The 60,948-nt window shown below is 42.4% G+C and overlaps 4 protein-coding genes across 8 annotated transcripts in view; 2 read left to right on the plus strand and 2 right to left on the minus strand.

Moving 5' to 3' along the window:
• Positions 1 to 28,836, plus strand: part of mdn1 (midasin AAA ATPase 1) — a 47,307-nt gene extending 18,471 nt beyond the window's left edge. Inside the window, exons 41-100 of one of the 2 annotated variants that reach the window (XM_083534923.1) lie at positions 1 to 255; positions 915 to 1,074; positions 1,304 to 1,420; positions 1,510 to 1,718; positions 1,829 to 1,977; positions 2,155 to 2,354; positions 2,444 to 2,670; positions 2,845 to 2,958; positions 3,042 to 3,171; positions 3,248 to 3,354; positions 4,050 to 4,183; positions 4,269 to 4,429; positions 4,546 to 4,666; positions 4,750 to 4,966; positions 5,523 to 5,766; positions 5,851 to 5,980; positions 6,060 to 6,230; positions 6,335 to 6,546; positions 6,625 to 7,012; positions 7,101 to 7,213; positions 7,296 to 7,959; positions 8,057 to 8,218; positions 8,377 to 8,662; positions 9,222 to 9,460; positions 9,545 to 9,640; positions 9,761 to 9,855; positions 10,120 to 10,244; positions 10,353 to 10,499; positions 11,922 to 12,031; positions 12,129 to 12,202; positions 13,094 to 13,277; positions 13,376 to 13,526; positions 13,609 to 13,755; positions 13,874 to 14,000; positions 14,862 to 14,967; positions 15,146 to 15,261; positions 15,343 to 15,753; positions 15,913 to 16,136; positions 16,237 to 16,374; positions 16,449 to 16,627; positions 17,201 to 17,362; positions 17,507 to 17,644; positions 17,726 to 17,864; positions 17,965 to 18,140; positions 18,262 to 18,396; positions 20,939 to 21,086; positions 21,176 to 21,477; positions 21,557 to 21,709; positions 21,776 to 21,877; positions 22,496 to 22,694; positions 22,800 to 22,967; positions 23,044 to 23,195; positions 23,272 to 23,361; positions 23,913 to 24,028; positions 24,132 to 24,306; positions 25,295 to 25,368; positions 25,700 to 25,814; positions 26,697 to 26,763; positions 27,443 to 27,585; positions 27,862 to 28,836. The exon at positions 1 to 255 is cut by the window's left edge and continues 10 nt beyond it. In XM_083534923.1, coding sequence (XP_083391049.1) covers positions 1 to 255; positions 915 to 1,074; positions 1,304 to 1,420; positions 1,510 to 1,718; positions 1,829 to 1,977; positions 2,155 to 2,354; positions 2,444 to 2,670; positions 2,845 to 2,958; positions 3,042 to 3,171; positions 3,248 to 3,354; positions 4,050 to 4,183; positions 4,269 to 4,429; positions 4,546 to 4,666; positions 4,750 to 4,966; positions 5,523 to 5,766; positions 5,851 to 5,980; positions 6,060 to 6,230; positions 6,335 to 6,546; positions 6,625 to 7,012; positions 7,101 to 7,213; positions 7,296 to 7,959; positions 8,057 to 8,218; positions 8,377 to 8,662; positions 9,222 to 9,460; positions 9,545 to 9,640; positions 9,761 to 9,855; positions 10,120 to 10,244; positions 10,353 to 10,499; positions 11,922 to 12,031; positions 12,129 to 12,202; positions 13,094 to 13,277; positions 13,376 to 13,526; positions 13,609 to 13,755; positions 13,874 to 14,000; positions 14,862 to 14,967; positions 15,146 to 15,261; positions 15,343 to 15,753; positions 15,913 to 16,136; positions 16,237 to 16,374; positions 16,449 to 16,627; positions 17,201 to 17,362; positions 17,507 to 17,644; positions 17,726 to 17,864; positions 17,965 to 18,140; positions 18,262 to 18,396; positions 20,939 to 21,086; positions 21,176 to 21,477; positions 21,557 to 21,709; positions 21,776 to 21,877; positions 22,496 to 22,694; positions 22,800 to 22,967; positions 23,044 to 23,195; positions 23,272 to 23,361; positions 23,913 to 24,028; positions 24,132 to 24,306; positions 25,295 to 25,368; positions 25,700 to 25,814; positions 26,697 to 26,763; positions 27,443 to 27,585; positions 27,862 to 28,047 — 10,280 coding nt within the window. In that variant the 3' untranslated portion in view covers positions 28,048 to 28,836. Of the gene's footprint in view, positions 256 to 914; positions 1,075 to 1,303; positions 1,421 to 1,509; positions 1,719 to 1,828; positions 1,978 to 2,154; positions 2,355 to 2,443; positions 2,671 to 2,844; positions 2,959 to 3,041; positions 3,172 to 3,247; positions 3,355 to 4,049; positions 4,184 to 4,268; positions 4,430 to 4,545; positions 4,667 to 4,749; positions 4,967 to 5,522; positions 5,767 to 5,850; positions 5,981 to 6,059; positions 6,231 to 6,334; positions 6,547 to 6,624; positions 7,013 to 7,100; positions 7,214 to 7,295; positions 7,960 to 8,056; positions 8,219 to 8,376; positions 8,663 to 9,221; positions 9,461 to 9,544; positions 9,641 to 9,760; positions 9,856 to 10,119; positions 10,245 to 10,352; positions 10,500 to 11,921; positions 12,032 to 12,128; positions 12,203 to 13,093; positions 13,278 to 13,375; positions 13,527 to 13,608; positions 13,756 to 13,873; positions 14,001 to 14,861; positions 14,968 to 15,145; positions 15,262 to 15,342; positions 15,754 to 15,912; positions 16,137 to 16,236; positions 16,375 to 16,448; positions 16,628 to 17,200; positions 17,363 to 17,506; positions 17,645 to 17,725; positions 17,865 to 17,964; positions 18,141 to 18,261; positions 18,397 to 20,938; positions 21,087 to 21,174; positions 21,478 to 21,556; positions 21,710 to 21,775; positions 21,878 to 22,495; positions 22,695 to 22,799; positions 22,968 to 23,043; positions 23,196 to 23,271; positions 23,362 to 23,912; positions 24,029 to 24,131; positions 24,307 to 25,294; positions 25,369 to 25,699; positions 25,815 to 26,696; positions 26,764 to 27,442; positions 27,586 to 27,861 lie in introns of both variants that reach the window. The other variant, XM_083534924.1, reaches the window with a different exon arrangement.
• A 1,277-nt stretch (positions 28,837 to 30,113) lies between these two features.
• On the plus strand, positions 30,114 to 38,265 carry katna1 (katanin p60 (ATPase containing) subunit A 1). The gene is made up of 11 exons (XM_083535114.1): positions 30,114 to 30,298; positions 31,790 to 31,953; positions 32,221 to 32,363; positions 33,623 to 33,809; positions 34,803 to 34,927; positions 35,582 to 35,687; positions 36,032 to 36,190; positions 36,262 to 36,388; positions 36,662 to 36,793; positions 36,879 to 37,005; positions 37,224 to 38,265. Exons 2-11 carry the CDS (start codon positions 31,792 to 31,794, stop codon positions 37,420 to 37,422), a joined length of 1,467 nt encoding a protein of 488 aa, XP_083391240.1. The 5' UTR covers positions 30,114 to 30,298; positions 31,790 to 31,791; the 3' UTR covers positions 37,423 to 38,265.
• On the minus strand, positions 37,640 to 42,596 carry ginm1 (glycoprotein integral membrane 1). Of its 2 annotated transcripts, XR_014532400.1 has the most exons (9): positions 42,446 to 42,596; positions 41,081 to 41,140; positions 40,901 to 41,000; positions 40,350 to 40,507; positions 39,648 to 39,807; positions 39,349 to 39,557; positions 38,923 to 39,086; positions 38,094 to 38,608; positions 37,640 to 38,049 (listed from the first exon to the last, which is right to left on the minus strand). XR_014532400.1 is itself a non-coding variant. In XM_083535157.1 (8 exons), exons 1-8 carry the CDS (start codon positions 42,527 to 42,529, stop codon positions 38,488 to 38,490), a joined length of 1,056 nt encoding a protein of 351 aa, XP_083391283.1. In that variant the 5' UTR covers positions 42,530 to 42,596; the 3' UTR covers positions 37,640 to 38,487. The 2 variants fall into 2 exon arrangements, 1 of the variants encoding a protein (XP_083391283.1); XM_083535157.1 differs by having other exon boundaries at positions 37,640 to 38,608.
• A 308-nt stretch (positions 42,597 to 42,904) lies between these two features.
• gabrr1 (gamma-aminobutyric acid type A receptor subunit rho1) lies at positions 42,905 to 55,914 on the minus strand. Of its 3 annotated transcripts, none has more exons than XM_083535107.1 (11): positions 55,780 to 55,914; positions 54,691 to 54,838; positions 51,714 to 51,774; positions 51,483 to 51,589; positions 50,461 to 50,528; positions 50,110 to 50,333; positions 47,800 to 47,882; positions 47,006 to 47,146; positions 46,735 to 46,887; positions 46,457 to 46,653; positions 42,905 to 44,116 (listed from the first exon to the last, which is right to left on the minus strand). In XM_083535107.1, the coding sequence occupies exons 1-11, from the start codon at positions 55,807 to 55,809 to the stop codon at positions 43,817 to 43,819; spliced, it is 1,512 nt and encodes a 503-aa protein (XP_083391233.1). In that variant the 5' UTR covers positions 55,810 to 55,914; the 3' UTR covers positions 42,905 to 43,816. The 3 variants fall into 3 exon arrangements, with proteins under 3 accessions (XP_083391233.1, XP_083391234.1, XP_083391232.1); XM_083535108.1 differs by having other exon boundaries at positions 51,714 to 51,764; positions 55,780 to 55,909; XM_083535106.1 differs by lacking the exon at positions 55,780 to 55,914 and having other exon boundaries at positions 54,691 to 55,065.
• Positions 55,915 to 60,948: the final 5,034 nt, after the last annotated feature.

Below are 60,948 nucleotides of genomic sequence, written 5' to 3' on the forward strand. Positions count from 1 at the left end.
TCAGGCCCTGGCAGCAGGTCTTGGAGAGTATGGACTACGTGGTGGCTATGGTCACACGACGTGGGTTGATGTCTCTAGACGGGGCGGTTCAGGACACCGAGTTCCTACTGAGCACCTGGAGCACGTTCCGTCGCTGGCTGAGGGACGAGGGGCTTGACACGGCCGATGGCACTTTGACGTTCGAGGCCTTGAACAAGCTTGAGGTCATCATTGTGCTGCTCCACAAGCTCAACACCAAGCTGAAGGTCTTCACAGGTACAGCAGGAAATGTTTGTTTACGGTGCTACTGTAAACGAGGCTTAGTACGAAGCTTAGCAAACTTCACTTCATACAACCCCAATTCCAAAAAAGTTAAAATGCTGTGTAAAATTATTTATAAAAAAAATAAAACACATTAGTAGTTTAAACTGAGGAAATGTATTATTTGGGGTCTGGTGTACCAGTTGGGGCAGGGCCATGTTTACCCCTGTGTAGCATCACATCTTCTGAACAGTTGGGTACTGTATCCCATATGTGTCTGATACAGGATTCTAGCTGTTCAACAGTTCTGGGTGTTCTTTGTTGTGTTTTTTTTTTTCCTGATGCGACAAACGTTTTCAAACGGTTGAAGGTCAAGACTGCAGACAGATTTTATTGTGAATACATGATATGGGTTTATAAGATTTGGAAATCGTTTTATTTTTTGTACTTACTTATATTTAACATTTTTCCCATCATTTTTGTAATTGGGGTTGAACTTCTCAGTGCTACATCTTCTTGATATTTATCCTTTAACATTTGGTTTGTTTGTCAAATGGATACAAAAGTAAAAAAAAATAAAAAATACATCTAACAGGGTAGAAATGTCTTGTTTTTTTTTTTAGGCTGCTGACTAATTTAGAATCTGTTTAATCCTGCCTTTCACGTGCTTGCAGACATGTCGAAGCTTCAGATGGACTTCACCCTGCTGAAGGAACGTTTGGCGCAAATGGAGGACGGCTGGAGTCGCGGCGGGTTCGAGTGGCTGGATGGCACGTTGGTCCAAGCTCTGCAGGCCGGGGACTGGCTTCTCATGGACAACGTCAACTTCTGCAGGTTGGTATATTATTTTATATGTATATATGGAGTAAAAATGGAATTGGATTTGCAGCTCTAAGAAAATAACCAGTAACCGGGTGTCGTTGTGCTCCAATATTTTTTTTATTTTACAATTCCAAAAAAGTTGAAAGAAAACTACCTCTTACAATTAAATAAGTTAATTCTAAGTGCTTCTTTCCTCCTATACTACAGCAATTTGAAATTTTCTGTGTTTGTATGTTTGAAGCGCGTCTGTCCTGGACCGGCTGAATGCTCTCCTGGAACCGGGCGGGTCTCTAACTATTAATGAGCGTGGGGTCATAGACGGCACGACGCCAAGCATCACTCCACACCCTAACTTCAGGTATATCCGTCAACACTCCTCCTCCACCAAGCGAAAATTTGATATAACGCTAAAAAACCTGATGCACCATGTCCTCTCATCATCTCCAGGCTGTTTCTCACCATGGACCCTGCGCACGGAGAGATCTCCCGTGCTATGAGGAACCGCGGCGTCGAGATCTACATCCCGGGAGAGAACGAAGGTGCTTGTTGGGACTCGCTGGACCTGAAGACCATCTTACACACTCTGGGAGTGACGGGAGATTGCGTGTGCGACCTGCTGATGGCCGTTCATTCCGAGATCAAGTCGGCCATCTGGGGTGAGTGCTTTCGGATAAGCACTTTTGAAATAGTACACGGAAATCCAAAAATTGCTGCAAGCTTCAGTCACCTTTCAATTGAGTTATGGATTTATTTTTTTTGGTCCCAGATTCGCCAGCATCCTCGATGTCATCTCTACTGCATGCGGCCGCTTTGCTGTCTGGTCAGCTGCAGAGAGGTGTGGATCTGCCCAGCGCCTTACTGCAGGCATGCGGTGAAGCGTATGCCCTCTGTCAACGCACCACTGCCAACCAAAAGGTTTGGGTCTCCTAGTTCACTGAAAGAGAAAATTTAACGGTACCGCAATCAAAAAAGACCTCTAACTTTGTGGGAACCATAAAGTTGCTGGGAAAGTCAGTTTCAGCAATAACTATTATATCCAATCACGTTTTTAAAAGATGTTGCATTCTCATACACCTTCTCCTCTTTCCACAGCTGGCTCAGGAGCTGATCGAAAGGCAGCTTGCCGTGTTGGATTCCGAAGAATGGGGCAGTGGACTGTTGTGCGCAGGCGTGTGGCCGGATCGAGTACCCTCTGCTCTGCAGTCCACGGAGGACTCGTGCTTTTCCACTGTCCAGAGGGACGGCCAGGTTCTCCTCTACTGTTTGAACACGCTCAGCCTACACGGCAAGAGGTCTGAGCCACATACACTCAGCTTACACCACCGAACAACTTGTTAGAAAGGCTCTATTAACATCTGTATCCTTGAACTGGTGAATCCAGGAGTCGGCCGCTGATTCTGACCGACCTGCAGAGGGCAATGCAGAGCGGCGCAGCCCTGGAAACGCTGCAGTTCTCTCCAGAAAGCGGGGCAAGTGACCGGATAAGGGTCGCTCAGCAGCTCCTTCCCACGGCAGTGCGGATCCTGACCGAGAGGGCCTCCCACAGTGACTGGGTCCTGCGTAGCAGCTGGCTCTCGCACCTTGCCAAAAGCTACAAACATGTACCAGGTGCGTCATCATGGCCAGACGGCTGATTTTTTTTTTTTTTCCCCTCACAGTTCTGACTTTATTTCTCCCAATTCCGACGTTTATTTGGAAATTTAGGAAAGTTCGTAATTGCGAAAAAAGAAATTTTCATTCACAACTAGAAGAGTGTTTTAGGATGCGGTTTGTGGTTTGCAGATGCGGCGCTGATGCAGCTTGAGGCGGGAAATCAGGCTCTCAAAGCAGCCTTTAACAGCAAGCTCGTGGGCAAGGGCAAGTACCTGACCGAACAACTTCAACCCCACAGCACAGGTACGCACACAGCACATGCATCGCCTCGGAACTATGGCGTGAACGATGCAAAGTAACCGAACGCTCCTCCTTCCCGTCTTCAGATGACTACAGGATCCTGGTCGACATGCGCTGGAACAAACAGTACCTGGACATTTTGGCCAACACGTGTAACTTTGAGGATGAGGAGCGCTGTATGGAGTTCATGGAGGCGCTCTATGCTGTCGCAAACAGGTCCGAGTCGAGTTCTCCTGATCGACATATCAAGAACAAGCGTTGAATATTTCTAACATTCCATGTCGTTTTTCAGGATCATTATTCTCTTGGACCGGGAGGAGAGAGCAGCTTTATGCAGCAGCACTGGAAATGCGTCACCCAATCACAGTGCACTAAGACTGGCCACCGCCTTTTCCAAAGGTTTTTACTGGTTCCTTGACTCCCTCTGTTCGCCTTTAAAACGAAAGCCACGAATTAATTAGCATCAGACTGCATTAATTTAGTCATGATTAAAGTCGGACACTGATGTAGGTAAGGAACCTTGGGGTGATGTTTCATCTCATAGTAAATAGTCAAGTCAAGAAGATAATATGGGTAGTGGAATGCATTGAGATGAGTAATAGGGTGTTTAGTAGGTTTTGGGCAGGAGATCTTCCAGCTTATCCATAGAGCAGGCTTTGTCCACATTGACATTGTCATGCTGGAACAGGTTTTCTGAGCTGTTGTTCTCCTGCATCTGAAAACATCTTGTGTGCCTCCAAATTTGTGGTAACAATTTGCTGAAAAAGTTTGCTGAGGAAGCCTAGGGTAAGGTTTTAATTAATTCTTAAAAGGGTGTCCAATAGGGTGTGGTCTCTGTAGCAGGCCACTCAAGATCTTCCACCATATCCAATCCATGTAAAGCATATCTTCTTGGAGCTTCTTGTAGAAAGTTTCATGCTAGACGTCCTATACAATTGTGTCTCTCTGACTTCAGGGTCACAGTTTGAAGTAGCATATGGCTGGAAAAGTCAGGTGTCTCAATACTTTTGCCCATATGGTGTATTATATTATGTATTTGAATCATTTTTTTCCCCCTATTACCCAATAAGTCGCCTCGTTTCTTTTTTCTGAAGGAACAGTAGACATTGCGCAGCTGCCGCATCCGGTCCTTGTGCATCTGCGCTCTTTCTTTGACCTTTGGGACTCGTTCGTGCTGCAGGCCGTGCAGACGGATCAGCCGAACATTTCGGACCACCTCATGTTCGAGGTGAGCGGCTGTTTTGTGTCATTTTAATAGGGTTACACAGAATGCGTCTTCTAAATCACGTGCTTCTGCATGTGGTTTCATGTAGATCTTGCAGCTTCTCCAATGGAGAGACCGTTTCTGGAATGTGTGTAACTCCTTGTCAGCGGACGCCCGCGGAGTCTGTGTCCTCTCCCTGCACTGGCAGTGGGTCCACAAACACCTGGTACTTCGTCTGCCCCAGCTCCTGATGGGCGACGGAGACTACGAGTGAGCAGCATTTGTTAATGGCGTTCCTTAATTTGCTTCATATCTGCAAATCCGTTTAATAAAATAACCTTGTGTGTGTGTGTGTGTGTGTGTGTGTGTGTGTGTGTGTATGGCAGAGGGCAGCAAGAGCTGCAGACGATCTCCTCAGCGATCCAGAACACACTTTCCAGTTCAGTGTCTGTAGCCCTGGCACTAAAGAGCATTCAGAAGACCCTGGGAAAGCCCCTTCCTTTTAAGGTACATCAGGTTGCAAAGGTTGGGCGAATAAACCAAATGGTAGGAAATATGAAGGTGACCTTCGTCTTGTCTTTTATATGCAGTTGGAGGGCGTGGCCGAATGCTCCTCCCGTCTCTGCTCGTTCAGCAAAGTGTTTGACGTTAAGGATTTGCGCCTGAATGACGGAAAGCACTCGCTGTGGAAACGGGAAGTGGCCCGTCTGCGGGGGGTCGCCATGAGAACAGACTGCAAGGAAGCCTTGCTGGAAGGCTGGGGTCTGGTCCTTCAGGCTAACCTCCTAATTGATGCACAGAATACAGGTAAATTATGGGGCTAAACGCCATTGCTGTGGTTGCCTCATTTGCAGAGGTGGTAAAAGTACACACATCCTTCATTCAAGTAAAAGTACAGATACTCATGTTTTAAAAGATTCAGGTAAAAGATTAAGTATTAACTACATTTTTTCACTAAAGTAATGAGGTTTGGGCTGTGACATGTACTTAAGTAAAAAGTAGCCATTACTCCTACCTGTTTTAGTGTCATGCCGGTAACTGGGCCTCACATCATATTAATATATTAATACAAAAGAATTTCAAATTACCTAATGAATGTATCCAGACTAAACATCCACCATATAGAAAACAAGCAGAGCAAAGATAATGGAGATCAGGAATGTCTGTTATTTCTATACTTCTTGTTGCCTTCTGTCTTGCTTGTTGTTAGCTTTGTAGGCTAGCCTACGTCTGTGGTGCATGATAGCCAGGAAATGATACGCCAGTGGTAGGTTGCATAAGCCGCGCAATGACAAGAAATAGGTTGATGGGATGAAAACGGCGCGCAATGAGAAGGAAAAAATAACGTTTCTGAATGCTTCAGGAGTCCTGGAGAGGTTACATACCTGTGTGGATCAGCAGCAGGGACACTTGGCTGCCTGTGGCCTCCTGGATTCCCTGTCCGAAGCCGAAAACGAGGAAGAGATGGAAGACGGTGCGGGTCCGGACCGCGAGCTGTTGCTGCGGCTGGCTCGCCGGGCTCAGCTCTGGCCCGTCCTGGAGGAACTCGCCATCCTCAACCAGATGAAAGTGACCACCGATCTGCTGCACCAGTCGATCAAACACAGGTACACTCGGGATTGATCTTGATACCGTTATGGTCACTAAGCTTGCCTCATGATTTAGTTCCTGACCAGTTCTTCCTTTCAAAGAGGCACCAAAGATCATGAAGATGAAGATCTCCGACGATCCCTGTCCAACCACTTGCGCTTCTGCTTGCAGTCCACGCCCATGAACGTCCGTCTGCTTCAGCCACTCTGGTTCCTCCTCAGCACGAAGCAGGTGCGCGCAAATAATTTGTTTAATTCTCTACAATTTTCGTCACAAATACATTTCTCAACGTCTGCATGGTTTCCTCCAGCCTGTAGAAGAACTGTCGTTAGTTTGGTCTGAGCTGCTTTCGGAGACGCTGGCAGCGCTCTGGTGTGGCAGTGTGACCTTAGATCCTGATCGCTGGCTGAAATGGAGTCCACTGAGTCCAGAAGAGGAGTCCAAGAAGAGCGTTCGATCACTGCTGGGGCCCTCTGATACGGTACATGTGTTGGGGTACTTTTGGGGGCGCTATGAAACAATTATTACCACAACGAATTGATTGAGTCGCTAATATAGAAGCGATGCATTATGAAACTTGTGCAGGGTCCAGGCATGCTGAGCCGAGCTGTGTGGTCCCGGTGCGTGCTGGGAGTTTTAAGCAGCAGTGAAGCAGTGAAGTGGGACCCGTCAGGCTCCTCCTTCCTGACCTCATCACGGGTGACGCTGGGCGAGTGGCGAGAGAGGATTGGGCAACTCCAAGACCTCAGTGCTGTGCTGTGGGACAACCTGGCCATGTCCGAACTGGCTGATTTTAGGTAGGGACATGGACATTAAGGTGATTTGCATAAATATAATTAAAAAATCTATGAGAAAATTCTATTCTTTCCCTGCAGATTGACAGACCGCAAGTTGCAGGGCCTGGTGTTATGCCGGCAGCTGCACGCTCTTTCGGACCTTCTGTCTCCAGGGTTACAGGAGAGCTACGCGGAATCCTGTGATGCTCTCGTCGAAGGCGAGGACCCAGTCGGGGCAGCGCAAGAAATTCAGACTGCCTTGCGAGAAGGCCTCCCCGAAAACTTGCTCCCAGAAGGCTTCCTGGAAACCCTGGTGACTTGCTTGACCCAGTTCTCCCATAACCGGGCTTGCGACACGGTCCAGCTGGCCCGCTCCGGGGTGTTCTGGGTGAACATGGGTCTGCTGCAGATCCAAGTCTGGGTCCCCCAGACAATATTCGACCCGGCGGTCAAGAGGGCTTACAAACTCAAATACGCACAAGACGAGGTGCTTCTTTTCTTGATCTTTTGAAATCTACACCTAGAAATATGTTGTGTGTTCCTTTTGATTAATTGCAAGTCGCCTGTGTTCTCAGCTTGTCTTACTTCAGGATGAATGGAATGGGCGGAGTCTATCATCGCAGCTGCTCACAGGGGTGCCGCTTGAAGAAAACAGCACCACCGACGTCTTTCAACATCCCAGAATCAGGTCCATTTCCATGTTTTAGCTACGTTATAAAAAGGAAGAATAAAATTCTGTATGTAACAAGTGTTGGTGTGTGGCATTGTAGGTACCTGTGGATCCGAATGCAACAGGTTAAAGAACAGATCTGCGAGCTGGGGAGAAAACAGGCATGTCGGCCCGAGGAACCCCAGTATGGACGCCTGTACCAGGAGCTCCAGCACTACCTGTGCAGCATTGGCCAGCCGGCAGCCGTAGGCGACCTCCTGTCGCACCTCCTCAAGGCCCTGCAGGGCTCCGGGCCCAAATCTCGGCCAGGAATCCAGGGCTTGTTAAAGGAGGAGGCTGTGTGGCAGGCGTCGCAGCAGCGTTTTGCGCAGCGCCTGGTCGACGAGTACCCGCTGTACCCGGATGTCGTGGTCCCCCTACGCTCAGCTATCCTGCAGCTGCAGCACGGCATGCGTCTGCTTGCTTCCCAAGTGGCGTCTACTCTCACTGTGCTTCCGGGTCTCACTGACCTGGTCTCCACGCTTCTGGCTTTTCCTGCACCACCACTGACCTCCGACCTCGAGCGTGCACAATACCTGTGCTCTCGGACGTGCATGGATACCCTCCGTGGACTGCAGAAGGTCCTTCCTGACTCCGAAGTGACCCACGTGGTCCCAGAGCCTGTCGTGTTACTGCTCAGCGCTCTGTTGTGTCTGCAGAGCCACACACTAAGTGCAGGAGAGCTTGGCACGGAAGCACAAAATCTGCTCAGACACGTTTCTCAGGTGAGGGTTGGAACTCGAATAGGTATTATCTAATGGAGGAAAATTGTTTTGTACAGAGTATATTTTTTCCTCTTTAAAAATCTTGGTGTGCATTCAGGCATTGGTGAACGAGTGGGATGAGCAAGAGAGGAGAGCAAGAGAGAAAGAGCAGAAGGAGGCCAGTTTGTATCGCAGCCGCTCTACACTACACGGAGGAGGACTCAGCGAGGAGCAGCAGGAGGAGCGCGATTTCAGACGCTCCTTCCCGACATACCACAAAGTGAGCACAGCTCCTTACATCCTTTTCCAACAGCCTCAGGATGTCATTGTCAATACAAGAGGCATTTTAGTGGTCTTTGAGTAGCATCAATGCTACATTGTGCATAGGTCCCAGCCTTTATATGAACTCATAAGGTGACCCTTTGACTATCCTTTCAGGATTTTGCAGACATCGCCGCCGAACCCAGTCTGGAGCAGCCAATCATTGTCGAGGATGACGATGATGACGAACGCGACGGAGAAACTTCCGAAAACAGCATCTTCCGAGTCTCTAGCTGCCAGAACTCTGTCGTGCAGGTGCACCAGAAACTGTGCCTGGCCTTTGCACGATCACTGTGGTACCAGTCAAATCCACCGAGCGACCGGAGCAAGGAACACCTCAGCACTTTGGTCTCGTCTTTTCAGATCACCGCACCATTAATAACTCGATTTTATCATCTTATGGGTAAGGGATTAGCGTAAATCCAAGATTTAGTGTCCATCAGGCATAAAATAACATGATGATCTCTTTATCATGGTACCTGTTAGTGGGTGGGTAAATTTATTAGGCACCAAGTGAACATTTCGTCCTCAAAGTTGACGTGTTCAAAGCAGGAAAAATGGGTGAGCGTAAGGATTTGAGAGTTTGACAAATTGTGATTGCTTGATGACTGGGTTAGAGCATCTCCAAAATGTGTGGGCTGTTCCTGGTCTGTGGTGGTCAGTGTCCATCAAAACTAGTCCAACGAAGGAACAGTGGTGAACCAGTGACAGGGTCATAGGCAGCCATAACTCGTTGATGCAGGTGGAGGATGAAGGCTGACTTATGTGGTCCGATCAAACAGACGAGCTCCTGTAGCTCAAATTGTTGAAGTTAGTTCAGTTAATGCTCGACGGGTCAGAACTGTATTGGCAGCAAAAGGGGGACCAACAGAATATTAAGCAGGTGCTCATAATGTTATGCCTGATCGGTGTGTGTAAATATAAAAAACGCTTATTATTCCTATATGCCTGTCTCCGAGCAGACTGTGAAATGGATCCTCAGCTGACAGGCTCCCAGCTGCTACTCAGCTCCGTACTGCAGAACACCGTCCGGGGTTCTGGAGGTCCGGCTGGCCTCGTTCTCCAGAGCGAAGGACCTTATGACTTCTATCGGGAGCCGAACATGTGTGAAGCCCGCCTGTGCCTTCCCGTCATCGAGCAGTTAGCCCGTGCAGTCCGTCGCCGCCTAGAAGACTGGCCTGATCACCCGGCGCTCCTGCAGGTAAGAAAAGGAAATACGTTCATCGATCTGTTTTCTAAGTACGTTTATTTGTATTATAGGATTTTTTACATTTTTTATTTTCAGATCACTGTGGTGATCGAGAGGATCCTGGCATTCAGTCTGTCCAGCCCACTAGCCAAGTTCCTGAATGGGTTGGAGATCTTGCTCAGCAAATCCCAGGTGAGGACACAAAATGCAGTGAAATAATAATGCATACATTTATGTGGTGATACGTTTTATTCATTTATTTATTTTTATTTGTTATATATATATATATCTTCTTTTCTTCGTCTCTTTCAGGACTGGGAGAATAACGCCAGTCGATCCGTGTCTCTGAGGAGTGAGTTGGAGCCCGTTACACAGCTCATCATCCAGTGGAGGAAACTGGAGCTCAAGTATGTAGTCCATCTCGAGTAAATAGTAATGTACAGAGGTTCTTAAGATCTAGAGTCTGCACATATACACTATATAGACAAAGTTTGTGGACACCTGACTGCTTTGTTTTGAACATCCCATTCCACACCGAGTCTCCATTTGCTCTTATAATAAGCTCCACTCTTCTCAGAAGATGTTCCTTTTTCCATATAATGTTCTCAGTAGACCGCTCAGATTATTCACGTTATATAATAGAGCTGATTTCAGATGATTTGCTCTTGCAGCTGTTGGTCTAGCAGTCTGGATAACGCTCTGAGGCGGCACTCAGAGAACTCCAACAAGCACTGGTTCTCCATCTACCAGCTGATCGAGAGATACCTTCAGGAGAAAAGGACCAACAACAAACCCGGTACAACCTTCCGTCTCCCTGCTTTATATTTTTGGATTTAAATATAGTTAGAATTATTTAGATGATTGGATTTACTGTTAAACCAGATTTTTTTTTTTTCTGTTTTAGACGTGAAAGAGTCTCCCCTGGTTCCGGTTTCATCCACGCTGCAGGGATTCCTGGAGGGATCCACGCTGGGCGAATTTCACACACGCTTGGCCATGCTGCTCGCCTTCCACTGCCATGTGTTGTTGGCGCCAAAACAAGAAGGACACGGTGAGTTTGCCGTTCATCGCGTTGTGTATTGAGATGAAGATCAAGGGGCTCCTGGTTCCACAACTTCCACGAAAGCATATATATATATTTTTTTAAAATTACCATCTCATTGATCTTTGGATTATTATATCAAAGCATATTGTGTCATCACATGGGATTTGCTGAGAAAGATCTCTAGCTTATTCAGAAAATGAGCTGACTGAACGCCAAGATCCTCTCGATCACCATAAGTGTTCACAGCCGTTGCCATGACACTCAAAATTGAATTGTGCATCCTGTTTCCACTGATCATCCTTAAGATGTGTCTGCAACTTGATTGAAGTCCACCTGTGGAAAAGGTTCAGTTGATTTGGACATGGTTTGATAAGACACACACCTGTCTACAGAAGGTCCCACAGTAACACTGCATGTCAGCACAAACCATGAAGTTCAAGGAATTGCCTGTAGACCTCCGAGACAGGACTGTATCGAGGCACAGATCTGTGGAAGTGGACAGAAAAATCTCTGCAGCATTGAAGGTCCCAATGAGCACAGTGGCCTCCATTATCTAAATAGGAGAAGTTTGAATCCACCAGTACTCTTCCCAGAGCGGAGCCACCTGGCCAAACAGCAATCGAGGGAGACGGGCCTTAGTCAGAGAGGTGACCAAGAACACAATGGTCACGCCAGCATTTCTCTGTGGAGAGAGGAGAACCTTCCAGAAGAACAACCATCTTTATAGCACTTCACCAATCAAGCGTGTATGGTAGAGTGACCAGACGGAGTTTACCAAAAGGCACCTGAAGGACTCTCAGACCATAAGGAACAAAGATTTAGCTTTTTGGCTTGAATCAAAGCGTAATGTCTGGAGGAATCCAGGCACCGCTCATCTTCCTTGGCCGATACCATCCCTACAGTGAAGCATGGTGGGGGCAGCATCAAGCTGTGGGCATGTTTTTTAGCAGCAGCAACTGGGAGAATAATCAGGATCCGGGGAAATATGAATGCAGCAATGTACAGAGACGTCTTTGATGAAAACCTGTTCCAGAGCATATAAAGACCCTAAACACACAGCCAAGACAACGACGAAGTGGCTACGGGACGATTATGTTAACGTCTTTCAGTGGCCCAGCCAGAGCCCAGACTTGAACCTGATTGAACATTTTTGGAGAGATCTGAAAAAGGCTCTGCACCGACGCTCCCCATCCAACCTGATGAAGCTTGAGAGGTTCTGCAAAGTAGAATGGGAGAAACTGGCAGAAAATAGCATTGTAGCTTGAAGCCTTAAAGTCAAAGACTTGAGACTGTAATTGGTGCCAAAGGAGCTTCAACAAAGTGTTGAGCAAAAGCTGTGAACACAAAACGTGGAAAAAGTGAAGCTATCGTATCTATCATATACGTGTTCATCTGACTGAAAATAATAGGAGGTGCATGTTCTTTCAGCCTCGCTGTGTAGTTTGCTGTGGAACCTGCACAAGTACTACACACAGTTCTCGGAGTGCATCCAGGGCAGGATCACGCAGCTCAGAGCGCCCATCGAAAAAGAACTCAAGGTGAGGGTTTTGCAGTTGCCCAGTCGTTTGCCCCCTCCCCCTGTTTTTTAATAGAGGATTTATTTATTTATTTATTTATTTATTTTTAATATTGTAGGACTTTGTAAAGATCTCCAAGTGGAATGACGTCAGTTTTTGGGCTATTAAGCAGTCGGTGGAGAAAACACACAGGTGAGGAGGAGCGCCATGCATGGTGGATTAATGCAATTGCAATTTTGTTATTGATGTGAATTATTATTATTATTATTATTATTATTTATTTATTTATTTTTTTATTTTTTTTTTTTCCTTTCGTTAACAAGTAACTGTAAGCAACCCGACTTTTCCTGCCATTTTTTTCTTCCTGCCCAAACTGTTACCACCACGTTTAAGGCATAAACATGATTTTTCTCAAATAAAATCTCGCAAATCTCCACAGTATCTAGTGGAACATTGTCCCAGAAGAGTGGGTTCTTATTATAAAAAAGTGGGGACTCACTGTGGAATGTGGGCATGTGCACCTGAATATCGGAGTTCGATTCGATTCACCTCTCGGCGCATAGCCTACGTTATGTTAAACGATACATATGAAGTAGCTTCCCCCCGCCCCCCCCCCCCCCCCCCCCAAGGAAGCGATTTTACTCAGAAACATGTTTACGTAAAGCTGAAATTTCTTATATTCAGTAGTCATTTAAAAGTAATGGATTTGATGATGACTCACGTCTGTCATGTTTTATAGCCCTGATGCTAACATGACGTCCATACAGACAGTAAATCAATTTACCCTTTGACAAACACGCCTTTGTTGCGAAAAAAAAAAAAGATTTAAAAATAAAACCAGACATTCTTTTCCTGTCCTGTGTGCAGGAAGTTACAGCTCTACCTCTGCTATGTTAATCTGTATTATATGACTCTCAGGACACGCCTTCGTAGCATCAGCGATGCCGAGAAACGGTTTAGCGAAGAGAAATCGATCCACATGCTGACATTCTAAATGCTAAAAGTAAAGTCTAATGTATATTCTGTGGTAAATGTTGTTCATTCGTTAAAAACTCGCCTCTGCCTCATGACGCTGCTCTTTAGGACTCTGTTCAAGTTCGTGAGAAAGTTTGAGGCCGCCTTGGCCGGGCCGTGCGCCCCCTGGCTGCTGGAGAAGACCACCAGCGCTAGCGCGAACGGCATGGACGTCCATCAAGAGGACGCGCCGCTGCACCAGCTTCACCGCGCGCTCCAGAGCGCCCTTCCTGGACGGAGCCGAAACCTACAGGTGTGACCTTGCATGACTTTTTTTTTTTTTTTTTTTTCTTTGTTAAAGATTTTCAGACGTCTGCATTTACTCACAAAGTATGTTTTTCCCCTTTTGAGAACGACGGTCCAGAGGAGTTGAGGTCTGATGAGCCGTCGTCCCTGCAAGCTCGCCTACCTACGCTCACGAGGAAGATGAGGAAGATGTGCGTGCGGCTGGTAAAGTCGTCACCTCTGCCCGAGCTTTCCGAGGACCTCGACCAGTTCACAGGTAACGCTGTCATTGATGTAACCCAGTGCCGATTTATAGCGTGCGGTCATTATTTACAAACGTTCCGTGTTTTGGCGTCTAGGAGAGATCGTTAGCAACGTTCAGGCGCTGCAGAGTTTAACGGTGAACCGCACACTGGAGCAGGAGAGGCAGAAATCCGAAGCGAAGCACATCCTGCTGCAGAAACAGCGCGCTTTGGCCGACCTCTTTAAGATGCTGGCGCAGATCGGTCAGTGACTCAGTAGTTTATTAGACTCAAACAAGGAATGGATTTTTGATTTTTTTTTTGTAACGTATTATTATTATTTTTTTTTTGTAATGTCCTTTTTACTATATTTTTTTTATAGGTCTGTCGTATCGTAAAGGCCTGACGTGGGCTCGGACCTCCGACCAGGAGGAGCCGCTCTTTTTGCAGCCTGTAGAGATGAGAACAACTTTGGCCACACTGGGAGCACAGGAACCAACAGAAACCATGTACATTCCTCCACTTATATCCTTCGTGTACCTGTTTGTTCGCGCATTGTTTGGTCAAAAGTCTGTGGACGCCTCAAATCATTAATTCCTTTAGCACTTTTAATATTAGACATTGACTTAAAGCAGTTTTACACAATGTAAGAACACAGAAATTCTCTTAGACGGTATGAGGAAGAAACCTAGAGAGGAACTCGTCCTCATTTAGGTGGCACCCAAGAGTGTAATTATAAATCATAAAAACCACAATGCAAACACCAGAGTGAGAAATATCATGAGCACCAGAGAGTGAGATTTAAGGAGTTAGTCAGTTGGAGCACATGAACCAGGGGCTCCTGAGGAGAACAACTCCAGAAATAGTTCAACATCTGATATTATGATGAAGAAACAGCAAAACATTGCTCTTTTTTTATATTCCACATTTTGTCACCATTTCCTGTTTTAATCCCCTCCAATCTTCTGGGAAGTTGTTCCTCTAGATCTTGTGGGATTTGGGCTCATTCACAGACAAGGTACTGATGTAGGTGAGGAAGTGAGGAGGTCTGGGGTGTGTTCTAATTCATCCCAAAGGTGTTCAATAGGGTTGGAGCTCTATAGCAGGTCACTTAAGATCTTCCACACACATCCAACTCATGGAGAGCAGATGGAAAGGTGCTTGTGCAGAGGAGGATTGTGATGTTGGGACAGGTTTGGGTCTGCGAATTAAAGTGAAGGGGAAAATTTCATGTTAGCTCATCCAAAGACGTCTGGTGTCCCAATACTTTTGTCTGACGATGGTAGAAGTTCTTTAAAAAAAAAAAAAAAAAAAAGCTCATAGTGAAATATACATGCTTTGTCCTCTTTTTTTTTTCCTCCATTTTTTAGACTGTTTGCTGAGATGAACAGCACATGGGATGGATGTCAGAAATATTTCTATCTCTCCTGGGCCAGACGTAACGCCATGCAAGCCGCCATGCAGGCAGCCGTAAAGGTTTGTACGATTTCTTTGACTGTCTGAACAGGGTATCCACAGGTTTACTTCTTTATAGGGTGCCAATACTTTTCCCCTGAATTAAACATGATCTAAGTGTGTGTGGGTGTGTGTGTGGGTGTGTGTGTGGGTGTGTGTGTGGGTGGGTGTGTGTGTGGGTGTGTGTGTGTGTGTGTAGGAACTTGGGTTGGGAAACATAGAGCGATGCCGGGGCTTCTCCTCTCACCTGTTCAAGCTGCTGCTCAAGCAAAGGCGCAGACTCGCCAAAATAACGACACACTTCGTGGACCTCAGGTACGGTCTGGAACGTTGATTGGTCGATTGATCAATCGATTGATTTGACTAGTCACTCAATTCGCGCTTTAAACCTTGCAGAAGGTTGATCGACACCATCCAGGACGTCCAGTCTCAGGAAGACACAGAGGAGGCCGTTCTTCCGCCTCAGGATTCTCTCAGCAGCTGGGTAGCGAAGGCCCGAGCGCTGGCGCAGCGGTGCTCCGTGGCCCTGCAGCAGGTCTCATGGGTGCTCCAGTGCTGCCCCGAGGGGTCCAACGGAACAGCGTGCCAGTCTAGAGAGGGCGATGGGAGCCAGGGAGAGGCCACACTGAGCCACCCGACGCCTCTGTCGCCCCACCTTCAGCCTCAGGTGTGTCTAATGAGGCGAGGCGAGGCGAGTTGGACCGAGGCGGAGAAGATCATCGCAGCTTTGCAGACTGAAAGCACGGAGCTGAAGGACAGGCTCAACGCGCTGGGACGTGAATCTACACAAAGAGCGATCCAAACCAGGTTAGACTTCTACAGACTTTTTATTAGCGTCCATGCTGCCACCTTTTTCACTAATCAGTAACGGTACACAAAATCCACGGTACTTCCGTTTTTATGTCATGGTGCGGTACGGTACGAATGCGTGTGCCGTTACTAATAAGTGCTTTTTTCTCTCTCCAGGAGGCACTTGAAGGAGTGCTGCTCATGCGTTCAGGGTTTGGGGGCACTCGCAGGACGGATGGCGGCCCTGGAGGGCCTCTTTGAGCTCGACGGCAGCGACGCTCCTCGTTCGCAGCCGTGTCTTACCCGAGGTCTGCACGGCGTCAGGGCGGAGGTGGACACCTGCGTCTTGGAGTTTACTGCCTGGAATTCGCAACTGCCGCCAATCAGGACTTCATCCAAACGTGAGGAGATGCCTCAGAGAACTTTACCTTCAAGTCTTGGGTTCATTTGATCAGAACAGGGCTCTCAAATGTCGATACGTTTGCTCTGGTTTCTTCTCAGGTTCTGCCGCGTCGTTCCGTGCCGAGTTCTCAGAGGAACTGGAGAGAACCATAAATGCGGTTCTGTGTGGAGTACAAGGGCTGGTGAAGAGAAGAGAACAGGAAAAGCAGGAAGGCCAGCCAGAAGATAGCAAGAAAGGTGTGATGTGGGATCCGTAATGAAGTTTTTGAATTTGGTGTGAACTATTTCTCAATACATCTTTTCCGTTCCAGAGAGCGACTCTGAAGCAGCCGAGGAGCTTCTGAAACCCGGGCACCTAAGCCGTCTTATGGAGGAGGACCTGAGTGGAGACGTGACGTGTCTCGCCTTGGCTGAGGTCATAGGGCTCTTGGAGAGGTTGCTGGAGAAGCTGCGGTCCTTCAGAGACACGTGTAAGGCACGTCATTTAGGGGTGAGCCTTTCCTGTCCAGGAACTTTCTTTTTTATTATTTCTCGACAGATGTTCCAGATGTCTGTTTTTTTTTTTTTTTTTTTTCTGTACATTTTATTGTGACAATGAAAAGGAGTTAGTAGGACACCAAAGTTTGTGGACACCCCACAGCATCAGTTTGCTTGTTTTTGAACTTCCCAGTCCACATTTAGTCCCTATTTGCTCCTATAATTAGGTCCAATCTTCTGGGAAGATGTTCCTTTAGATTGTCTTGAGATTCTTTTGTGTTTCATTCAGCTGTTAGTAAAATCAGGTACTGATGTAGGTAAGGAGTTCCAATTCATCCCTAATATGATGTTCTGCAGTGTTGAGGTCCGAGATTTATAGGAGGCCACTCAAGATCTTCCTAACACTTCCAACCCATGTAAAGTGTATGGTGATGGAGCTGGAACAGGTGTGGGTCTCCTAGATCAAGTGAAGGAACAATTTCATGCTTTTACAGGCAGGCAGGCAGACAGACAAAAACAGCACAGCAACTTGGTAACCGTTTGTGATCATGTCGTGTTTGTGTGTGTGTGTATCTGTGATGAGCAGGAGCTGATCGAGGCCTGCAGGGGTCTGGTTCGTCTGGAGCCCATGCTGTGTGTGTACAGTGAGCTGGTGCGCTGGTACGTGGCGGTGTGTTTGGGCGCTCACCGCAGCACAGCCAAACTGCTGTCTGTCCTCGCCAGCATCTTCACCGACCTCGCTCAGAAGGTAGTGTCAGAGAAACTACACACAGCCTTCCAGTTCTAAATGATGATCAGATTTTATCTTAATCGACGTCTCTCTCTCTCTCTCTCTCTCTCTCTCTCTCTCTCTCTCTCTCTCTCTCTCTCTCTCTCTCTCTCCGTCTCTCAGGGCTTTTGTTTGCCCCAGGAGCTCACAGGCGGGGGCGATGGCGAGGGCGCCACCGAGTTCCACGACTACGAGGGCGGAGGGATCGGAGAAGGAGAGGGCGTCAAGGACGTGAGCGACAAGATCGAAAATGAGGATCAGGTAAAGAAAAGAAAAGAAAAGAAAGAATTAGGGGGTAAATAAAAAGAAAGGGTTTGAGTAAAGAGCTGGGATTTGTCGCAGGTCGAAGACACGCTTCGCGAAGGACAGGAAAAGAGCGAAGAGGAGCCGGACAAGCGCGATATCGGAGAGGAGGACGACGCCATCGAGATGTCCGAGGACTTCGACGGGAAAATGCACGACGGCGAGACGCGAGACTCCGGTAACCGAATCGCCATTTGTTTTTTTGTATCGGGAAAATATTCGGTGTCCGGGTCACATGATTCTAACGGCTTTTGCCAACGTTCCGGTTTCACGTCTAGATGAAGAACAGAATTCCGATAAAGATGAGGATGAAGAGCTGGATAAGAAGATGGGAGACCTGGGAGACGGAGCGACTGACACACTTGATGAGCGCATGTGGGGTGATGATGGAGACGACGATGACGACGCGGAGAACAGTGACAAAGAGGACGAATCCGGCCCGGGAATGGACCAGGTGATGAATCCAGGGAGAGCCACGATCTTTCCCTGTGCTCATTATCCACTCTTTGTTCTTCTCAGGAGCTCCGAAGCTGCTGTAGAAGCCGTTTTTAACAGACTGTTCACTCTCTCTGCAGGGCGAGTCCGAGTTGGTTGCCAAAGACGACAACACAGAAGCAGGCGAGTCGAATAAAGAGGAGAAAAACGAGGACAAGGACAAACCAATGGAGCATGAAGGCGAGAAGGAGAAAATCCACGAGCAGGAAGATGAGGTAAGTGTTTATGACGGTTCTTTGTTTTTAAGGAAAACCTTAGTATGATATGACAGTGTGGACAAAATTATTGGGACACCAGCGTTTTCCAGCCATGTGTGCTTTTTAAACAAACACTGAGGCACACAGTTTGTATTGGACGTCTTTGGATGCTGGAAGCTTGAACTTTACCTTTTAACCTTCACTTAAAACTTAAAACCAGAACTACTGTATGAAGATATGAAGAAATTGTCATCGTAGGTGCATGTCCACTGTGAGAGACATAATCTAAAAAAAAAAAATCCAGAAATCACAATATATGATTTTTAAACTATTTATTTGTATGATACAGCTGCAAATAAGTATTTGAACACCTGTCTATCAGCTACAATTCTGACCCTCAAAGACCTGTTAGTCTGCCTTTAAAATGTCCACCTCCACTACATTTATTATCCTAAATTAGATGCACCTGTTTGAGGTTGTTAAATGCATAAAGACACCTGCCCACCCTATACAATCAGTAAGAATCCAACTACTAACATGGCCAAGACCAAAGAGCTGTCCAAAGACACTAGAGACAAAATTGTACACCTCCACAAGGCTGGAAAGGGCTACGGGGAAATTGCCAAGCAGCTTGGTGAAAAAAGGTCCACTGTTGGAGCAATCATTAGAAAATGGAAGAAGCTAAACATGACTGTCAATCTCCCTCGGACTGGGGCTCCATGCAAGATCTCACCTCGTGGGGTCTCAATGATCCTAAGGAAGGTGAGAAATCAGCCCAGAACTACACAGGAGGAGCTGGTCAATGACCTGAAAAGAGCTGGGACCACCGTTTCCAAGGTTACTGTTGGTAATACACTAAGACGTCATGGTTTGAAATCATGCATGGCACGGGAGGTTCCCCTGATTAAACCAGCACATGTCCAGGCACGTCTTAAGTTTGCCAATGACCATTTGGATGATCCAGAGAAGTCATGGGAGAAAGTCATGTGGTCAGATGTGGCTCTGTAAAAAGCATATCAAGGTTCTGGCGTGGCCTAGCCAGTCTCCAGACCTAAACCCAATAGAGAATCTTTGGAGGAAGCTCAAACTCTGTGTTTCTCAGCGACAGGCCAGAAACCTGACTGATCTAGAGAAGATCTGTGTGGAGGAGTGGGCCAAAATCCCTCCTGCAGTGTGTGCAAACCTGGTGAAAAACTACAGGAAACGTTTGACCTCTGTAGTTGCAAACAAAGGCTCCTGTACCAAATATTAACATTGACTTTCTCAGGTGTTCAAATACTTATTTGCAGCTGTATCATACAAATAAATAGTTTAAAAATCATACATTGTGATTTCTGGATTTTTTTTTTAGATTATGTCTCTCACAGTGGACATGCACCTACGATGACAATTTCAGACCCCTCCATGATTTCTAAGTGGTAGAACTTGCAAAATAGCAGGGTGTTCAAATACTTATTTTCCTCACTGTAAGTGCCGGACCACGAGTTAGCGCAGTGTCACTGTATTTTATTTTTGTAAAATATCATAAAATATTTTATGTTATTTAACCAAGCAGAAATTTTATTTCAAATTGTTTTGAATCAACTGTGAAAATAACAAAACAAGCAATTTTAGATTTTTATATATTTAATATATATACATATTGTATGTATGTATATGGGCGCACATTTTTGTTTGACCTTTTGCAAATTTTGATTCAAAATATCAATAAATAAATATAAAAGAGGTGAAATAAAAAAATAAAAATAATAATTAAAATATCTTTTTTAATCACAGAAAATTTGTTTTACTGACGTGCCGAGTCTCAAACCAGCAACAAAAATCCACCGTGCTTCCTCTTCTTTTTCTTTTTCTTTATTGGCAGTTTTCATTCTCAGAGACTTGTTTCCCTAGACCAAATAAACAGCCATGATGCACACATCCGGCAATTAAAACCGTCCGTGTGGAAACATAGCAAAGGTTCTGTTTTGTCCTGAAGATGTACGTCGTTTACAACTCCATAATTACTTGAAAACATTTACAAGAATATTTGGTCTTCATGCTCTAGGTTGAGTTTGGTTTTACTGGTAATAAACACACATTCGCATAAAGCCATATTTGTTCACGCGCTTGTTGATTAGAGGATTAAAAACGTGAAACGTATACATTTAAGGTATAAAATATATATATATATATATATATATATATATATATATATATATATATATATATATATATATATATATATATATATATATATTTTTTTTTTTTTTTTTTTTTATATATATTTTGTTCCTGGTGCTAGAATTCATCATTGTATTTTGTGTGGAGTTTTTGACCAATGAAATTTTGATCTCTGTTAATTTATTGAAACGATTTTCTTTTTCATCTCTGTATCTCTTTGATTGAAGAGCATCAATACAAATTTTTTGAAAAACTAGTCAATCTTATGGTCAGGTGTCCACAAACTTTTGTCCGTACAGTCCTAAGTTCCTGAGCTTCCATCAATCTCGAATGTCTGGTTCCTTTGGAGCTGCATGTCATGATGAGTCTGAAACCGAGTTCTTGTCCGTATGTCTAGCGTGAGTTCGATGAGAACGAGGTGGACCCCTACCACGGTAAGCAGGAGCAGAAATCTGAAGCGGAAGCCATGGACCTTTCGGAGGAACTCAATCTGGACCAGGATGAACAGGGAGGACAGGACGAAGAGGAAGATGGAGATGGAGATGGTTCATACACTTTCATGGACAAATTACAATCCACAAAAGGTCTAAAAGTCTATATTTTATATAAAAGTATATCTTTTTTTTTTTTTTAGCCGAGAACCCGTACGACATCGAGGACAAACCCATGGAGGTGGACGAGGCCGAGGGAGATCGAGATGGAGAAGACGAGAAAGCTGAAAAGATGAAGGAAGAGCAGCAGGATGATCGAGGCGACGAAGCAAACGAGGAAGAGCCAGGAGAGGAGCAAAAAGGCAAAGACGAAGATTTAGATTTGGAGAGAGGAGAAAGCGAAGGAGAGCAGGACGAGGACGAGAAGGAAAAGGGGCACGAAGGACGTGGAGATGAGGACAAGGAGAACAAGGCCGGACCTGGAGATGAGGGCGAGAAACCAAAGGTTTGTTTGGATTTATTTTTTTGAAATCGTGCAGATTTAAAAGGGAAAATCCTGCAAAAGTTTTGTGATTCGTCGCCAGGAAGAGGAGGACGAGGAGGATGAGGACGTCCACAAGGAAGCTGCCGAGAGGAAGGAGCACTCGACAGATGGCCAGACCGGCGAGGAGAACGTTCAGAGCGAGACAGCAGTGGAGCTAGCAGGAGCCGCGTCCGAAAGAGACCAAGCCAAAGAGGTGTGTGGTTTATTTCCATCCGCTTGCTTTCCATAAAAACAGAAGTTACATCTGTATCTGGTTCAGGAACACGGGAGCGGAGCGGCTGATGCCAGTCAGGCTGAGGGACACGACTCTACGCTGATGGCCAGGATGAGCTCTCAGAGGCAGAGACAGAAACAGACACAGGTGTGTGTTCGTTTGATTAAATGTTATTATTATTCGCATAAAAGGTTTAGAGACGCAGAACTTCTTAACACAAAATTATCAAAAGTATTGGGACGCCTGCATTTTCCAGCCATATTTGGTTCCTTCCCAAATTGTTCCCACACAACTGGAGGCACACAGTCGCATACGATGTCTTCGGGTGCGACCCCAGACCTCCTCACCTCATCGACATCACCTACATGAGAAGCTGATTTTATTATGACCCCTTGCGAATGACTGAAACCTCACCAATCTCCACAAAACCTAGTGGAGCATCTGACCTGAAGCTTTGAACTTCTTTAAAACTAGAGATTGCGCGTCTGCATAACCCGAGGACGATTCGATTTCGCAAAAAAATTTATGACGCAAAACCAGACGTTCTTTTCCTGTTCCGTGTGCGGGAAGATGCAGCTCTACCTCCGCCATGTCGATCCGTATGCTATGGGACTCCTGATAACACCAAAGTGCATCTACTAATAATTATATCTAAATTATTTTCTTTTTTATTACCGGCGCAAAAACGGCGACTTTTTTCCAACGCACACTTGTGATCATCCATAACGCCAACGTTGTCGTAAACTTTTGCTCACGTCTGCGCAGGGTTTCAAGCGGAAACCGGGCCGCGCGGATACCGAGCGCTCTCTGGGGGACGCCAGCGAGCGCGTGCACAAGCGTTTGCGGACGATAGAAAGCGCAGATCGGAGCGAGCAGGACCGCTCTCGCGAAGACGCCCAGCAAGAATCCGATCTGTACGAACACGTTAGACACGGGGAGGAGACGTGCGACACGCAGACCTACGGTGAGACTTTTAAACACGACGCTGGCTTTTTTTTTTTTTTTTATACCATCAAATTCCATTTTTGTGTCACTTGGTATCGATTGTTCTTTCTGCGTTTGTATTAAGACACAGCCAACGCCGAGCAACAGAGACCGGCACCCGTGAAGCAAGAAGACGACGATGAAAACGATGCTGACGTTGCTATGGACGCCGAGGAGGACAAGGAGATGCAGGCGGTGGAAGCTCCAGAGCTCAAGCCGGAAAATCTGGAGAGCACCAAAGCCTCTCATAAAGGTGGGATGAAGATTTCTGTCGATTGTGGACGTTTTTTTTCTTCTTTCAAGAATTAAGAGACAAATATCCTCTGCAGGTATGGAAAGCGCCGAACAGGACTCCCAGACGCACGAAAAGGACGAGGAGGAGAAACCCGAGGCGAAGAGTCGCGACGAAGATCCGAGGAAGGAGAGGAGTCGAGAGTCCACCATCCACACCGTGCCAGAGTTACTAACAGGAATGCTGAAGGTACCAGGATTCAGCTCTAAAATTGTGGTTTTATTGCAGGCAAATGTTTGACCCTGTGTGTGTGTGTGTGTGATAGCTCCAGGTTAAAGATCCAGACCTGCTCAGGAGAGATTTAGAGCTGCAGCTGGAAGCGTGGCACAAGCAGACCCCAGGATCTCCAGACGAGGTACGCAAATCCGAACCCTATAGCATGTGATCATCGTATTATTAATCGAAATTAAGAGCCATTGGGAAGCTGGAAAGTTGGATTTCTGCTCGGAAGGGCCACTTTTGGGCCCCTGAGCGAGGCCCCCCCTAAAACCTAAACTGCTCTGTTGTATGAATGAGATCATTGCAAGTCATTCAGGATGAGGGCGTGCACCCAATACTGGGGTAAAAAAACGCAAAATAAGCACTTATATAATCACGGCATAGTAAAACAATTTTTTTTTTTACAACAAACTGTATTTCCTGTACGGAGCCACAGTGACACTGCGCTAACTCTAGTTCCTTTTTTTTATATTCCCCTGGTGTTGTGTTTTTTTCAAGAAAAGAAAAACGTGCGTAACTTTTTCTGTTCATACGATTGGCGAAAAAGTACAGAATTTGTTGAGCGATTTCCAAGTATTGAAAAATCTATTTGTGCTTCCATGCTTTTGCCCTGTTCGCTTTTCTAAAATGTCAAAATGAAAAAAAAGGATCTAATTTTTTTTCGTATTCGGCTCGTGTGTGTTGCAGGAGACTGCCGCAGCGGTCATGTGGCAGCAGTACCATGCGCTCACTTCGCCTCTTTCGCAGCAGCTGTGCGAACAACTTCGTCTCATCCTGGAGCCCACGCAAGCCGCTAAGCTCAAGTCCGTCTCTCATACACACACACACACACACACACACACGTTCTGAATTATTGTCTCTGGTTTTCAATGCTTCGGTTTCTCACTGTGAATATTCTCCCCTCAGAGGTGATTATCGCACGGGAAAACGGCTGAACATGCGCAAAGTCATTCCCTACATCGCCAGCCAGTTCCGCAAAGACAAGATCTGGCTGAGGAGGACGAAGCCCAGCAAGAGAGATTATCAGATCTGCTTGGCTGTGGACGACTCGTCCAGCATGGTGGACAACCACTCCAAACAGGTGTGCGCTCTCTCTCTCTCTCTCTCTCTCTCTCTCTTTCTCGCTCTGCAGTTTATTAATATTAACATTAGTGACCAATATTTTTAAAACAATTTCGTATAAAATGCCTGCTTGGTTAAATAATATCTAAAATAATATTTTATAATATTTAATAAATCAAATGCAAAACACCTTTTTATTATCGTGATCAAATCGAGGAATCGATCAATTTGGCACAAATTAAATCTTATAAATAAAATGTAATTAATGGGGAAAAAAAATAACCATTCAGGTAATACAGATGTGTTCAGATGTTCCCCACCTTACGAACAAGTTACGTCCCGAACGACCATGAATTTGTTCGCAAGTTGTTACTGCGTTCGTTATCGACGACGCAAATATGCTAATGATGTTAAAGATATAAATACTATCAAATAAACATACTCAAACAAATTTTAATAATCGTAATACTGTATAGAATATTTTGTATTAAGTAATAAAAAAATAAATAAAAATTTAATAAATAAAAAATAATTTGTTCATCTTGAGTCCAGTGCGTATCATGTAGACTCGTTATGTAGACTCTCTTTCGTTTTGACTTTTTAGCTAAAAGAATCGCTATACATAAAACGAAAAAAAAAAAACTTAAAAAAAAAAAAAAAAAAAAGTGACTGGATTAAACTTTTTTTTTCAAAATTTTGTTTTTTTTTTCGTCCTTTTTTTTTTTTTTTTTTTTTTAAGTACTGGAAATACGATTTGTAGTGCGCCGTACAAAAAAAAAAAAAAAAGGGAAGTGACTGGATTTAACTTTTTTTTTTAATTTAATTTAATTTAGTTTTTTTGTACGGCGCACTACAAATCGTATTTCCAGTACGGAGCAAGTAGCCACGGTGACACTGCGCTAACTCTACTTTTTTTTTTTTAAAAACCTCTGGTATTGTTTGTGTTTTTTTATGAATAATAAATCCTTTTTATTTTTTTCCCCTGTGCAACTGTTTCTGTCCCACAGTTGGCGTTCGAGTCGGTCTCGGTGATCGTGAACGCTCTCACCCTGCTGGAGGTGGGGCAGGTGGCAGTCTGCAGGTCAGTACACACACAGCGAAAAAGACGTGACAAAACATGTTTTGCCCAAAAAAATAAAAGTGGCTGCATAAAAACATGATAGTTTTCATAACAATACGGATTTTTTGCATCATTTAATGAAAAACTATTAAAAAGTGCAATAAGTGAACGAAAAACGTTCAAAATAAAAAAAATGCTGAAAAGTGATTTTTCATATTCATAAAAATATGAAAAATCATATTTCAACTTATTTTTTTTTTTATTTTTTTTATTTTTTCAAGATGAGAATAATTTCATGTAAAGGAGTTTTCAAAACGTGTCTAATTCTGATGATGCTTGACGTTTTTTTCAGCTTCGGCGAGAGCGTCCAGCTGCTCCACCCGTTCCAGCAGCAGTTCAACGACCAATCAGGAGCCCGGATCCTGCGGCTGTGCCAGTTCCAGCAAAAGAAGACGAGAATAGCTCAAGTATATATCAGATCTACCGTAACACCCCTTCCTTTAATATAGTTTCTCAAAAAACCGGTGGTGGCATGCAGGAGGATATACGAAACTGCAAGTTCCACCATAGCCACACCCCCTAGGCCACTTATTTGGTATATTAGCGGTGCCCCAATTAAGGATTTACATATTCGAATCGGATTTCGAGTGTCGGCAAATCAAATTCAATTGGCTAAATCGCCTGCGTGGGCACATCGATGCACCAAAAACCAATCGAAATAAATTTTAAGAATTCAATTAAAACTGAATATATATTTTTGTAGAATCTCCTAGAGATTAAATATTGCAATCGGATCATGGAAAGTGAAACCTGTCACGAGGGCGTTTTGGATTTATTCAAGCACGTTACAAACGTTTCTTTGTTTTCACCTTTTTTAATTTGTCATAACAGGCTCTATATTAACTTATCGGGAGAAAACCGAAGAGCAAAGTCCGATGTGCAATCAGACATTGAGCACCCCCGTATAACCTAAATGGTACGATCCTTATTTAATAAAGCCTCTGCGAAGATTTGTGAGACTGGAAGTCGATTCAGGATTCTCCTTTCTAGTCTTCGACTCTTCAGGGGTTTTCCCTATTTATTGAACATGCGTGAGATCGTTTTTCTGGGAAATCACTCGATATTGAATATCGAATTTAGTAATTGCTGTTGCACAAACGTAACAGGAGGTTACCATGGTGACAGTATATTGCATTATAAGGCAGCGTTTCAGCATAGAACAGCGAATAAATGTACCTCAGCTACCGGTGTGTTCAAGGGTTTAAAAAACGAAACTTTTTTTTTTGTTGTCGTTTTTTCGGCCAATCAGAATTCAGCATTCTGATAGACTCTCTGTTCTTCTCTTGTAGTTTCTGGAGACTTCAGCCAACATGTTTGTGGCGGCCAAACAGCAGAATCCAGGCTCTGGGAATACAGGTGCAGCCCGATTCTTTTCCTCTTTTCATACAATTTCGATTTGTACACGCACACATACTGTGTGGGCAAAAGTATTGGGACACCCGAATTCTCCAGCCAATATCTTGGCGTGAGACCCGAACTACGAGACCCAAACCCGATCCAGCGTGACCATGCACCTGAGCGCAAGTCCAGCATGAAAATATTTGGGAGTGGAAGTTCTTGAGTAGGATTTTCGAAAATTCCAGGAATTTTCCAGGCTGAATGATTCCAAACCAGTTTCCAAATACTTCCAAAATTCCCGAGTTGATATTCCCATAGAAAGTTTTCGGAAATGTACCAGAAATGTTCTGCTCCTTTGCAGCGCTACTTTTAAGTGACCTGCTCTAGAGCTCCTGGGTTGAGACCTTTGGGTTGAATTGGAACACACCCCAGACCCTCCTCACTTCCTACATAGGTACCTGACTTTACCACCTAATCTCCAACAGATCTAGTGGAACATCTTCCCAGAAGAGTGGAGCTTTTTATAAGAGCAAATGGAGTCTAAATCAGGTGTCCTCAATCTTTTGTGTGTGTGTGTGTGTGTGTGTGTGTGTGTGTGTGTGTGTGTGTGTGTGTGTGTGTGTGTGTGTGTGTGTGTGTGTGTGTGTAAAAGTATAATTTTATATATAATAAACGTCTTTTCCGTGTCCGTGTCCAGAAACGGCACAGTTGCTGCTGGTGGTCTCAGACGGCAGGGGTTTGTTCCTGGAGGGGAAGGAGAGAGTAGCAGCAGCGGTTCAGGCGGCTCGCAGCAACAACATCTTCGTCATATTCGTGGTGCTGGACAACCCCAACTCCAGGGTACGACCTTTTCTAGCTCTATACCCAGGGTATTCCCCCACACGCAACCAGGGGTTTATTTATTTTTATTGTATTTATTTATTTATATAATTTTTTTGTAAAAAGTAATGGCACAGTAATTGTGATAATAAAATGTAAAAATAAATAAATAAATAAAATAAAATAAAATATATATATATATATCTTTTTTTTTTTTTTTTTTTTTTTTTTTTTTTTTTGACTGTATAAAATTTGTTTATTAATGAATTGTTTTTTTTCTTGCTCTCTCTGTATAAGGACTCCATATTGGATATCAAAGTACCCATATTTAAAGGGCCGGGCGAGCTTCCGGAGATCCGCTCCTACATGGACGAGTTCCCGTTTCCGTTTTACATGATTCTGCGGGACGTCAATGCCCTGCCCGAGACGCTGAGCGACGCTTTGAGGCAGTGGTTCGAGCTCGTCACCGCCACCGACCGGTAACGGAGCACCACCGTGAAGTCCTCCCAGTGCTGCTAACCTCCCTGACATGGAGACGTCCCCAGAAGGACACACACGTATATATATTTTTAAAAAATAAAATCCGACCGGCTGCTGCACAGAGTCTTTTCTTTTTCTTTTTCCTCTAAATAAATTGTTGATCGATCGCTTTCCTTCATCTTGATCAACAGGAGGCCCGGAGATTTACACCTGTACGTTTAACCTTCACTTTTCTCACTATCATTTCGAGCATTTGAGATACAATGAGAAATGTTGTTCGGCCCCTCGTACGATCAGCTTTTTTTTTTTTTTTTTTTTTTCTTTTTTTTTTTTTTTTTTTTCCCTCTACGTAATGTGTGCGCAGAAATCCGGCCAAGAAACGTGCCTTTTCCAGGAATCCCAATGCTCCGGTCTCTGAATAGAAGATGCTGGAAACTTGTTGCTCCCACACACACACACACACACACACACACACACACAATTCTGATACTGTTTAAGGCCTTTATTCAATGCGGTGCAGCACAGCCCATTGCCGTATTTCTCGCGTGATATCGCTGTCATTTAATACGTTTTAGAACCTTTTTTTTTTTTCTGTTTTCTGTGCAGATTCTTCCTTCAAGCTGGTTAAAAAAAAAATTATTATAACCATTTCTTCAGCTAGACGAATCCAACTGTAACTCGTTGATGTTTTGGGACGTTAGCGTCCACTTAGAGTCCGTTATACATTTAGGATTGTAATTTTGTGGTTTTTTTTAATGATCTGATGTGATTCATTAAAGAAATGCATTGTAATGGGTTGCCTGTTATTTCAGAATGGATGCGCACTACACTTCAGGGTGACATTTTTCATCATGGTAGTTCTTTTGATAGCCGTATGTGGTCAATTAATAAATAAAATCTATATTTATATAGGATTTTAGAAAAAGGATAGCAGGATTCCTTTTTTTTTTTTGAGGATCAATATGAGGAACACAAACATTATGACGCTATGAAGCAGTAACCCACAGGAATCTCATACAGCGAGAATGAATTTTTGTTACTGAAGCACCTCCTAACATTCCGATCAGAGGACGTGAAAATGTTATTGGACGCCTGCCAGATGGCCTCAGAGTGGCCAAATCGCAGTCGGATTGTTTACAGAAACAGTTGTGTATTTTGCAGATTTCTTTTGTGAAGCTTTATTCATGAACAAAAATATATTAAAACATAAGTCAGTGATTCTAATAAAGTTTAGACCAGCAATGAGGGCTGACAGCCAGCTACCGATAAATACAATACAATAATCAGTAGCATTTCTGCCTTATAAGAAGTCAATTGACCAATTGCAGGTCAGCGTTCCTCTCAACAACCAATCAGATCGTCATAGTTTTTTCCCGCCTTTTTTCCCCTTCAGTATCTCTTTATCAAGACCAAAAAATCTCATTCTTAAAAAAAAAAACATTTTAATGTACAGAATTATAAGTTCATATTTATTTTATCCTAAAAAAAAATCGTTTTTACCCATATTCGTAATTTGATATGCAAATCAGTGTGATGAATATGCTAATTGGGTTATGACATCATCAGTCCGCTTTACCTTAAAGAGAGTTGTCATAAGTGCTTACATTTTTATGCTAAATTTGTTACACAAATGTAAATGGTCAGAAAAGATGCCTAATAAAAATGTATTTATATATTTCCTTTTTTTGTATACCAAAATCTCAATATTATGTTTGTGATTTTACGTTATGGTAGGAATATGTTTGATTTTATTCAATGAAAAAAAAAAGTTGTCACAAGTGCTTGATTAATATATAAAATCATTTATATTATGTCATTTATCAGAAGTTATCGTGAATTAAAATGTAAATATTTTTCGCAGGATTTTTTCATTTAAATACAAACAAATCGTGCCGCAAAAACTTCGACGTTTGGTCGAATTTCAAATGACTCTTAATAACCCTTTGAAGTGCACTAGGAAGGGTCGAGAAGCCCTTTATTTTGTACCATTTGAAGTGCACTAAACTAAGGACTATTGAGCGGTTTGAAAACGTCAAATGCTTTGTACCGCGCATGCGCATACTTGTTCCTGCCCTCAAGTTGACGCATGCGTGGTTAATTTTCGACGATTGTTCAAAACTTTCAGCGTTTGCTGAATCGAGCTGAGGGTTTGGTCTTTCTTTATTTTTGTATATATTTATATTTTTTTTGGGTCTAAACATTATAACCGAGTTTAGGCGTTGTTTATTGGAGATTTGCACCACCAACACGACAGGTAAGTCGTGATAATTAAGAAAGTGTAGTATTAAAGTTGTGCTTTTCGTAGCGACGCCTAGTAAATTTTTATTTATAAATATTTCACAAGACCCTCTGTTACCTAAATCATGTTTATGAGTTTATTTAATGTATTTGTGTACTAATAAGCAGTATTTATTGTAATACTAGTTTATAATGTGTAGGGGCTTTGCGATTGATTATCACGATACTACTCAAATCTCGCGATATTTTCCAACTCTCGTTTTTCGATATTGGTCAGGTGTGAGTTTTGGATGTCGATTAATTTATTTATAATAAATTATCACTGTAAGAAACAAACAAATTAATGAAATGTTTTATAATCCTGTATTTTTGTTTATCATTATTATTTATTATTAGTTGCATTAAAATTACAATTTGGATATTTAAATTTATTTATAATAAATCATTGCTGGGAAAAAAAAAGATTTATCATCCTGTATTTTTGTTTATCATTTATTATTATTATTATTATTTATTATTAGTTGTATTCACATGACTATTTGGATCTTTTTAATTTATTTATAACGGGGGGGGGGGGGGATCATGAAAAATATATAAATAAAATGGCTTATAATCCTAAAATCATTTAGTATTAATTTATTAGTTGCATTTAAATGAATTTGTTTTTTGACTGATTTATTTATAATGAACCATCGATTGGAAAAAAAAAAAAATAATTAAATGTATTATAATCCTGTATTTTTGTTTATTATTAGTTGCATTCAAATGACCATTTTGGATCTTTTAATTTATTTATAACGAATCATTACTAAAAAAAAAATAAAAAAAATAAAATGGTTTATAATCCTATATGATCGTTTATTATTATCGTCATTATTACTTGCATTCAAATGACAATTTGGTTCGCCGTAAGAAATCAAACGTGTGTTTTATAGGAAAATAATCGAAGACAAAGTGATTTAATGCATGAAATAATTGTCCTGTAAAGGGTTTAGTTTCTCTTGTATCTGTACGATCACATGATATAGTGTATGTCCAAAAGTATTGAGACACCAGCCGAATTTTTAGTGATATAGTGTATGTCCAAAAGTATTGGGACTCCAGCCGAATGTTCTGCTTCTTTCTCTTCACTTGACCTCTAAGCCAGTTCCTGCATGACGATGCTCTTGTGCACAAAGCCAGGTCCCTGTGGAAGATCTTGAGTGACCTCGCAGGTCTCCTCACATCATCTACATCAGACTTTACTAATGCCCTTGTGGATTAATGAGCACAGATCATGAGCACAGATGTTCCACAAAATCTAGTGGAACATCTACCCTGAAAAGAGTGGAGCAAATGGGTACTAAATGTTGAATGGGATGTTCATCTTATGGTTAGGTGTCCACAAACTTTTGGCTGTACAATGTCATGGAGCAGAACAAGCTCCCAGCTGCTCTTTTTTTTTTATTTTTTTTTTTTATAATGTTTTGTGTGTTTTATGTTTGCATGTGTCCTGACGCATCTACAGGAATGAGTTTGTTGGAAATTAGTGAGAACGTGAAGTTGGCCAGAGAGTACGCCCTTCTGGGGAACTACAGCTCGGCCGTGGTCTGCTACCAGGGCGTACTGGAGCAGATCAGGAAGTACCTGCTCTCAGTGCGAGACGCGTCCGTGCAGCAAAAATGGCAGCAGGTAAAACGTTTCCTCTTTTCCTTTCTTCTTGATTTTGGAGATTATTCCTGCAGTCACATTCGACTTCCCATCGTGATCTTCTCGCGGTTTCGACGCCATACGAATTCGCATGTCGCCAAACTTTTTGGAAGGCTTCCGATCGTTAGCGTGAATGGAAGTCAGTGGAACGTGACAAAAGTGTAGTGTGACTGATTTGTAGGAAGAGACCAGGATGCTGTTTTTTTCTTTTTCTTTTTTTCTTTTTTTTATTGAAAATCTCGTGGACAGGTTTGGCAGGAGATAAACGAGGAGAACAAGCACGTGAGGGACATCATGACCACGCTGGAGAGCTTTCAGCTGGACATCACGCCAACAAAACCCAGCAGTTTCAGCCAGGAGAACGACATCATGCCCGTTCAGGTCGAACATAGGTATGGAGTGAAAAACAGTTTGTTTGAAATTTCTGCAAATTTATTTAAAATAAAGAAAATAAAATAAAAAATATATAAATCACATGTTCATTAGTATACACAGCCTTTGCCATGACACTTAAATTAAAACCTTTTTTTAATTCCATAACATTTGTTTTACTGACTCGCACATCCGGCAATTAAAACCGTCCGTGTGGAAACATGTCATTTAAAACACCATCATTACTTTCGAACATTTACAAGAATATTCCGTGTTCATGCCGATTTTCGGTTTCACTAATAATAAACGTGCGTTTGCATAAAGCATGAATATTTGATTAGCGTATTAAAAAACCCGAAAAGTGTTAATTTAAGGTACATTTAGAAGCTGAAACAAATGAGTCGCGATTCGGAAAAATATGCAAATACGGATTTGCCAGCATTTTAATTTAAATGTAACACACACACACACTTGTATCGACATCTGTATTAGCCAGATGGGGTCTAACAAATGTTTAATTAATTTAATGTGGCGACTTAATCGATTGCTCATTTATATTGTAATCAATATTGCATTCATTTGATTTATTTACACTTTTTTTTTTATATCATTAAATATTATTTTATATATTATTTAGGAAAAGCCTAAAAGTACAGAAATTGAACCCGTACTGTGATTTTTTTTATTATTTATTATTTATTATTTTTATATAACTTTTTTTTAACCCAAACAATACCAGTGTTTGACCCGATTATTAAAAAACGCTGAAACTGGGTTGAGATGTGATTATTAGATGATTAGTGATGTACAGTTCAGTGTCACAGTGACGTGTAAATAATAACCCAAAGCTGTAACTGTTGTGCAAATGTTCCACGTTTGTCTTTGCACTTATAATCAAACATGACAAAGTTTCTTTACACGTCACGGAAAATCCCGAGAAGCATTTCACGCACATTTAATATTGACAAACACCGGAGCGACGAGGACGAGAAATCATCAGAGAACAAAAGGGTTTGTATCGAATATCAAAGAGCAGGTTTGGAAAGCCAAAAAGTTCAAAATAATTAAAAAAAATCTTAATCACACACATTCATGTAGGACATGCGGTGAAATCCGTCCTTTTAGTAAAGAGTGTACACGTGGTACAGGGTTGAAAAAAATCCAACGGTTTGTGCAGTACGTCTCCAGTTTGATTCGGCCAATCAGATCCCAGATCAGCCACGAGGAGAAATTGTTTATTGATTTCAATTGTGAGATTCGTGAGAATTTGTTCATGCAGGTCGTCCCCGTGCGCCGGACGCAAAGCCCCGGTGCCGCACAAAGACGGTAAAGCTCACGGTAGCAGATTGAGCGCCGGGCCGCGCTCCCAACCTCGACAGTCGCCACGCGTCGTCAACGGCAACCGAGCAAAACCTCCGAAGGGCAAAGAGAAGAAGGAAAATGCTCCGAAGCAAAGGGACGATAAGGTGAATCCATTTATTTTAACAGCCAATTTTTTATTTAATTTTTTTATAAAAATTATTTTTTTTTGTTTGTCTTTCAGAAGTTACTTAATATCTTCACAAGCTGTCTAGACGGTTTTTTTTTGTTTTGTTTTTTGCCAATGTTTATTTTATGGCGCAAACGAAGGCTGCAGCTATCGATTATTCTACTGATTATTCCATCGAGTAATTCGTTTCCTTTGTTTTTTTTTATTGCTGAAATTGTAAGAATATCTGCGAAAGGAAAAAAATTTCATGCATTTAATCGCCATAATAAATCAAAATACAACTATAGAAATAAAAAAATATATATATAAAAATCCATAACACACATTTTTTATTTTTTATATTTCTAAATGATCCCGAAAACGTTTTCTTCGGCACGAATCTCCTCGCGCCATCGCTCTCTTCTCCTCCCGTTCCTTCGTTTTTCATTTTGTAAGCGTCTTCCGTGAGTTTAGCGGGTGGTGGCGCGTCTGTGATAATGGTCCGTAGGGAAACCACAGTCGGAAGGATCGTTTCGGCCCTGGTGCAAAACCCTAAAGGTGGATCTCAGGGTTTTTGAAAAGGCAGAAGATGCTGGAAAGGTAAATAATTTGCACTTCCTGGAGATTTGTTTATTTATTTACTTTTCGAAAAGAGGCTCAGGATAAACGAGGGACCTAAAGGTGACCTGCACATGGAGTAAACAAAGTGTGTGTTTGTGAACTGTTGTGTAATTCCAGTTATTATTATTCGGTGTGATCCGTTTCTCTCGTCTGTCTGAACACGTCACGAGTCGCCGCAACCCGACACGTCGTATTTAATATCCTGTATTTACTTTCAGTACAATGACGACCTGCGATACCGGTTTCCTCCATCAGAGTAAACACGGGCGTCTCTGTGGGTTCAGAGAGCAGTAAAAACCCTGCAGCTGTTTCGTTGTAATGGAAACTCAGGGTTTGTGTTTAACATCTGCGTTTCTTCCTCCTCCACCAGAGCAAAGCATCGCCCGAGGCCCCCGAGCCGGAGCCGAAGAGGTTCGATAGAGGAGGAGGAGAAGACCGGGACCTGATCGATGCGCTGGAGCGAGACATCATTTCCCAAAACCCCAACGTGAAGTGGTGCGTTTGTTTACCAAATCTATTGTTTCCCAGTGAAGCTGGCGATCTAAGCGTCAGCCTACATGCCATTTGCATGAAGTTGCGTCGGGGAAATGAGCAGAAAAACACTTCTTTCTGTCGCTCCTGAAAAACGGTTCCATGGCGCCTGCATGCGTCTCGCAGATCTTTCAGATCTTCTTCAACGGCTGAGTAAAGCTTGTAGAAATGTTCGCTTTAGTGACAGAAGTTTGCCCTTAAATAAACATCAAACACAATCTCTGTACAAAACCACCCACTATACAGACAAACATTTGTGCACACGGATGGAGGTGAGGAGACCTGGGGAGATGTTTCAGTTCTTCCCAAAGGTGTTTTCTAGAGTTTGAGTTCTATAACTGTAGAGTCACTCAAGATCTTCCACCAGTGATAGATAGATAAATAGATAGATAGATAATGCAGCATGTAACAAGTGGCTGAATGTACAGCAGATAAATATAAAGGCTTGGGGCAGTGTAGAAAAGTGTTTTCTCTCTGTAGGCTTTGAACGCTGACTGGGAAAATGAGGCCTCTGTTTTTCAGTTTGGTTTTTTTTTTACCTCGAAGCATACAATGTGTTTGCATATGTATTAGCATGTGGCGGCGCAGCCCTGTTGACTACGCCCTTCTTTTCCCCAGGGACGACATCGCTGATTTGGAGGAACCCAAGAAGCTCCTAAAGGAGGCCGTGGTGCTGCCCATGTGGATGCCTGAGTTCTTTAAGGGGATCAGGCGACCGTGGAAGGTACACCTTTTTTTATTTATTTATTTAATGTGTGTTAGTGTTTGTTTATAAGACGTGATGCAAACTCTAAAGGAACCCTGGATTAAGTGGCTTGTGTGTGTGCAGCACCATCTGCTGGTTGGGAAATGTAAATAATTAGTTTTATTTCAACTAACCTTTTATTTTCTCTTCAAGAAAAAAAAAATGGAGGCCCAATCAACATCTTAACATGGAATTATTACATTTTTGATATTTAATTTCAGTACAGTTGAATGCGAAACATAAAATTGCTTGTCTATTATTATTATTATTATTATTATTATTATTATTATTAGACATTTGTAAACAGTTTTTGTTTGCTGCAGGGCGTGCTCATGGTCGGCCCCCCGGGTACAGGAAAGACCCTGCTGGCGAAAGCGGTAGCGACAGAATGCCACACCACCTTCTTCAACATCTCGTCCTCTTCACTCACCTCCAAATACAGAGGAGAGTCGGAGAAACTTGTGCGCCTGCTGTTCGAAATGGTGAGTCTACACACACACACACACACTTTTACTTTTGCTTCATAACGTTTCACTCCGGTGCGCACGTGCAGGCGCGGTTCTACGCTCCCACCACCATCTTTATCGACGAGATCGACTCCATGTGCAGCCGCAGGGGAACATCGGAGGAGCACGAAGCAAGCAGACGCGTCAAAGCTGAACTTCTCGTGCAAATGGATGGTATGCAAACACAGATGTGCAATTGCATTCAGATAATGTTTTAATATATATACTGTATGGGCAAAAGTTTGTGGACACCTGACCAAAAGATTGCTCATTCAGCCAAAACAAGGGTGTTTAGTAAAGTCCACTTAAGATCTTCCATGTCCATCCCCTGAAACAGGTTTGGATCTGCTAGACGTCCCATATGGTTTTGTGGGAACACTGTAGAAGTCAGGCGTCCCAATACTTTTGCCCATAATAGTTGTAGTGTTTTCATGATCCATCTCGTAGGGGTCGGAGGATCGTCTGATAACGACCCGTCGAAAATGGTGATGGTCCTTGCAGCCACAAACTTCCCCTGGGACATCGACGAAGCTCTGAGACGCCGCCTGGAGAAACGGATCTACATCCCGCTGCCCACAGGTACCCCGGAAAACACAGCACGTGGGTTAAAGCGAGGAATCGGATCCCGATATCACGTATTTAATAAAGTGTGTTTTGACTGAAGCGAAGGGCCGTGCCGAGCTGCTGAAGATCAACCTGAAAGAGCTGGAGCTGGCTAACGACGTGGAGATGGAGAAGATCGCAGAGCAGATGGAGGGATATTCGGGTGCCGACATCACCAACGTCTGCAGGTACAACCGACCAGGACAGTCATACCCATTACAGGGTTTCTGCAGGTGTCACCAAGTCCAATTTAAGACCTTTAATAATGAAATTGAAGATCTATAGCGCAAAGTTCAGAAACCCTCCACGGAAACAAACAAAAAAAATTTCAAATGTGCATCTTAAACCTTAATTCTTCACCCTGCAGAAACCCTGGATTCTTTTTTTTTTTTTCCGCCTCACACAGAGACGCTTCTCTGATGGCCATGAGACGACGGATCGAGGGTCTGACCCAAGAAGAGATCCGGAACATTTCCCGAGATGAGATGCACATGCCCACCACCATGGAGGATTTCCAGATGGCCCTGACCAAAGTGTCGAAAACCGTCTCCGCCTCCGACCTTGAGAAATACGAGAAGTGGATCTCGGAGTTCGGCTCCTGTTGACCTCATTCTCACCCCGGGGGGTAAAACTCTAAGTATATATATATTTTTTTAAGGGGGCAGTTTGTAATAAGAATATTTATAGACACGTTGTATTATAGAGCAAATCTGATCTGGAGAAATGGCATTTCAAAAAACGACAAACTGCACCTTTAAATGATTTCAGCACTTTGAAAAGACGCCTCCAGGAAACGTGACCAATCAGCACTAAGTCTGTGTGTTAAAGTCAAGGCTGTGATTTATTGGAATAGTCTTCACATACCAAATATTTTATAATGCACAATAACATTTTTTAATACACTGCCAGTCATTCAAGGTGCTGCATCGAGGATGAATTTCAAACACACTACTTCCAATCAGTGGGTTTTTTTTTTTCTAGTGTCCCAGGTGTATTTTTAAGCTGATCATGATGTCTATGTAATAAAGTCCTATATATACAGTACCAGGATGAAGTAAAGTTGTGTCCTGAAGCATGCACGCTCGTGCTCCACACACGATTCAACACAAGTTTACGCATTTTTCAAAGGGCCGAAAGACTGGGGGGAGTGGCTCATTCCATGAACTAAACAGTGGTCGTCGTAAACGCACGAGACGCATGCCACGTAGATTTAGGTTTTACAACTCGAGCAGCTTATTCAGGACACCATCAAAGCACAGAACATGAGTGAAATAACATCCATTTGCAATCTTTTAACAATTGGGAATATTTTGACCTTTTTCTTCTCCACAAAAGGAAAAGCGTGCGACCGTCCTCCACTTTAAACACAGAGGGTGGTCCCGAAACTACTTTTCGATCACGATTAAGTGCATAAATACATCATTCACTACAATCATTTCTCTTCCCCCCCCCCCAAAAAAAAAAAAACCAAGCCCCCATTTTACACACAATGCAACAGCAAAAACAAATCCAGGTAATGCCTTGGTGAACCGGGAAACATCGTTCGTCCTTTTGCATAAAGGAGCGAATCTGAAATGAGTAAAGTGCTACATTTGAAAAAAGGGATGAAAAGAAAAGAAAAGAAAAAAAAAAACTCACAGAAAACGCATTAACAGTGTGGGAGGAGGGGATCAGTACAGCTCTGCTTTCACATGGCTCTTCTCTTGTTCCACTCCCAGCTCCATGTTCTCTATCAGGCTCTGCTTCTCCTCCTCGGGCATCAGGGTCTCTGGGTTAAGATGAAAGAAACCCCTGTGTGGGGGAGGGGGAAATAATTATATACAGTGGCCACATGAACACATTCAGTAAAAAAAAACCATTTTGATTGATTAGGATGAATTTGAGCAGCACCCCAGGCCTCCTCACCTACATACTGACTTTCCTAAGAGTCTTCCCAGAAGAATGGAGCTCACCATAACAGCAAATGGGGACAATGTGGAACAGGCTGTCCGTGTACTTTTGGTTCGCCAATCAGAAACTTGCTAAAAAGGACACCAAATTCCTACCTGAGACCAAACACCCGAAACCCAAAGACTCGCACGTAATACTTGTTTTTCCCCACGTACTTGTGTTCACACGTGGGAAACAGGAGGTCGAGGATCTTGATGATGACCGCCGAGCCGGCCACGCCGACCACCACCACCCACATGATGAGGAAGAAGAGCGGCAGAGACTCGGTGCAGAAGCGCTTCAGTCTGTCCCGGAGCTCCTCCACCCAACGACAGACCACCTACACACACACAGTGAGCAGAAGCTCAAATTATTTTAACATTTATTTATATATATATATATATATATAAAAAGATCTTGAAGCTCCTTCTGCGGTGAATTGGCACAGTGGGCTGCGCTTGGTTCTTAAAATTTGACATCATAATACTTCTAATTTTTTTTGCTTTTATATAAAAGAGACGCGGTTACCATAGCAACCCTCGTACCAGCCCAGCCATTCTAATGAACTGGATCAGGCTTTAGTTTGGGAACAGTTGGATTACGTTATAAGACGAGTGCGGCTTGTGGAGAGGGACGTCTGGAAGCAGGTCATCGGGATTGAATTGGTCCTCCTCCCCGTGCTCGAAGAGAATGTCAGGTTCCATCCGCAGCGGCGTCTCGGGGAGTTTCCCCGGCGCGGCCGTCTCCTCCTGCGTGGTTTCCGCCTGCTTCAGCGGGTAGTGACTGGTGGTGTGTAGGACCTGCTCGTCGACTGTAAAGGAGGGGGAGTATTTATCGTCAGCGTTAGTCGTACGCTTGCAAAGAAAAAAAAAACTAAAACAAATCGAAGGTGAACACCGACCTGTTTTAGCCACGAACTCCTCGCTCATGATGAAGTCGTTCTCCCGCGGCATGGCCACGATCTTGCTGGACCTCGCCGGGTAGGTGGATTGTTCTCGGGTCACCTCCTCAGAGCTCTGGTTCAACAGCATTTTCACTTCCCACACGTCCGGTTGCCAAACCTGCAAGTTTTCAACGAGTTGAATTAGGGATGTGAAGATTCATCGATTCGCGTCGGCATAAAAGTTAAAATGATGTGATGCATAAAATTACAATTTTTTTATTTAGATACAGTTTAGTAGATGCGATGTATATTTACAGTGACAAAATGCGACCGATATTTTCTACCGTGTCCTGAGAGTCACATACAATACAGATTAACATGGCAGAGGGAGAGCTGTAACTTCCTGCAGACAAGAATTTAATCTTTTTTTTTTGCAGAAGGCACATAAGTAAATTGATTTGCTGTCCATCTGAATCAAAAAGATAAAAGTGAACTCCCTAGTTGCTATAGTAACCGCTCGTTGGTGGATGCTCTCATAACTGATACGGAGAACATCTCAAGCAACACAATCGTTTGTTTTTTTTTTCCTCCACTGGATCTACAATTTTATTAACATGTTCCTCATGGAATCTGAAACCCGAGATGTGAATACACAATTACAAATAATTACATTCTGGAGAGTGCTGTTATCGCATTAGGATTAGAAACAGGAATTCAGACCTTCTCTTCACCCAGCTGGATCATCTCCTGCCCTAGAGTCAGGAGCAGCACCTCGTCTCCTGCTTCGCTCTGCAGATACGAGTGATCCAGCATTAGCCTCAACACGCTGCTGAGGAACGTCTCAGCGCCGTCGCTCAGGCTCGCGTTACTGCCATATACTGCGGACATATGAGTCAGCGTTAGCGTGTTACAGAGATTCAAACACTTCTATAGAAACACATGATGGATTTAAAGCCATCATGGAGTCTCTATTCACTGTTCTAATAACCTTCTGGGGAGATGTTCTACTAGATTTTGTGGAGATTTCATAAAGTCAGGTAGTGATGTAAGTGAGGAGGCCTGAGGTGTTCTACAGGGGTTGAGCTCTATAGCAGGAACATCTTCCACTCCAACCCATGGAAAGAAAATCTTCAATCCTACTGCCTCTAAAGACGTCATTCACTTGTGTGCCTCCAACTTTGTGGAAGAGGCACATGTGGTTGGAAAAGTTGGGTGTCCCGATACTTTTGGCCCTACCCTGTAGGTTCCTACTGTAATAACACTGCACTCACACAGCAAAGCCTGGCACGGCATCCGCATCACCTCCTGCGGCTTGAGCGGAACCCCGTTGACGCTCGTCTTGTTGTCCGCCAGGGTGATGTTCAAGCTGATCTGAAACCAAAAAACGTGGTGAGGGTTCGAGGCAAACACGCTTTCAGATATACAGTACAAATGGAATGATTTCTGGGTACCTGCACGTTGTAGGTCAACTCTTCGTTTTCACTAACGGCGGTCACGTTGATCACATTTTCCTGTGGATACAAAGGCTGAATTACACACACACTACTTTTCTTAGATTAGAATTTTTTATGACTCCATCCAAGCGAGAAGATTAGACAAGTCTAATAGCAGGATTGCCAGTATAGTTCCTAACACGACACACACTTGACAATATGACCAAAACCAAAATCATGAGGCAAACAATTTTATGCCACGATAACGATATACAATCATAAATTGTTTCGAGAAAATCATCAGATATACATATGTGAACTTTTTTGTACTTCCCAGAACAAAGCACACATTTATATAATGTATTTTTTATTTAAAAAAAAAAAAGTTAAATTGCATTGATACTTTAAACAATAAAAAAAGTAACAAAAACATGCAGTTTCTGTTTTGTGTGATTTATTCGTTGTGTTAAATATTCTTACTTTAGTCAATACATTAAAGTAAAGTGTCAGTGTTTATTTTTTTTTAAATCATATAAATCAGGTTTGCCAATTGATCGGCATTGATATATTGCTGGAATTATCTGCAAAAATCCATACTGATAGTTGTTCCGGGTCGCGTCTGTAGATGGAGAAATATTAAAATCCTGAGAAAATCCACCATCATTACAAGAGCGGCCTCTAGAGGCGAATCACTGTTTGACGTGCTGTTTGTTTTTACACGCGACTGCACGCTTTATCATATTTTTTATTAATATTATATATTTGTATTAATACATATTTATTAATTATATAATTTTTTATTTATGATTGGATAATTTATGAATCACTTCCTTTAGCACATTTTCATAAATCGGTACTTTTTCTATTTTATTTTTCTAACAAAGTTCATGATAGAAATAATCGGATGATTAATCGTTGTCGGCATTGATTAATCTTAGTTTACCCCCTAATGACACACCTCAACTAGTACAATTCCTTATATTGATTCCCAGCATAATTCCGAATACATAATATTCCAGAGAAAAATGGTCACTTCCCGTTTTCCACAAGCCCCACCTCCTGTTGTCTGATTGGCTCGTTTTCCGTAAATGAATGAACGACTTCGAGCAAGCAACCAATCAAAAAGCAGAGGAGGTGGAACTTGTCCAAATACGTTTTAGAGCAAATATGGTTTTATAATAAACACATTTCGGAAATATGCAGATACATTTCCTGAAATTATATATGATCAATAATATTAGAACTAATTAGCTGAAATAATTGACCCACACACAGTTAGTTATAATCGCGACTCCCATCAGCTGAAGCTAATCAACACCTAGCAGCGTTCAGCATCTGATTCACAAACCAGGTCGCTCTTCTACATTTACCCCAAAGACTTACTGCGTTGAACTGCCGCGTCTCTGCCAAAGCGCAGACAAAAAGAGGAGAAATCATGAACACGAATATTCCCCAGTACGACGCCATCACTGCTAACAAACACGAAAACCTCCTCCTGCTCCTTCTTCTTCTTCTACAGGAAGCTGAACACTAACATCAGCTTTACTGCCACCCAGTGGAGAGAAAAGTGTACTACACTCATAATGGCGGACGGTGTATTTCATATCTAAAGCCTTCAGTAAAGTCCTGCCTGAAACAATCCACATCTCAATACTATCAATATTATAAATAAAGGCAGCTTTAGGCAAAAAGCAAAAAAAAAATTACAACACCACTAAATAGACAGAGAAAAAAATATATATATATGTCATTTTCACTCACCGTTATATTAATTATATAAAAAAATACATAAAATGTAAAGTAGAAAATGAAAAAAAGAGAAAAAAACATGACAGAGAGTCACATTTATTACATTTATTTAAAAACAAAACAAAATTAACAAGACCAAACAGATATTTATGAACATACATTATGTACAGACGATTTCTGTGGAGTCCTTCGTTCTGATTCCAGACATAAACACCATAAAATCTACGCACTAATTTGCTCAGAATTTCAGTAAAATTTCAGAAAATCGGTACAAAATGGCTGACACCTGATATAGCGCACTGTATCTCCTGATAGAGAGCGAGCACCAAAATGACTCTTGGATAATGACGAAATTCTCCACAAATATTTTCCTGTGGATTACTCTATCCAGGTTTGATGCGTCATATCCCGGTGGCGTTTTGCAGAATAGCAGCCATGTACTGTATTTTGAAACACCCGCCACCATGCTTCACCTTGGTTACGGTGTTCTTAGGTTCACAGAGATGTTGGACTTCTGGTGAAAAGATTGTGAGTGCAAATCCCAGCAGCACAACGCTGATAGTGGTCAACCATTGAGGTAAACCCATAACCCGCAACTACTCATTTGTATCAGTGATATTAATGATGCTATTATGGCATGTTCGCTAATAGTTTTGCTCATTTCAACAAGCGATGGAAGTCGAGGCAAGATATAGAAGAAGTATTAGAAGTAGAATATCTTCATGGAAGGTTTTGTGTGCAGGAGCATTGTGATGGTGGGACACGTTTGGGTCTTCTGGATCAAGTGGAGGGGAAATTTCCTGCTAGCACATCCAAAGACCTCCTATACAGCTATGTTCCTGCAAGTGTGTGGGGAGTTGGACATAAGGTGTGTGTGCTTGTTTCTTGGTTTGTTTCTACCAGTCTTAATATTCAGTTAGATCTTTATTCTAGATGACTTGTAGCTGTTAGAGCAGACTTGGCAGGTGACGACTCTGTAAGTAAGAACGCACACTTCGGCAGCTGTTAGGAATAAATGGACCAGTATATTATGTTGAAGATGGTGTAAGCTCCTGGGAAGATCACACGTGAGTACTTGTCGATGGCATGAGTGTTGATCCAGAGGCTGGCGTATGAACGGGATTTTCCAGCTCGGCCGTGAGAGCTTTGCTCCTTGTCTAGAGCCAGATGGACCAACACGTGCTCACGCTTTTCTCCGTTCATCTCGGACACGCCGTAATGCCCGGTGGTCATGGTGTCCATCTCGCTGTAACTGCTGCTCATCATCAGGTGGCCCTCGTGAAACATCTTGCAGGTGCACGGCAGCTGGAAGTGGAGGGAGAAGGGAGGAGGGAGAAGGGAAGAGAGACACGGCTTTAATTCTCTTCACAAATTTTTTATTTTTTTACTATATCAAATCTGCACTGGTTCAAATGTGCATTTAATGAAAGACCGTAAACCATAAGTACTCTGTACAAAAGAAATACATTTGGATATGTAGCCTGGCAGCCTGCCTATAATACCCTTATATATAAAAATATAAAGATGAGTAAGCCGGCGATTTGACAGAGAGGGCAAATTCACTTAGGAGTAAAGTGTACAATGATGCGTGAGAGGTCTGCAATTTGAAATAAACCTTAAAGCTCTATGAAACACAGCATCCAACATCTGAAGACACTTTGATGGGGCATTCATATACAACAGATCACCATAATCAATAATAGAGAGAAATGTGGCATCAACTAGCCTTTTTCTAGCAGAAAAAGTAAAACAAGATTTGTTCCTATAGAAAAAACCTAGTTTAAATTTCAATTTTTTTAATAGATTCTGTATATGAAGCTCGAAAGAAAGGTGCTAATCAAATAAAAAATCCTAAATATTTATAAGATGAAACTACCTCAATTGTTTTACCCTGGTCAGTAACAATATTCAGGTCTAACTCTTTTTTCCTTGAGTTTGAAAATACCATTACTTTGGTCTTCTCTGCATTAAGCACAAGCTTTAAATGATAAAGCTGTGCTTGCACTCTATCAAAAGCAGTTTGCAAGCATTTATACGCCTTCCTAATGGTAGCTGCAAAACTATAAATGACTGTATCATCTGTATAAAAATGGAAAGATGCATGTTGAACATTTTCCCCTAGACAGTTTATATAAATAGTGAATTAAAGTGGCCCTAGAATGGAGCCTTGCGGGACCCCTTTACAGATTGATAAATATTTTGACGTTAGGCCATCAACTTGCGTAGCTTGAGTTCTATCAGCGAGGTAGTTAATAAACCAGCCCACAGAGTGTTAAGATATACCTATACTGGTCAGTCCCTGCACTAATATACTATGGTCAACAGTGTCAAATGCTTTGGACAAACCAATGAACATAGACACACAGTGTTTCTTATCATCAAGTGCTTTGACTATATCATTAATTACTTTTATAGCAGCAGTGGTAGTGCTGTGTTTTTTCCTAAAACCAGATTGATACTTAGATAAAATTGACTGAGCATTTAAATACTCTTTCACTTGTTCACTAACCAAAGATTTCAACACTTTTGTGTTTTGAAGTTTGGAAATAGGTCTATAATTATTTAGCAAGGTAGGGTCACCTCCTTTCAAAAGTGGAAAAACATAAGCAAACTTCCATACCTTGGGAATTTTGTTTGTGATCAGAGAAAAATTAAAAACATGAGTCAAAGGTTCAGCTAGAATATCTGCAGCTAATTTCAAAAAGAATGGGTCTAAGTGATCTGGGCCTGCAGGTTTTCGAGGATATAATTGTTTCAGCGCTTTATATAAATAAATATATAAATAACATAATATATAAATAAATTGTACTTATGGGGAAAAAAATCATGGAGTTCTTAGAGACAATGTGGACAGTGGAGGATAGAGGAGGACAGTGGAGGACAATGGTGAACAGCGGAGGAAAGAGAAGGACAGTGGAGGTCAATGGTGGACAGTGGAGGACAATAAAGGACAGTGGAGGTCAATGGTGAACAGTGGAGGATAGAGAAGGACAGTGGAGGTCAATGGTGGACAGTGGAGGACAATAAAGGACAGTGGAGGTCAATGGTAAACAGCGGAGGAAAGAGAAGGACAGTGGAGGTCAATGGTGGACAGTGGAGGACAATGAAGGACAGTGGAGGTCAATGGTGAACAGTGGAGGACAATGAAGGACAGTGGAGGTCAATGAAGGACAGTGGAGGTCAATGGTGAACAGTGGAGGATAGAGAAGGACAGTGGAGGTCAATGGTAGACAGTGGAGGACAATGAAGGACAGTGGAGGTCAATGGTGAACAGTGGAGGATAGAGAAGGACAGTGGAGGTAAATGGTGGACAGTGGAGGACAATAAAGGACAGTGGAGGTCAATGGTGAACAGCGGAGGAAAGAGAAGGACAGTGAAGGTCAATGGTGGACATTGGAGGAAAAAGAAGGACAGTGGAGGTCAATGTGGACATTGGAGGAAAGAGAAGGACAGCTGAGGACAGTGGTGGACATTAGGGAAAAGAGAAGGACAGTGGAGGACAGTGGTGGACAATGGAGGAAAGAGAAGGACAGTGGAGGGCAGTGAAATACAATCAAGGACTGTCCTCCACGGTCATATCATATATCACCTCATATCATATACTTAACATTTGGAAGTGAGAGCACCTCATAGCTTTAATCTCACCCTCTCTCTGAGCTTCCTTTCTTTGCGTTCCTGAAGAGTAGACAGGTAGTTGACCGCTGCATACTCAATAACGGACAGGAAGACAAAGACAAAGCTGACCCACAGGTAGATGTCCACGGCTTTGATGTAGGACACTCGGGGCATGGACGCGTTAACGCCTGTGATGATGGTGGACATGGTGAGCACCGTAGTGATGCCTGAGGAGATAAAAAAAATTTATTACATGACATTGTAGCCTGGTTGTTTACTGTACAAAAAAATCTCAAAGTAAATTTCACCAAGAGGGACTCGGGCGGGGACGGCACGCCGGTCGATCCAGAAGGACACCCAGGACAGCATAACCATCAGGGTGGCGGGAAAGTAGGTCTGCAGCAGGAAGAAGAAAATGTGACGCCTCAGGGTGAACGTGATGTACAGACGGTTGTACCAACCTGCAGGAGGAAAAGGAAAGACAACTTTACAGGAAAAAACTTGATTCCCAATTCCCATTCGATTATCTAAATCCTTCATCGGGGACACATGTAATCATCAATGCTATGTATGAAGTACCTGTGCTGCTGTAGAAGGCTAGTTTAGTGGTGGTGTGAAACTCCTGAATGAGGAACTGTGAAAGCGAGATCTTGTCGTCGGTCTGCAGGGAGGCGTTCCCCTTCTTCCAGTAGAGCATCAGATCGTCGTCGGTGTAGGCATCTGCGAAGGAGTCAGAAGTAACATGCATTTACAGTTTGAAGGACTGAAGTTAATAATCAGGAGACGTTTCTGGAAACATGAGTAGGTCGTGATCTATACAAAGCACATACATTGCGTACATCTTCGTGTGTGGATTTCACAGATACCGAAATATATGTCAGATGCTTGTACGTGTATGCTACATATATTTAGAAAATATTACAAAAATGGCCATATTTTAGATTTCTGTATGGGTTGAACAGTACAAGGCTAGAGGTCGACCGATTTGGGTTTTTCTCCGGCCGATGACGATTTTTTTTGGCGGATTTTCACAGATGCTTGTTGCCATTCTTGCTCTTGTCTTAGCAACTTAGCGGATATGATGGAAAAGCTACACGAATCTGTTAGTAATGACGGAGAGCTGCTTGCTTTCTAAATGTATAGTTCTACTGTAGTTCTTCCAGTTTTCCTGTTTGGATCATGAATACAGACTACTGCCACCTGCTGGTACGGAGAGTTATTAATCAGCAAGCGGGATCAATCGGTCGACCTCTAACGGCAGCATTGAACCCAATGCTGCCGTTAGAGGTCGACCTCTAACGGCAGCATTGAACCCAATAAAATCAAGAATTGTACAAGTTACTGAGTTACAGAGTAAAGAAACTGGTACTCACAGCTTTCGATCTCCAGCGAGCATGTCTGGGTGTCCAGAGGAAAGCGGCTGAGGTCCATATTACACATCGCTGTAACTGTGACCCTGAAAATGTTGCACACATCATTTTCAACATTTAGGCGTAACGACTAGTAATTTCCTCTCACAATACCGACAAAAGTATTAAGACTCTTTTTTTCAACTGAATTTTTTGTTCATCTCGTTCCACATTTAGTCTCCACTTGCTCTTATGATAAGATCCATTTTTCTGGGAGGACGAATGATTTTGTGGAAATTTGTGCTCATTCAAACACAAGGGCCTTGGTAAAGAAAAAAATATTGCCGGTCGCACAGCTCATGATGTACACAGGACGATGTCTTCTGGCACACTGACTTATGAAGGTCGGTGCTCCCTGAGACTGTGCGTGCAGCGCTGTGCTGCCATCTGTTGGAGTGTTACAAAAGCTTTTTTTTGTATACCACCTAGTGTCTTCATGAAGCTGGCTTTGTCCACAGGTGCATTGTCATGTTGGAGCAGGTTTGGGTTTATAATCTCAAGTGAGGTGAAAATCCGATGCTTGCTGGAAAAGCCAGGTGTCCCAATACCTTCTGTCCATATAGAGGGTCTCTTGGTTAGTGACGAATGAAAACAATTGCATATTACAGACTGGTACTGTAAAGCTGCTTTAAGACAATGTCTGTGGTGAAAAGCGCTATAGAAATAAACTTGACTTGGTATTGAACTAATTTTGCTTTATAAAGAGGTTAGGCACATATTAATAAACGCCCAGATGTGTTCAGCTGCAGCTGCAGCAGCATAGCAGGCGATTAAGACCTCATCTATAAGCTAGATTTTGTACATCCGACAGGCTGGTCAAATGACCTCGCTTCTGCACTTCCAACAATTCCTGGAACAGATGTGGAATTACCACCATGCTCGTCCGGTCTGGTGCAGCTTTAACTAATAGGAGCTGTGGAGAATCGAATAATACCAGAGTTAAAAGGTGACATCACATCTAGGGGAAGCACTAAAACCGCTGGCAATCCGTTGCCTGGGAGATTATGTGAGCTTTAATACGCCGTGCTGATTATGGGCTTCTGATTGTGGTATGGATTGTGATTTCAGCAACTTTTCGGTATTTACTCAACATACATTTTTTGAAAAGTAGCTGCAGTGCCGGTGAGACAGGAGTCAAACGATCACTCTTAGCTTCAATGGAAGGCCAAAAACCCACATGAACAAGTGCACACTTGAAATTTAAGCCTCATAGAGCATCATTAATGAACGTTCCGTCACTACCACATGGTTGGAGGCACACAATTGTACAGGATGCAGGTTGCATGATTTTTCCCCCTTTAATTGAACTAGGAGACCCAAACTTGTTCCAGCATGTGCCCCTTTGCCCCTGTGCCCTATGTGGAAGATCTCGAGTGGCCTGCTATAGAACTCAAACCCTGCTCTACACCTTTGCGAGGAATTGGAACGCCACCCACTTTACACACACACATAATCTTAAAATCATATATTCGCAATGATAAAAATCTGCAAAATTTTTTCCATATACTGTAATGTATGTACAGTTTATGTCTGTGGTTGCCAGATGTTTTCCCAACTGTATCTAGACCACATGTTTAAAATAGGTCCTTGCTTTTAGGGCCCCAAAACAACCACCCAATATCAAACACTTGTTGTAATAATAATAAAACAATAATTTTTTTTTTAAAAGGCTGGCATCTACAATGTGCGGTTGCTAAAACATATTAATTCCTAATATCATATTTATCCATTGCGAGTTCTTTAGTATTATGGATTTTGGTGTCCAACCACTTTTTCAGAGTGAAATATTCTTGTTTTGACAAGTTCTCAGACAGAAACTCTGGAAGAAAAACGGTCCCAGGAGCGACTGTTTTCTGCAAAAATCAGCGTTTCACACACAGATCTCACACTGTATAAAAAGTAAGCAGGTCCACAGACGATTCGGATTCACTACTCAGATTAATGTTTGCCTCGACTAGCAAAAACACAGTTCAGTGATGGTCCTGGTCCTGTTTGCTGCAACATAAAAACGTTTCCTACTAGATTAAAAAACAAGTTACTTTGCTCTGTATAAAGTCTTCACACATTTACGTGTGAATATTTACAGCATTTAGCTGACGCCCTTATTGTACAATTGAGCAGCTATGGGCCTTGCTCAGGGGCCCAGGATCTGCAGCTTGGTGTTGCTGGGATTTGAACTCGCAACCTTTGGCTCCAAAGTCCAATAACTTAACCACTAAGTTACCACGTCAATGAAGTGCTTTCTAAAATCTTGGGAATCCCTGTTTTACGCACCTGACACTATAGAGCACTTTGCCGTCCGGAAAGACCCTCAGCATGACGTTGTCCGTTGTCGTGTCATGGATGAAGGAGCGTTTGGAATGGACGAAGAACATATCAGGGACCCAGATTTTCTTTAACAAGCGGCTATCAAAGGTCATGCTCTGGTTGGTCTTTCCTGGGAAGGACAGACGCTCGTCTTTCCAATAGTGCCTCAGGTACAGGGTCATGGTAAAGTCCTGCTCATCAACACAACAACAACATTGAAAATCTAGCCAAGAACTCACACATCATCTTTTTGGATTTCTGTTGGACCTTAAACAAAAACTAATAAAAAAAACATGCTTGTCTGACAGATTCTCTCACCATATCCACTTCGGAGATAGTGTCCAGACTTTCGACTTGCACATCCACACCTACAGGAAGCGCAGGACCTGAGAAACAACAGTGAAGGATTATTATATGGGTTCTTCGGTAGGTTCTTTGTTCCTAATTTACTAATATTACTTAATAGAGTTTCTCCTCAACCAACCAGTTCAAAAGCGTTCCTGTTTGATGGTTGTATTTACTTCTAAGCATTCTGGGTGTTTAGATGTATTTGTGTATTTGTTTTGATACCACAAACGCACAACTTTGAAACCATTTACAGCGTTCAGCAGACGCCCATCCTTCAGAGCGACTTACAATTATCACGCTTATACACCTGAGCAGTGAGGATTAAGAGCCTGGATCAAGAACCTTCGCAGTGGTGCTGGGATTGAACTTTTAACCTTTGGATCAGAAGAAAAAGTAATCTGAAGTCTTACCTACCGAGCTAACGCTTCTCACTTCCTTTTTTTTACCCGAACTTTTGACTCGGTTAGCTTCTTGATACATGTAGATCAGGCATAACATTATGACTCTACAACGTAATGACAGGTGAAGTGAATAACGCTGGGTATCTCCTCGTCATGGCACCTGTTAGTGAGTGGATTTATTTATTTGGCAGCAAGTGAACATTTTTGTCCTCAAAGTTGATGTAAGAAGCAGGAAAATTGGCCAAGTGTAAGGATTTCAGGGCCAAATTGTGACGTCTAGACAACTCGGTCAGAGCATCTCCAAAACGGCAGCTCTTGTGGGATGTTTCTGGTCTGCAGTGGTCAGTATCTATTGAAAGTGCTCCAAGGAAGGAACAGTGGTGAACCGGTGACAGGGTGGGGAGCAAAGTCTAGTCCGCGTGGTCCGATTCAACAGACTGTAGCTCAAATTGCTGAAGAAGTTCATGCTGTTGATGCTCAACAGGTCAGGATTGTTGTGGCAGCACAAAATTAGGTAGGCGGTCATAATGTTATGCCTGATTGATGTATATATATATACATCATTTTTTTTATTTTTTTAAGCAGTTTTACCTCCAAAGCCAGGCCGCATCGTGAAATCATGGTGTTCGATCCGGAGGAGGTGCTCGGATTTCGGCACAGAGCCCTTTGTGATGTCTGGGCTCCTTTTCAGAATAGGACTTTGACCATAATTACATAAGAAAAAGTTAGAAACAAACAAACATTATGGACAAGTATTGCACTAATCTCTCTACATTCATTATTCATTTACTCAATTATAAATAAAAAAAAGGCTCTGGTTACCTTCCAGCCTTGCGAATTCCCTCCACCGTTCTTGCAGCATCTCTTCGGGACCTGCAACAAGCTTAAAAAGTCAATTGACCAATATAATAATGAGTTTGAATGAGCTCCACTCTTCTGGGAAGACGTTCCACTAGATTTTGGGGAGATTTGCAAGTCTTCATTCAGCCACAAGAATGCTAGTAAAATCAGGTATGTAGGTGAGGAAGTGTGGAGGTCTGGGGTGTGTTCCAATTTATTCCCAAAGGTGTTCAATAGGGTTTGAGCTCTATTGCACCCCACCCAAGATCTTCCACATACGTCCAACCCATGCAACCCATCTTCACGGAGCTGGCTTTGTGCGCAGAAGGGTTGTCATGCCAACACATGTTTGGATCTCCCAATTCAAGTGGAGGGACAGCACATCCAAAGACATCCTACAAAATTTGCACATTCCATGGGTGGAAAAAGTCACAAAAAGAACACTTTTGTACATCTTCATCCTCATCCATTTAGAAGGTGTTTGGGTTCTTTCTCAGAAGAATTGACGAAGATTTTAGACCAAACCTTTTTTTTTAAGCATGTGGTCACTGTAATCTGGGCTTGATGTCCCCCTGTCACCCTGTTAAAAACTTCAAACCGACCCACCTCCATACTGAAGTAATTCCCTCCGTGAAGGTCATAACAAGCGAATACTGGTATGAAAGATTACGAGGCCCTACTGAGACTTTTCTCAAATCCCCCGGGATCCCACGTTTACAGAATACAGTGCGGGTGGAAAAAAAAAGTAAACGGGCCGAAGGAATTATGAAAGAACAGAATATGGTCCGGTTAATGAAAATCTAATTTCGTGCTGCTGGATTAATCCTATCTGCTGCGACCTGAAGATGGGAGTCACCTCTAAATATGCTGCAGTCTAATCGTATTAAAGATCTTATTACAGTGAAAAAAAATATTACTGCTTATGTTCATATATATATATATATATATATATATATATATATATATATATATATATATATATATATATATATATATATTTATATTTATATATACACACACATTTTGGGGTCTCTCTGGAAGAATTAGCATAAAATTTCCCTTTGCTTGAACTAGGAGACCCAAACCTGTTCCAGCATTCTCCTGTCCACAAAACTAGCTTCATGAAGATCTTCTATAGAGCTCAAAACCCTATTAAACACTCTATAACTCCAGACGACCTCCTCACTTTCATACCTACATCAATACCTTGCTAACACTCTTGTAGCTGAATAACATCTTCCCAGAAGAGTGGAGATTATTAGAAGAGGAAATGGAGAATAGATGTGGAATGGGACCACTACGCTCTTCATGTTCTCTGCTCCTGAGTGACATCGCTTTTTATCTCTCGTCACTTCAGATCTCATCTCACATCTTTTCTGTTACACACGACTCCGCAGAGGCTCTTCCTTTCTGTCACGTTGTATCCCGAATGGCACGTTATGATGTAGGGGGTCATGCCTTTTGAAAAATTGGACATGAATTTCCACAATGTCATATTTGCATGTATTCACTGAATCGTGGACCCCCAGTTCTAAAGTCCGGAGCGAACGTTTGGTAATTACTGCTAATTACTGCTATATACAAGATGATGATGCACAAAGAAAGTGAGAAACCTGGGGGTGGGGTTCCAATTCATCCCATAGGTGTTCAAATAGGGTTTAAGCTCTATAGCAGATCACTCAAGATCTTCTACCATATCCAAACTATGTGAAGAATATCTTAACGGAGCTGGATTTGAGCAGGGGCGTTATCATGCTGGAACAAGTTTGGGTCTCCGAGTTCAAATGAATTTTGTGCTTTTGGGACCACCAGAGTGAAAAGAAAAAAAAAATCCACTCAAGTAAAGTATAAAGAAGCTCATTTATAATTTACTCGGAGTAGAATTATCGAATCAGACAATGGTGTGTGTGTGTGTGTGTGTGTGTGTGTGTGTGTGTGTGTGTGTGTGTGTGCAGTGCTGGAATTCGGTGGGAATTTGCTCTTCTTCACGTTTAATACGTTTAAAGCGATGTATCAGCGTATTTAAAGTTGAGTTTTTATATTTAAAACCGACCCATGAATTGATGATGTACAGGAACGAGTGTAAATCTTTAATCAGAGAGATGCTTTGCTCATCATTCAGGTGACATTCATTTGACTGATTGATGTGGCCGTGCAAGGACGCGCACACACACGCGCACACACACACACACACACACACACACACACACACACACACAAAAAATCCCTAGGGATTGCATCTATCTCACTGTAACGTGTGTTTCATGTCAAGTATTCAGTTAATTAATTAATTACTGAGAAGCACAAGAACAGCCCCATTCAAAGTGGTCCAGGTCGCACTGTTAGTTACCCCCATCATCATCCAGACCATCCTTCACCCTCATCTGCCACAGAGCACGCTTTCACACATTTTTTTACGAAAAACTACATCAACGACCACCAGGGTCTCGACCGCAGCATCTCCACAGGTTCATGTGACTTCCACTTGCATGGGGATTCCTGCATGATTCAAACTAGAAGCTTCAACTGTCTAATAATGTCCAAGATGCAGGAAATTATGGAAGGGAAGAAAAATGGGTGGAAGATAAAATCAAAGGAAGGGTGAAGTTTTTAAAATAATAAAAAGAAATATACAAATAAAAAAAAAATAATAATAATAAAAAAAAAAATATATATATATATATTTTTTTTTTTTTTTTTTTTTTAATTGTTGTTCAAATGTAAACTTTAGTAGGAATTGTCCTGGTGAAAACAAAATCGTATTAAAAATAAAAATAAAAAGAGATAAGCTCATTGTGAGGATGTTGAAAGGGAAAATAAAACAATGCAAAAAAAAAAAAAAAAAGGAATACGGATGTAGGGAATAGAGATATTTATTCCTTTGATACATTTTGCAGAAAATGTGAAATTCTTGCACGTGTATTGTGCAATGTGTTGTGATGCAAAATGTGTTTCTCACCTGAGTTGGCTGCAGGTGTGAACATTCCTCCTTCCCTTTGCGGTTCCTGTGGCGCGCGCACCGAGCAGCTCCTGGCACAGCAGCAAGGCAACGAGCAGATCCGCGCGCATGGCGACCTCATCAAAGCGCGCGCCTCGTTATCGATTGACTTCCAATTAAAAATGAAAACAACAACAAATCCCTTCGAGTTCAGGGTTACACTCCCATAACACACACACACACACACACACACACACACCCTCCCCAATATTATTACCCCAGGCTCGGTCTCAACCAATTCAGGTTCCCTACAGAAGCGCACTGCATAGGGAATGGATTTAATGCGCATTATATTCTCCCTAAATCCATCAGTGCAGCCATTATGGATCGAGCCTATAAATCTTACTTCATATTACATAATAGCACTGCATATTTACATTTGTAGCCATCAAGATCATCTCTAATATACAGTACAGACCAAAAGTTTGGACACACCTTCTCATTCAAAGAGTTTTCTTTATTTTCATGACTATGTAAATTGTAGAGTCACACTGAAGGCATCAAGGGCTATTTGACCAAGAAGGAGAGTGATGGGGTGCTGCGCCAGATGACCTGGCCTCCACAGTCACCGGACCTGAACCCAATCGAGATGGTTTAGGGGTGAGCTGGACCGCAGAGTGAAGGCAAAAGGGCCAACAAGTGCCAAGCATCTCTCGGGGAACTCCTTCAAGACTGTTGGAAGACCATTTCAGGTGACTACCTCTTGAAGCTCATCAAGAGAATGCCAAGAGTGTGCAAAGCAGTAATCAAAGCAAAAGGTGGCTTTGAAGAACCTACAATATGACATTTTTCAGTTGTTTCACACTTTTTTGTTATGTATATAATTCCATATATAATTCCACATGTGTTCATTCATAGTTTTAATGCCTTCAGTGTGAATCTACAATTTTCATAGTCATGAAAATAAAGAAAACTCTTTGAATGAGAAGGTGTGTCCAAACTTTTGGTCTGTACTGTATATATTATATGAACACACATGTCAGGAGGTAATGCTGGTCCATGTGCATCATGGAAACACTAGACACCGTGCATTTCCCACCAAGGCCTTACCTGTCCTACCTGAACCAGTCCACCACTCATTAGGACACCACGGCTTTAGAAAGCATGGATCTTCTGGAGAAACACAGTATAACACACGGCGCTGCGTCACAATTTATTTTATTCATATTAACCTCGTAACACGAGTCCAGTTTTTTTATTACATTTTTTAATTTGAAATAAAGGCAAATTTGTGCGTTTTTCTTCGACACGATAGAAATTAATAAACGGTTCATGAAAAAAACATGGACTGAAGACAAAAGCAGCAATCAAATCCACACTGATGTATTCCAGCTTGTGCAGTTTGCTACAGATGCAGGTCGTGAGCTCTGACTAGTGCGCCCTCTCTGACCGTCCAATCGAGGGACGTGAAAATGCCGACACGATTAGTCGCCTGCTGGATGGCCCCACAGTGGCCAAATCATAATCTGATTGGTTACAGCAACAGCTTTAAGCAACATGGATGAGAACCCGTTTATTTTTTATGGAAGCGCTATGAAATGAAGAGAATGGAAATCAGGGATTGTGATTTTAGAGTTGAGGCCAGTAGAGAAGGCCTCGCTAAACCCGCTACCGCTAGACTCAAAGCTGGAGACTGAACCTGTTCCAATAGCGCACCATCTCAAAAAATCATGCATATCATTTATCATTTCCACCATTCGACAGTTCAGTCTAGTGTATCTCTCTATCTGTGGGGGTTTATTTTGCCTGGAAACTCGAAGGAACCCAAATGAGATGAGGAGATTGTTGTGAGAAACTCCACACAGACAAGTCAAGACAAGACAAGACAAGATGAGGGACCCTGGAGCTGTGAGGTGGCAATGCTACTACCCACTGTGCCGCCATTCCAAACCTTCTCACAAAGCAGCTTCACACAAATACGGATGTGGAGTCAGATCCTTAACGAGCACACCAGAGAAAACTCTCTGACATGATGCAAGACAGAAACCGCTCGAGGATCCGGACTCAAAATGGCATCACCAGGACCAGCGTGTAGGAAGTTTCTTCAAAATCTCTGAAAAATGTCTTTTCTCTTTGACAGGTTTTGGCAACGTTAGGGGGGAAAAAAAACTATTTTTTGCAAACACACCATTAGAGTGAAACATTAGCAAGAATATCTCTGTTCGATGAATAAAAAAGGTTATTATTTATATATAAACACAGCATGTATTTTTCTGTTTGACAAGTTTTATTAAAATTATTAAAAAAGAGGCGAAATTAAAAACCTCATAGATTATTATTTTTTTTTTTACGTAACCCTTCAGTAATTTGTGTAAACAGTATAATACTGTAATTGTGAAACAACAAACTTTCATCTTGGCTTTTTCCCCATAATCTCTCCATAATGTGTGTGTGTGTGTGTGTGTGTGTGTGTGTGTGTGTGTGTGTGTGTGTGTGTGTGTGTGTGTGTGTGAAGGAACATCTTCCCAAAACAGTGGAACTTATTTTATATAGAGACTAAATGTGGATTGGGACAAATCTGATCCGGTGTCCATACACTTCTGTCCGTGTCCATTAGATGGCACTGTTTTACCAATTCCAAGCAAGAAAAAAATAAAACTGGAGGTTTAACTTTCCAATTGATTTTAACTTTACTTTAACTTATCTATCTATCTATCTATCTATCTATCTATCTATCTATCTATCTATCTATCTATCTATCTATCTATCTATCTATCTATCTATCTATCTATCTATCTATCTATCTATCTGCTTGTTTATTGTATGCATGTATTTATTTAATTAATTTATTCACATGAAATTTGATGCTATATATTATGTATTTTTCATTATTTAAATTATGAATAAATATTTATTTAAAATAGAATGATTAATTAATTAAATACGAATAATGCTATTTATTTAATAAGAAACCCAGCCAGTCTACAGAGACGTCAGGAAAAGGAGACGTGGAGGAGAGTGGAGGTTTGGGGGGGCACTTTAAATGTTGGTACTATGACTGGTAAAGGGAGAGAGGTAGCTGATATGATGGAGAGGAGAAAGGTAGATATGTTGTGTGTTTAGGAGACCAAATGGAAAGTGAATAAGACCAGGAACATTGGAGGTGTTTAAACTGTTCTCTCATGGTGTGGATGGAAAGAGAAATGGTGTAGGGGTGATTCTGAAGGAAGCGTACAGTAAGAGTGTAGTGGAGGTGAAGAGAGTTTCTGATAGGGTGATGATCGTGATGCTGGAAGTTGAAGGGATGATGATAAATGTCATCAGTGCCTATGCTCCACAAGTGGGCTGTGAGATGGAGGAGAAGGAAAAATTCTGGAGTGAATTAGATGAAGTGGTAGATGGTGTACCTAGGAAAGAACGATTGGTGATTGGGGCAGACTTTAATGGGCATGTAGGTGAAGGGAACAAAGGTGATGAGGAGGTGATGGTAGGTATGGTTTTAAGGAGAGGAATGTGGAAGGGCAGATGGTGGTAGATTTTGCTAAAAGGATGCAACCTGAAGGAGATTGAAGACTGTAAGGTGTTGGCAGGGGACAGTGTAGCTAGACAGCATCGGATGGTGGTCTGTAGGATGGTTTTGGAGGCGAAGAAAAAGAGGAGGAGAGTAAAGACTGAAAGAAGAATAAGATGGTGGAAGCTGAAGGAGGAAGAGTGTAGTGTGATGTTCAGGGAAGAGGTCAGACAGAGGCTCGGTGGTGTTGAAGAGGTGCTGGATGATTGGGGAACGACTGCAGGAGTGATGAGGGAGGCAGCTAGAAAGGTACTTGGTGTGACATCTGGAAATAGAAAGGAAGATAAAGAGACGTGGTGGTGGAATGAGGAAGTGCAGGAGAGCAGAAGGAGAAAGAGGTTGGAGAACCAGAATTGGGATCAGCAGAGTGATGAGGATTTGTATGAGAAGTTGGACACTGAGGAAGGAGAAAAGGATTTGTACTCATTATTCATTAAATACATTTGTATTATTATAATTAGTAGTAGAATTAATTAAAAAAATATTTTTAATAAGACATTTCTTTTTCAAAAAAATATTAACTTTCTTTAAAATGTGTTTTCTTTATAAGCCAGTTTTGACATAGTGACAGTGTTGTGGTATACCTTTTTATTGCACAATTCACCTCTTGGCCAGCAGAGGGCGGTAAAAACGTACAAGCCGCTGCTTTAATCGAACGTTATTGTCTCTCAATTATTTTCCTGTCACTTTCCTTCCATCAGTCGAAGACATAAAAAATTGTAAATGTTCAGGAATATATTTTCCAACCTCATTGTTTCTCCTGCCTTTAAAAACAACTCCATCTGTTCCCCTCCTACTCCCCCTCCCCCCACCCCCATGCAGACTTAATCAGGATTTGGTGGGTGGTGTTTTTCGATGCCGAGCTGAACTCGTTACGTAACCTTTTATCTTCCCACGTTTGTATCACTTCATTAGCGTGTAATCTGTGCTAAGCAGCTGTCAGCTGATCGACGGAACAGGGCTCGCAGTTCAAACGTCTATTCATGAAGCTAATGGGGAGAAAAGAAAAGCCCCCGAGATCACAGACCACTCACTGCTTTAGCGCTTTAGAATCAGACGGAGGAACAAAGCTTTGTTTTACACAATCAGACGTGTTTTAGTGGCAGATATACAGTAGATCAGACGCTTTGGTTATTGTTGCTCAGTGGGTTAAGGCTCTGGGTTACAAGTCGGGGGTTCAAGCACTGGTATCGCCATGCTGGCACTTTTGTGGCCCTTGAGCAAGGCCCTTAACCCTCTGTGCTCTGTATCACGGCTGATCCTGCACTCTGACCCCAGCTTTCTAACATCTCTAGGACAATTATCTTTCCTTCCTTCCTACAATATACAGACAAAAGTATTTGGACACCTGACTTTGACGTGTTCATGAGCATATTAGATTTAACTTAAATGATGGACAAAAGTATTGGGACATCGGACTTTTGCATCCATATGTGCTTTTTATTTCAAACCAGCTCAATGAAGATGGTTTCCATGTGTTAGAGTGGAAGATCTTGTGGCCTGCTTTTGGGGATGAATTGGAACAGCGCCCCAGGCCTCCTTTAGCAACAAATCTTCACAAGATCTAGTGGAACATCTTCCCAGAAGAGTGGAACAGCAAATGGAAACTAAATGTAGAATGCGATGTTCAAAAAAGAAGCGCTTACGAATCTTATGTTCGGGTGTCCACAAACTTTTGATCAATCAGATTTGGTAGTTTTTGTGCTACAGGTAATAAATTCACACAGTTTACTGAAGGCTGTTTGTATCAGTGCGGCGTCTGTAATTATCCAGCAGCGTCTGCTGTTAGAGGAACAGATGCAGTGGATCCTGATCGTGTTTGTCGCCGCAGACTGAATTTCACTGAAGATATAAACTACAGCTTTTCTCCTTTTCTTCTGTGGACCGACAGCTTGTGGATAAAAACAATGCCAAATGACGTGGATTGGAGACGTTATACACTATACGCTATTTGAGCAAAAGTTTGTGGACACCAGGCTACAGGTTCAGGACTGTATGTAGTTTCTTGAGTAACTTTTTCTGTCACTTTCACTCTTCTGGGAAGATGTTCCACTAGATCTGTTCTGTCATGTGCTGATGGGGAAGAAAAAGCCTGCGGAAGAAAGAAAGAAAGAAAGCAATCACACACACAAAAAAAGAGAAAACGCAAGCAAACCAGGCGGGAGAAGAAAGGAAAGAAAGAAAGGAAAGAAAGAAAGAAAGAAAGAAAGAAAGAAAGAAAGAAAGAAAGAAAGAAAGAAAGAAAGAAAGAAAGAAAGAAAGAAAGAAAGAAAGAAAGAAAGAAAGAAAGAAAGAAAGAAAGGAGTGAGTAAGAGCAAAATAAAGAAAAAAGGTCAGTGAGAGCAAAAGAAAGAAAAAAAAGAAAGAAAGAAAGCAATTACACACAAAAAAGGGATGCATGCAACCAGGCAAGAGCGAAATAAATAAATAAAGAAATAAATAAATAAAGAAAGAAAGAAAGAAAGAAAGAAAGAAAGAAAGAAAGAAAGAAAGAAAGAAAGAAAGAAAGAAAGAAAGAAAGAAAGAAAGAACTGAATATTTGTATTCTGATGTATTGACATGATAAAGGAAATTGATTGGACAGTAAATAAATAAACTCTTCTGCTCCTGGAGATTTTCAGTAATAATACTGTTTATAATTAAACAAAATAAAAATCCAAACATCATCACCAACTTCACCTCTGGACTTCATCCAACTCCTGAAATCT

This window comes from Silurus aristotelis (genome assembly GCF_946808225.1).
Source record: "Silurus aristotelis genome assembly, chromosome: 29".
Classification (NCBI taxonomy): domain Eukaryota; kingdom Metazoa; phylum Chordata; class Actinopteri; order Siluriformes; family Siluridae; genus Silurus; species Silurus aristotelis.

Bases quoted from the DNA above. Each gene is read 5' to 3' on its own strand.
- gabrr1 (XM_083535106.1), bottom strand. From the start codon at position 55,018: ATGCGCATTAAATCCATTCCCTATGCAGTGCGCTTCTGTAGGGAACCT. The intron at 50,334-50,460 runs GTGAGAGAATCT...GTTGATGAGCAG, and splicing joins CTATCTCCGAAGTGGATATG to GACTTTACCATGACCCTGTA. The intron at 47,883-50,109 runs GTGCGTAAAACA...CAACATTTTCAG, and splicing joins AAAGTGCTCTATAGTGTCAG to GGTCACAGTTACAGCGATGT.
- katna1 (XM_083535114.1), top strand. From the start codon at position 31,792: ATGAGTTTGTTGGAAATTAGTGAGAACGTGAAGTTGGCCAGAGAGTAC. The intron at 34,928-35,581 runs GTGCGTTTGTTT...TCTTTTCCCCAG, and splicing joins CAAAACCCCAACGTGAAGTG to GGACGACATCGCTGATTTGG. The intron at 36,389-36,661 runs GTATGCAAACAC...TCCATCTCGTAG, and splicing joins ACTTCTCGTGCAAATGGATG to GGGTCGGAGGATCGTCTGAT.
- ginm1 (XM_083535157.1), bottom strand. From the start codon at position 42,529: ATGGCGTCGTACTGGGGAATATTCGTGTTCATGATTTCTCCTCTTTTT. The intron at 40,508-40,900 runs GTGAGTGCAGTG...ATATGTCCGCAG, and splicing joins GCCGTGCCAGGCTTTGCTGT to TATATGGCAGTAACGCGAGC. The intron at 39,558-39,647 runs GTCGGTGTTCAC...CCTCCTTTACAG, and splicing joins GGAGTTCGTGGCTAAAACAG to TCGACGAGCAGGTCCTACAC.